The sequence below is a fragment of the Melanotaenia boesemani genome, unplaced genomic scaffold (genome assembly GCF_017639745.1).
Source record: "Melanotaenia boesemani isolate fMelBoe1 unplaced genomic scaffold, fMelBoe1.pri scaffold_109_ctg1, whole genome shotgun sequence".
In the NCBI taxonomy this organism is placed as follows: Eukaryota; Metazoa; Chordata; class Actinopteri; order Atheriniformes; family Melanotaeniidae; genus Melanotaenia; species Melanotaenia boesemani.
The window spans coordinates 117,199-178,020 of NW_024580594.1; the positions used below are offsets into that span (position 1 = coordinate 117,199).

The 60,822-nt window shown below is 41.0% G+C and overlaps 3 protein-coding genes across 3 annotated transcripts; 2 read left to right on the forward strand and 1 right to left on the reverse strand.

Annotated features, from left to right (window-relative positions):
- Positions 1-20,691: 20,691 nt before the first annotated feature.
- Positions 20,692-23,637, forward strand: LOC121636119. The gene is made up of 9 exons (XM_041979423.1): positions 20,692-21,013; positions 21,230-21,370; positions 21,481-21,650; positions 21,783-21,919; positions 22,183-22,276; positions 22,366-22,701; positions 22,788-22,953; positions 23,033-23,160; positions 23,308-23,637. The coding sequence occupies exons 1-9, from the start codon at positions 20,917-20,919 to the stop codon at positions 23,635-23,637; spliced, it is 1,599 nt and encodes a 532-aa protein (XP_041835357.1). The 5' UTR covers positions 20,692-20,916.
- LOC121636120 lies at positions 23,038-26,424 on the forward strand. Its single transcript, XM_041979424.1, has 3 exons — positions 23,038-23,160; positions 23,308-24,868; positions 26,420-26,424. Exons 2-3 carry the CDS (start codon positions 23,656-23,658, stop codon positions 26,422-26,424), a joined length of 1,218 nt encoding a protein of 405 aa, XP_041835358.1. The 5' UTR covers positions 23,038-23,160; positions 23,308-23,655.
- Positions 26,425-31,706: 5,282 nt separating this feature from the next.
- Positions 31,707-33,172, reverse strand: LOC121636124. The gene is made up of 3 exons (XM_041979426.1): positions 33,019-33,172; positions 32,753-32,835; positions 31,707-32,491 (listed from the first exon to the last, which is right to left on the reverse strand). Exons 1-3 carry the CDS (start codon positions 33,021-33,023, stop codon positions 31,941-31,943), a joined length of 639 nt encoding a protein of 212 aa, XP_041835360.1. The 5' UTR covers positions 33,024-33,172; the 3' UTR covers positions 31,707-31,940.
- Between the last annotated feature and the right edge of the window lie 27,650 nt (positions 33,173-60,822).

A 60,822-nucleotide genomic window follows, 5' to 3' on the forward strand; every position in this document is an offset into this window, starting at 1 on the left:
ATAGAATGAGGACAAGTGAAAAAAATGCTACTTTTACAGTTTTCAAGGAAGGTAGATTTTTATTAATCTTTCCAGCACATACCTTCAATTTGGTGAGTACAGAGATCATTGTGCAGGACAGTTAGCTGAATAAGAAAAATGCATTGTACTATAAATTTAAATGCACATTTATACATACATACATACATACATACATACATACATACATACATACATACATACATACAAACATACAAACATACATACATTCAAACACACACACACACACACACACACACACACACACACACACACACACACACACACATATATATATATATTCTTTTTACATTCACTTCAACCTATCACCCGCCCACCTGCGGTGGGTCGCGTGATTGCTATGAAAGAGGCAACGGGCCTGTTGGTAAAAGCACATAATCAAGTTTTCCACGGTACTCTGCGCACCCTCACGTAGAACGTCGTACTGCAACATGGGATGCGGAACGTAACGCTTAAACCTCTTCCCGTATTCGTAACCAACCATGAGCATACAGTTCTCGCCCATCATATATTCGGTAGCGTGCTCCAGCATCTCACGTCCCAAAGAATCCACGTTGCCGTTGCTGAGCTTACACAGCATCTTTATGTCGGTGTCCTGGACGAGAACAAACGTCAGCAGGCCTTCCGGGGAGATCCACTCCTTGGGCGGCCTGTAAAACGTAATGTCCATGTCCACGTACATCAGCGCGTTGCCGGTCAGAACCGAAGCACGCTCGGCGGTACACATTCCTCTCACGACCTCTTTGAATCGGGCAGCCTCGTACATAGCCATTTGCCTCAGGTAGTCCATGAAGTATACCGCGTTGTATTTGGCAGGTATCCACTTGTAAGTCTCGGGAGGATAAAGTTCAGGTAGGTCTTCCAGGCATACGGCGACCAGATTTTCTCCTCGGACCTGCCGGAGCATTTCACGCTCGTTGGTCATGCGCCATCGGGAGTAGAACAACACGTGTACGTAGTCGAGCATCGTTTTGGATTGGTGCGTTATTTTAGAAACATAGTTATGTTTCTCTCCCGCTCTGCCCGCTGGCAGAGGACGTCCAAACACGCTGGCCCACGTGTACATTATTATGTCGGGTGTTAGAGTTACGTAGTCATCGGGAATGGTATACTGAAAGTTTTCCAGCATATACCTTTTTACGCTCTCCTGGCCTCCGACAATGCATGACGAGGAAGAAGAAGAAGAAGAAGAAGAAGAAGAAGAAGAACAAGAAGCCATTATGTGTACTACTGGGACAAAAACTCAACTGTGGGGGCCTTCTATGTAAGCTGTGTCCTTTAAGTATCTACATGTAAGCCCTCCCCCTTCTGTTATGTGGGCAGGTTTTTTGTGGTAAGATGACAGCAGGTTGATGTTCATGGTGCTGAAGGAAACAACGGATCTGAAAGACAGAAAAAAAATAAATAAATAAAAAATAAAACTTGAAATGTTGTTGTTGTTGTTGTTGTTGTGAAAGATTTTTGTTTTTGGGGTATTTCAAATAAAGTTAACGTGCCCACAACCACCACCACCACCACCACCACCAACAACACCACCACCAAGTCTTTGTTGTTTTCGTGCTCGTACTAATTGCACCTGGATTCCCAAACTACTACTACTACTACTACTACTAGTACTACTACTACTACTAGAGCTATGAGCAGAACTAGAGGACCAAAGACGGTCCTGGACCCTAACAAAGAGGATAAGGTTGAGCATCAAAGCAAGGAAGAAGAAGAAGAAGAAGAAGAAGAAGAAGAAGAAGAAGAAGAAGAAGAGGATGAGGAGGATGAGGAGGATGAGGAGGAGGAAGAGGAGGAACAACAACAACAACAACAACAACAACAACAAACGCTCGTCTCGAGAAATGGACAAATAACATGGTACACGTCTCCGTTGCAGGCCGACCTGTACAGTGGCTGCGAGGAGAGTCACGGTGGTCTCCGTGACGATAGTGATGATGATGATGCTGCTGCTGCTGCTGCTGCTGCTGCTGCTGATGCTGATGGTGATGGTGATGACCACCAAAGACAAAGGAAAAAACAGCACCACCAACAACAAGAACAACAGGGACCCACAGAGTACGCAAGAGCTCGCATTCGGGACACGGTTTCGGCCTTTCGCCTCTTTCTAACATATGACATGGAACAGCTTATACTAGACAGCACAAACGCCGCGGGTCTGCGAAAATACGGCATACAAAGACAAAACGGGAGGACCGTGAAGAGACCGAGACTCCTCGCGGGCGCAGCGGCAGTAGACCAGGACAAAGAACAAGACAAACGACACGAACAACATCAAGAAGAAGAAGAAGAAGAAGAAGAAGAAGAAGAAGAAGAAGTTGATGATGAAGAAGAAGTTGATGAAGAAGAAGAAGTTGAACAAGACAAACAAGAACAAGAACAAGATGATGATGATGATGATGATGATGATGATGATGATGATGGAAACCAAGAAGAACATGAAAAAGAAAAGCGAGGTCCGCGTGGTGGTGGCGGAGGTGGCAGTAGCAGCGGCAGAAGCAGCGGCAGCAGCAGCAGCAGCAGCGGTTGCGGTGGTGGTGGTGGTGGTGGTGGTGGTAGCAGCTGGAGAGAGATGGACGAGGTGGATCTGCAAGCGTACGTGGGCCTGCTCATTCTGGCGGGTGTGTATCGCTCTCGAGGAGAGGCCGCGGCCAGCCTGTGGCACGCAAAGAGCGGACGCCCTGTCTTTCGCGCAACCATGCCGCTCAAAGTGTTCTACTCGTACTCGGCGGCGCTGCGTTTTGACGATCAAAGTACCAGAGCGGAGAGACGCGCCACGGACAAGCTCGCGCCCGTCAGGGAACTGTGGGACATGTGGACGGAGCGACTCTCTCTCCTCTACGAGCCCGGCTCCGAAGTAACGGTGGACGAGCAGCTGGTTCCTTTCCGAGGTGAGTGAGTGGAGTGAGTGAGTGAATGAATGAATGAATGAATGAATGAATGAATGAATGAATGAATGAGTGTTATGATGATGATGATGATGATGATGATAATAACTATTTTTTTTTATCGTCTGTGTCCTTTTCTTTTTTCTTTTTTCTTTCTTTTTTTTTGTTGTTGTTCTTGGACATCGTTTTTTCCCCCTTTTTCTCTTCAATGACCACCACCACCGTCACCATCACCACCATCACCACCACCACCACCATCACCACCATCATCACCACCATCATCACCATCACCATCACCACCACCATCATCACCATCACCATCACCATCACCACCAACGCCACCTCTCACAACACCAGGTCGTTGTCCATTCCGCCAGTACATGCCCAACAAACCAGCCAAATATGGAATCAAGTCGTGGGTAGCGTGCGACGCCAGGTCCAGCTACGCGTGGAAGATGCAAATCTACACAGGGAAAAGACAAAAACAAAAACAAACAACGGAGGCAACAACAACAACAACAACAACAACTGTGGCTGCTGCTCCTGTGACTGTTGCCGATGCCGCTGCTGCCGCTGCTGCTGAGAACAACCTGGGCACCAGAGTCGTGCTCGAAGTGACCGAGGGACTCAGGGACCGCAACATCACGTATGATAATTTCTTCACGTCCTACGATCTCGCTATGAAACTCCTCTCTCCGGCGGACCGCAACAACACCTTGGTCGGTACGCTTCGAAAGAACAGACCGGAGATCCCGGCCGCCTTGCTCGCGGTCAAGGGCAGGCAAATCTTTTCTTCCCTGCACGCGTTCACGAGCCGAGCCGCGCTCGTTTCTCACGTAGCTAAAAAGAACAGAGCGGTGGTGCTGCTCAGCACGCGCCCCGAACACTGCCGCAGCAGCAGCAGCAGCAGCAGCAGCCGCTGGAGCGCAGGTGGTGGGCGTGATTCTTCTTCTTCTGAGGAGGAGGAGGAGGATGCAGCAGCAGCAGCAGCAGCAGCAGCAGCAGCAGCAGCAGCAGCAAGAGGCAAAGAGGGAAGTGCAAGAAGAAAAAGAAGAGGAGGAAAGCAAAAACAACAACAACAACAACAACAACAACAACAACAACGCGTCCAAAAGCCCGAGATCATCCTTAGCTACAATCGCAACAAGGGCGGCGTAGACAACCTTGACAAATGCGTAGCCACGTACAGCTGCCGGAGGATGACCTCTCGCTGGCCCGTGGCCGTTTTCCACAACATCATCGACGTGTCTTGCTACAACGCCTTCGTGCTGTGGCGAGAAATCAATCCGGATTGGTTACCTCGCAAGCGCAACAAGAGAAGGCTGTTTCTGGAGCAGCTGGGACTAGCGCTCGTGGACCCTTTGATCCGACGCAGGACCCACATGCCCCGCGGGGCTCCGGCTTCAGCTTCCATCGTCGTCGTTGCCTCTGCCTCCGACAACAACAAAAACAACAACTCTGCCTCCGCCTCAACCAAGAAAACCAGAACGCTTGTCGAGCCTAGGAGGGCATCGGCAGCAGCGTCGGCAGCCACAGGAGCAGCCACAGGAGCAGCAGCATCAGCAGCAGCAGCATCGGCATCATCATCAGCAGCAGGAGCAGCAGCAGCAGCAGCAGCATCACAACAAGAACAAGAACAAGAACGAGAACGAGAACGAGAACAAGAAAGAGGACGAGGACGAGGAGGACGAATACCAGGACTAGGACGAGGAGGAATACGAGGACGAGGACGAGCGTGTGTGGGGGAGACTACGAGAGACCCGGAAGAGTATCCGAACAACAACAACATCGCACCTACTACAACATCCTCATCCTTGTGCTCAGATGCCAACGTTGTTCACCTGGAGGAGGAGGAGGAGCAGGAGGAGCAGGAGGAGCAGGAGCAGGAGGAGGAGGAGGACGCCGCTGTCTCCGCCGATGATGATGCAAACACGTCCCCCGCCACAGCGTTGCCAGCGGCAAAAAAACAAAAAAGCAAAAGGAAACGATGTCAGATATGTCCCTGGAAAAAAGATTGTAAAACGGTAAATGTGTGCTACGTATGTAAGAGATATGTGTGCAGAACCCGAGCGGTCATGTACTGTCCGTCTTGCTGTAACGCAGATGCGGAAACTTCAGCGGGAGCGGTCGTAGCGGGAGACCAGAGAAAAAATAAATAAATGTAAAAAAAATAAAAAGAAAAGAGAAACACAATAAATCATTGCAACAAAATCATGGTCCTTGTGTTCTTTTGGGTTTCCTGACTGACAGCAAAAAAAAAAAATAAACAAAAAACTAAATAAATAAATAAAAGTACAGAAAAACATAATACAGGGATGAACTCCAAAAAAAAAAAAATAAAGAGGTCAGAGAGCTAACACGATCCCAAAGGCAAGAAAAAGAAACAGAAAAAAGAAAGAAAATCAAACCAAATAAAGTATGAGATAAACCAAAAGCCTGTGGTATACATTGAAATGAGCGAAGAGAGCACAAGGGTTATACATACAGGATTGTGTAGAGGCCACTTGTAAGGGGGGTGTTTTTAAATCCACCCCCCCTCTTTGTAGCTCGCACCACGCGGGTAAGCAGCGTGGTGTTTTGCTACGTTTTGTGATACTTTTTTGGTGTAATGGCAGGAACAAGCTCGTGGGTGCAAATCACGGAAGGACAAACTACAGGAACTTGTAGCTGGTGCTTGTGACAGTACGGTGACATTTGGAGGGGCAGGAGGGTCTCCTGACTGGAAGGGGATCAGCACTACCTGAGTTACAACCACTCACAAAATAAACCAATTAACCAAACACATGACACCACACAGAGATTAACATGGAAAGAAAAAAAGGTCCAGAAGCTATCAGGATCCCAAGGTTAAAAAACATAATATAAAATGAAGTATTGAATAAACAAGCAAGCTGCAATATAAATTGAACTCAGGTAGGAGAGCAAGACATATTAAAACAGGACTGCATAGAGGACACTTCTAAGGGGGCTGTTTTAAGATCCACCCGTCTTTCTTTTGCAGCTCACACCATGCGGGGAAGCAAGGCTTACTAATGTAAGGAGCGAACACAGTATTTCTCTGGGGAAAAGGAGCACAGAAATGATATAAGTGAAGACTAAACGGAGTAAACTTGAGAAGTAATAGCCGGTATCTTCTCAGTCAACAGTCAACCGAAATGATGGAAAATTATTGTAGCGCAAACACAGACGTTGAAGTGGTCTCATCGTACTTGGACACATCACTGGAGTTCAATCCAATCCAATCTACTCTTGGGCAGTTTCTGTGCAGAGCCCTAGGAGTGCAGTGGAAGGGACATCAGACGTCCACAAAGGTGGTACCATTGGGTCTACCATGCGCACATGTGCGTATTGTTGGAGACGGTAACTGTTTCTTCAGAGCAATCAGCGAGGCAGTGTGTGGTACGGAAGAGCATCATGCTCTAATTCGAGAAGCCGTGGTCTCGCAGCTTGCGAGAAACCCGAGAGCATATCAAGGCACACTTAGACTGGGCTATGAGTCTGTGGCAGACTACATCAATGAGTCAAAGATGGGAGCTCTGGGCACTTGGGCAACAGAAATAGAGATTCAGGCAGCGGCAGACTACCTTGGTGTCAACATCCATACTTATCACATGGGACGCTGGCTGAAATACAGCTCAAGAGACTTGGTCATGTCCGAGGAGGGAATCTATTTAGAGAATTCAGGAAGCCACTTTGATACAGTGGTCTGCGTACAGAAGGCTGACATGGAGTCCTGCCACGGTTACTGTAAAGCTATAAGAAATGCATTGTCCCTACCCTCAAATGTGTTTCCCAAAAGCCTTCGTGACTATGCCGGTTCTACAAAGTCAGACTGCTGGGGTGAAGATTGTCATCACAACAAGTGTAAACACAGTACTACTCGGATGGACCCAGTAGAGATGACAGATCCCACGCCTTTCGGTGACTCTCAACATTGGACAAAGGATCGAAACAAAGACAACTGCTCAACTTTACCAATGGACCCAGTTGAGAACATGGAGCCTGGATCTTTTCAAGATCTCACCCAAATGTCTGACAAACAGCGAAGATGTACAGCTGCTGCTGCTGCTGCTGATGATGATGATGATGATGATGATCAAGATGATGATGATCAGGATGATGTTGCTGTTGATGATGGGGATGATGACAGTGATGTGGATCAGAAGATGGAGAGGAGCTGGACTCCAAAAACAGCAAGCAAGGGGCAAGACATGAGATGGTCCCCATTGCACAGGTCATGGGATGGCTTCATGGCATGGCTAGGCAACCGGTGGTGGGGCGCAGTGAACCGAAATGTCATCGCCAAGTATCTTAGGAATAACAGCCGTCGTGCTGGGGATATTGTCATTGCAGCACACTGGGGTGAAGAACACGGTGGTGTGTGTTCTGTTGCGGTGAAGAGGTCATTCGGGATGCTATCATTTAGTGTGGTCCTCTACAATGATAAGTACGTATGTACGAATCTGGTGGAGGGGGAATTTTCAAATCCCATCGAGATCTTCAAGCTACTGGCCATGGAAATGGAATATATACACCTGCTGCCTGTGCCAAAGGATTTAGAGTCAGCTCCAAGGACGTGTTTTTCGGTCACTCACGTAATGAAAGAGATGACATCTACGATCACAAGATTTAAGAGAGCATGGTGGGGAGCATTGCTCGGAAGTCAGGAAGGTTCAAGTCAACATCGCAGAGTACTCGAGTGTTTGCGCAAGCATACAAAGATGTCTCCAAACCCAGCCGCAATTCTGTACTATGCAGATGCAATGTGTGATGGATATTTGTTTGAGGTTGTGACAGGACAAGGAAAGAGATTCAAGGTTGCGTTTGATAGATCGGGCTTCACACTTGGAACCGATGAACGTTACATGAGACTTCAGGATGTGTTGTTTTACATCTGTGTGAACGAAAACATTACATTCGTCCCTAGAACGCCTGACACATCATGCGCAGACTCAAGTTTTGGGGAGGCAGACTAGAAGGGACTGCTGAGTTGCTAAGCTATCTGGTCTTTCTTATTTTATGCTATTGGGTGTCTTTACCACTAGTTATTCCTTTATTTGTAGTCTTAGAACTTTGTGTACATGTTTTTGTGTTCTTTTTACATATTATCCAAATGAAAATGTATTACCAAGTGTTTCTGTGAATGTGAAGTAACACAAGCAAATTAATAAAAACTAAAAAAAAAAAAAAAGAAAAAACACATCCACTGACTGAGATGCCTTTTTGTCTTTTTATTCTCAGCAGACTCAAGTTTTGGGGAGGCAGACTAGAAGGGACTGCTGAGTTGCTAAGCTATCTGGTCTTTCTTATTTTATGCTATTGGGTGTCTTTACCACTAGTTATTCCTTTATTTGTAGTCTTAGAACTTTGTGTACATGTTTTTGTGTTCTTTTTACATATTATCCAAATGAAAATGTATTACCAAGTGTTTCTGTGAATGTGAAGTAACACAAGCAAATTAATAAAAACTAAAAAAAAAAAAAACACATCCACTGACTGAGATGCTTTTTTTGTCTTTTTATTCTCAAACATCACAAGTGGTCATTGACACAATGTTTTCTTATTTCTCAAAACAGATTTATAGGCATGCATGTATGTGTGTACATTCACTATGACTTTTCCTGATTTGATCATCACCAACATACAGAGCAGTGACAGGTGCTCATATTCATAAACAACAGCAAAAACAAAAAAAAAAAAAAAGAAAACAAAACTTGCAAGTGACACAGTGATATTTGTTAGCAAGGTTTCATCCATAGTAGTACTCGTACCACTCGTTTAAGGTCATCTCTCTACTCCATAGAAAGTTCAGTGGAGTGCTCCTGATCAGTGCATCGGCACTCAACTGCCGTGTGATGCTGCCATGTAGGGTATGAATCGCTTCTTCCTCACAACCCTGTACAATTTGCAAGCTCTCCATCACTTTTTCGTATATGGTCTGCAGCGTTGAGCCATACAGTACAGTCAGTGACATGCGTCCAGTGATCTCACCAATGTTTTCTGAGGGACTCTCGATCAACACTCTGACATGAGATGTGTTTTCATCTACGATGGCAAAGTTATCCGCATACTCTTTCAAGGTCTGGTACAGGCTGGTGATGTATCTGAGTTCTGCGTAGGGGACAAAGATGTTTCTCCTATATGCACTTCCGTGACGGGAGGGTGCATGCACATAATCCAGGTCTGCATTGTGGTCAGCGTCCAATTGCTCAGTAGCACGAGTGACGATTTCCGGATCATCGAGCGAAGCTGATCTCAGTAGGGCCAGAATGTTGCGGAGGGCCTCAAAGTCCTCATCAGCGTGCTGCTGTTCTCTGGGCATGCATACGCGGCTGTCCGCGCACCTTGGAAAAGTGAAAGAGGGGTGGTTGACCCTTTTTCTAACACAGGCAACTCCCAGCTCCGAGCACAGCTCGCATATGAATTCAAACTCCCCACGGGTAGATGTCGAGAGAATCTTCAAAGCAGCTGTAGCCTTATCCGTGACCCAGAGGCTATTGGACATCATAAAACTGAGAACGTTGGCCAGGGCCTGTCTATTTTCCTCATCGTACACAGGCAAGCTGCGGTAGAAGGGTACTGTGTCTGTGCCTGCTATTTTTACGCAAGGTCCACACCCAACCTCCATGTGCCACTGGGAGGACAGCTTGGACGGATCGTTTGTCAGGACCCTCTTTTTGGTATCATTGAGTACCGTGAACTTGACTGGTATTTTTTCCAAGGATCCATGCTTGTACGCCACGAGGCTCATGTTGTCAATCACAAACAGAGTGCTGTGTCCTCCAATTGGTATGAGGCCACTCAGGTCAACTTTGAAGATTGCAGGCTGATAGGCTTTGCTAACTGTGGTCATAGTGTGTGAGAACAGGTACTCCCTCTGACTGAAAGACATGTCTGGTGCTGTGTAGATGTCCCCGGTATACAAGAGGCTGTGTGTCAACTGCGTGGTGTATATATGCATGCATATATATGTCTATATATATATATATATATATATATGTATTTAGTTTTGTTTTTAATCTTAAATGTTTCAGTTTTCTTTCTTTTTCTTTCTGGATTTGGGACTTTGTTGACAGTTCTCTTAGTCTTGTACTTTCTCTTTCTTACTCTTTCTTATTTTCTTGTGTTGTGGGCATCTCTGCACAATCTTTCACCAAATTAGGGCTAAGCACGGAGCGAGATCTGAGATCCGAGCAAAGTGTCACGAAAGCCAGCGTCTTTCGTTGAAACACTGTCCTAACTTTCTTTTCTTGTCTGGACCATAGACGCACTGGATAAGTCTTTGACCAGGTATGTTGTTTGCGTAAAGGTCCATATAAAAGTTTTTACATCCAACGCAATGGTACTTGACCTCAGTTCCATCGGTGAGCCATTTTCTCTTTCCGAGCTTGACTTCAGTTGCCCTGAGCCACTTCTTCTGCTTGAAGACCGTGATCCAAGCTCGCATGAGCTCCCTGTCTGCGCACGAGTAGGGCATGATGCAAAGGACAGACTCGGGATACATACGCGAGGCCGATGAGCTGAACACTTCGGGTGCATTTATCTGCAACATGAGTATGGTCTGATACACGAGACCGGCCAGATCAACTAGGTCCCTCTCACAGAGCTCACTCTTGGTCACACAGAGGCCGCCGGTAGGAGAGCTGATCCCAGCATCAGATAACATCACAGGTGGTACGGAAAGCACAATGAAAGCGTTATCCCGCGAGCGGTCACCCTGGGAGGTTTCTGTGGAGGTACTCCACAGAGACACTGTTCCCTCGGACATGGCCTCTGTGAGCTTCATCCCAAGCAAAGCGCTTAGGTGAGCGTAAACTGCGTGGGGCTCTAGTGACATGTCCTGAGTGATAACCTTGAGACAAACATTGAGTTTCTCACCGGAGATTCGTGACACAGTCTCCCTGTTCTTTCTTAGGTCTTTCAACTCCTGGGTCCCACAGGCTGGAATCATGTGTTCCGGACAATTGTTCATGATTGAGTTGAATGCTAAGCTCGCCCTCTTCAGCCTCACTCTCACGGCAGCGATGCGCTCGAGCAGATGTGCTCTACAATCATTCAGGCTACCTGGGCCCATGGTAGAGCTGTACATGCGTCCAGGGAGACGGTAGTCTATGATGCAGTGTGCGAGCAGTTTCCCGGAGCGGTTCACCAGCTCGCTATCTGCGAGGTGTGCAATCAGCACCCTAGAGTTTGAAAAACACTTGTTTAGTGGTTGGTACGGGTGTGGGGTGAGCTCTGCTTGCACGATTTCATTTTGCGGCGCATCTCCATGCCCGCTCTCGGGAATGGTCTCACGTGTGACAGTTTTGCCATATGCATTGCGGGACCGCGAACCCGCGAGCTCGCACAAGAGCGAGCCTCCAAACATGGCAGTGATACACCCCGTATTGGCCTGCAGATTTAGTGGGTATCTGTAGAACGTGGCCTCGCAAGGGTTGCACTTGTGAAACTCATTGCACTCGACCGGCTTGACAGACAGTCCCGTGATGTCCTTCAGCCAGGTCTTGACAATTTCAACGAAAGTGGTCCTCACGCTGGAGCTCGCCACTTTCAAGCGCTCAAGCGTGTGCTGGCTGAAATGTTTGTTCTTAGCAGATTTGATGAGGCTGTTCCAAGGAAAGAACCCGCATCCCATCTTGGATGTGATGACTTCCGAAGCTTTGCACATAAGCAGGTCTCGCACAATGGCCTGCTCGCGTGAGAACATGTGGTTCATGCAGTACTGTGAGTCTTTGTATAGCGTTCTCACAATGAGTTTACCGTGACCCGATGCGCCGTCTTGCATGGGAACAAGCGATACGGAAACCGCGGAGAAGCCCGAGTCCAGCTGCAACGTTTCCACTTCTGTCACCCTGTGTGAGATGAGTATGCTGTTGGCTCGATGCAGCTCTAACCACCGGCTGACGTGATCCACTTGTAGCTTTTGCTCCGGATACAGGATGACATCTCCCCGCTTGAGCTGGTGCCAGGGACAGGTGGAAAAGCATGAGATCCGATCCCTCTCCAGCTTGACGCAGTCCCCTTTCATGACACAAGATATGAAAGTCTCGGTCACAGCAGAATCGCAAGGCGAACGCACGCTTTTGAAAGCTGAGAGGCCCCTGACTTTGACGGAGATCGAGGACAGTTCCCTCTTCTCGGTGTCAAGGCTGTGCGTGAGGGCAACGTATGTCTTTTTTGCCACGTGGCAGTAGATGGAGCAACTATTTTCATACTCCAGCCTGACTCGCCTGCCTTTCACAAAAGGTGTGGTAATATCCATGACTTTTCTGGAGTCAGGTACGCTGGCCACGTACACTGGATAGCCTTCATTGGTGAGCGTTCTTCTAGGGTCTCTCACAACTTTTACAGGTGTGTTCCCTCTGCCAATTACGTACATCCTCTCAAGAGTATCCTCCACCAGGGCTGTGTGCACGTAGTCTAAGAAGGCTGGCACCTCGGCACCCGCACGCTTGAACTTCTCGCCTACGACCTCCCGCGCCCGGCAAGCAAACTCTCTGAGGTGCTCAGTTACAGACCCGCTCCTCTGACGCTCCTCTTTCACACGCGAGTCAGTGTCTGGCAGCTCCTCGACCTCTACAAGCTCCTCGTCCTCTGAGAGCTCCCCGGGTCCGTATCCGACTGCGACCATCACGCTGTCCGTGTCTCCGTAGATCACGGGGCAGCGGTGACTGTAAAATGTGGACACGCACCTGTTTACCACGGCAATCTGTTGCCTTCCGTGTCCAGAAATCAGAGGACCGCACGGGTGCGGGGCTGTTCCATAAAATGAGTTCGCCAGGACTTTGCACTCTCCCTCCTGCGTTTTGTAGTAGGTCCGCTCAGACTCACAAATGTCTGGCCTCTTGAGCCGCCATTTTAACTCGGATCTTTGTTCGAGGTAGTACTCAACGGACGAAGCGAATACAGCTGGGGCACGGACAAAGTTGCCTCGATTCCTATCATACTTGAGAATGAGCGAGGCGTACGCAAAGCCCTCGGACTCCCAACAATAACACAGCCAACCGCTAAGATCGTGAGGAAAGTTTGTGGGAGGCCACGGGATAGTGGTCTCCGGGGAGATGTTGAGAGCGCACATGATGGCTGGGTACATACTTGCAAAGTCGAAGGAGAGCTCTAGACCCATGCCGGGTCCCGAGTAGTGTAGGCCTGTGAGAGGATCACACACAGAACCCCCTTTCCACGCTTCCCGCTGCTCATTGTACAGGCCGTCGTCCGGGACCCAGCGCATTCGGCTGGACAGTTCCTTACCCGCTGGTCCTGCTCTCACTCTGAGAGAATCTAGAGAAAACTTGAGCTGAGGCATCTGGACCGAGTGAATGCTCTGCACAAAGCCGCCGAAGGTGTCCCCTCGTCCATGTACAATCACATCTATATTGAGTGTGGTCCTACATCGATGAAACAAGGCCGATACGGGGTTGAGGACTTTGGCCAGCCTGGCACACAACTGGGAATCCACCAGGTTGTACACAAGCACGGCAAAGAGACTCTTTCCGCCCCTTTTGATCATCTCATCCATGGTTGCATATGAAACGTCTGCCACTTTGCAGAGCTTTCTGGCCTCCTTGGGCGGTTTTCCGTGCAGCTCCCTGGCATTGGCAATGACGAAGGGCGCTATGTCGTTCAGCTTCATGCTCGTGCAGGCGAACTTAATCTCCCTGGTCCCTGTGACCCTGTACAAATCTATGACATTCATCCCGCAGGCGTTCATTTTGAAATGGCCCAGCTTAGCCTTTTTCTTGTTAAACTTTTCTATGTGCTCATAGATTGCACGGAGTTTGTAACTGGTCAGAGTCCTGCCCAGCAACAAGGAACCCACATCTTTGATCATATCCTTGTACATTTCCAAGTATCGCACGTTTTCGAACTGGAAGAAAGGTGGGACATCTTTGGCCAAGGCCCTTGTCACAAAGAGCCCGTTCCAGGCTTTCAGTAGCAAAGCGCATCGATGCTCTGTGGCTGCAGGCGTGCACTTGGCATAATTAGACACTGCATAGAAATGGACACGTTGCTCGATGACCCTGAGGTCGAACTCTGCATTGAATACATACAGAAGCTCGATTCCGTGCCGGTACAATATTTGGATCGTGTTTTCCAAAAGAGCGAGCTCGCTTGAGCATGGATAAAATTTGATCCTCACAACCTCATCTATACCAGCACTCTTGGCCAGTTCGTGGTCAGCCTCTGGGTGCGGGTTACAGCCAGCAGCAACCTTGCGCGTGTTGTAGAGAACCACCAGTTCTTTTCTATGATGTTCTTTGGAGACCTTGGGCACGTGGGAGTTTACGATGACCAGCGAGATGCAGGTGATTTCGTGTAGCTGGCCTGGCAGGTCTGGTGCAAGAACAGGAATGGACACGTGCTTGCACTCTTTGTGTAACTGGGATCTGCCCGTGTTCAGAGCAAGAACCAGTTTCTTCCTGTAGTCTGTCATGTCAGCAACCATACGTTCGGTGCAGTAGGGAAACTTGTAAGCAAAGGACTCACATCTAAGGGATGTGTCTAGATACGATTTATCAAACACCGTTTCAATGTCCAGACAAGCGGACCGGTAGAAGTGGTGTGCGTGTTTGCTGTCAAAGAGCTTGGCCTCCGCTTCAGACCTTTCATGATCGTAGATGAGATCTGAGACACGGAGGTCTCGGTTCAGCTTGTTTGCGGGCATAAAATACACCCTACCGAACATGACATTAGAGCACAGAGCGGGCGTGTTACCGTCTCGAGCCACATAGTAGCCTTTGTCCGGGCAAAAGTCCCCAAACGTCAGTGCACCTCTCACCGTTTCCACATACTTTTTGGCCAGGCCTATGCGTTTGAGAGGGAACACTTGAGCGTTTACTCTTCGCTTGATGTCTTCGTGGAGAACGCGAGTATGAACGGGTTCACACGCAAAGTGCTTTGACCATGTTTTCTTCACGGATTCCCAGGTCTCTGTTTCACCGTCTTGGTCAGAGATGAGGTCCAGATCATAGCCCACAATGGGAGCAATGTCAGTAACTTTGAAGTGCACTGTGGTGTGGATACTGATGCGTTGTGCCTCAACCACCACCAAGCCTCTGCACAGAAGTACTTCTTCACATTTGTGGAATAGGACAGATTTCACCATGACTCCGACCAGATCACGCTCGTATTTGGTATTGACAGCTCTGTGCAGGGGAAAGACACTGGGAAACAGGTCCACAAAAGGCACAGCGGTGTCCATGTTTGAACAGACAGACTTTTGACAGGCATTACAAGACTCATACAAAACGATCTGTAATTAGAAAGAGCTCACTTTGTTTTACAACGTGAGCTCTTTTTATGATGACGGGGTGCGGGTGGGGGCAGAATGGGTGTGCCTGTGTGTGTGTGTGTGTGTGTGTGTGTGCACTAACGCACCTATCTAAGAGTGGACTAATCCGTCATTACACACTCACTAACAGGGGACCATGAAGCTAACAGGGGACATTTTTTAGGTCCCCTCTTGGACATGCTTTAAATCATGTTAAAAACATGTAAAAAACCATCTGGAGAATTTTTACAACTTTAGCCAAGAGGGGACCTGGATGTGTGTGTGTGTTAAAGTTAATATTCAGCAGTCCCCCTGCTGGCTGAGGGGTAATTTTAACGACCCATTCACACACGTCGCTTTTTACACTCCCCACTTAGCATATGACCGGGGGCCTTTCAGACTACAGAGTGACTGATGAACAGGCAATTTAGGTAGCAAACCTCCTGACACTAAGCAGGCTAAGTTTAAGGAAGTTTGAATTCAATTTTTCATACACATATGTATGTATATATATATATATATATATATATATATATATATATATATATATATATATATATATATGTAATGACAAATACTTTATTAATCCCACAGGGAAATTCAACAATGTAGTAATAATAAGTAATAATTATGAGGAGGTCAATTTCTGTAGGCTGATGGCTGCTGTTGCTGTTGCTGATGGCAGGGATGATTTTCAGTACCTTTCATTCTTACAGTGGACTTGAAGAAACTTCTCACTGAACAGACTCTGTTGTTTGATCAATGTGCCAGGAGAGGGTGTAAATAATCCTCAAAAATCTTCTCTAAATGTGTAATATATGTTTTTTGGCCCATCGGGCCATGTCAGAAGGTCCCCACTTGGTTGATATGGAATGACAGGGGTCCACTGTTGGATGGTACAGAATGACACAAGTCCCCACTAAGATGGCATAGAGTGACATATACACTCCAGATTGAGTGAATGAAGAAGAAACTGACTTACAGTTAAAATTTTTTAATTGGATCTAATTTAAAAAATATGTGTAGAGAGTATTTATTTATTAAATTAAACAAAGTGAAAAATACTTTATTGATCCACAGGAAGATAAAAAAATGTTTTGTTTTTTTCCTCTCTCACCCCTTTTTTGAAACAACAATAAAATAATAATAATAATAATAATAATGACTAGGAGGTCTTGTTCTGGAGGCCGATGGGTGCTGGCAGGAATGATCTTCTGTACCTTTCAGTCTTACAGCAGACCTGAACAAGCCTCTCACTGAACACACTCTGTTGTTTGATTACCGTGTTGTGTAGAGGGTGTAAATAATCCTACATAAGCTTCTATATATGTTCTGTGGCTCATCGGGCCATGTCAGAAGGTCCCCACTTGGTTGATATAGAATGACAGGGGTCCACTGTTGGATGGTACAGAATGACACAAGTCTAAGATGGCATAGAGTGACATACACACTCCAGATTGAGTGAATGAAGAAGAAATTGACCTAAGTAAAATTTATTAATTGGATCTAATTAAAAATATGTGTATAGTGTATAGTGTGTATAGTGTATATATATATATATATATATATATATATATAATTTCATCTTGTTGAATACAATCTATTTGTGTACAATTATCGGTCCAGAGAGGGAGAGATGGAAAAAGAAGGAGAGGAGAGAGAGCGAGGTCGGGAAGAACCAGGTAAGAATATAATTTAGGGGAGCCCAAGTCCAGTCCTGCAGAGCTTCTATCCTGCAGCTTCTAGATGCATCCCTTCCCCATCACACCTGAATCTAATGGCTAAATGTGCTCATGCACATGTCATTCAGCTCTGCAGAGGCCTGCTAACCAGCTATGCGTCTGATTCAGTTCCTGATGGAAATTATCCAGAGTTGATGCTTTAGTCACAGATTTTCCCAAAAAGTTTGTGCTTTTTTCCCACAAATGTGGGAATGAAACTTAAATGTACTAAACAGTCAGATTGACTGAGTACTGACACTTGTTTTTCTACTTAAGCAATGATTTAAAAAGGTTGTAAATCTTGTTCTAGTAAACTTAAGTGCACCATAGTTAGTTTGATAATTATTGAAGGTAATTTTTCAACAGCGAAGTTGTGGCTAGTGAAATCCACTAGCCACAGTGACTGGTGAGCAAAAAAGTTGATGTCAAGCCCTGTATATACATATACACACACACACACATATATGTATATATATATATATATATATATATATATATATATGAAGTGAAAAATACTTTATTGATCCCACAGGGAGATTCAACAATGTAGTCATTTTTTCTCTCTCACTCCTTTTTTTTTAACGACAATAAAACAACAACAATGATAATTATAATGATAAAGAAGTCTTGTTCCGTAGGGTGATGGCTGCTGGCAGGAATGATCTTCTGTACTTTTCAGTCTTACAGCGGATCCGAAGAAGCCTCTCTCTGAGCACACTCTGTTGTTTGATCACTGTTGTGGAGTAGTAAATAATCCTCCATGATCTTCTACATAAATATGTTCTGTGGCCCATCGGGCCATGTCAGAAGGTCCCCACTTGGTTGATATGGAATGACAGGGGTCCACTGTTGGATGGTACAGAATGACACAAGTCCCCACTAAGATGGCATAGAACGACATACACACTCCAGATTGAGTTAATATACTGTAGAGGAAATTAACCTAAGACACCAGTTTATTGGAGGGTATGGCACAACCACTGTATACATATTCTAATAAGTACATACTCCTACCCACTCCTTTTAAGGGTCTATCACTAATAGTATTACTGCCATATTCATTTGCACTTAATGCACAATAAACAATGAATGATTATGTACACAGTAATCTTTATAATGGCGGTTAAATATGTCATATAAGAATTGAATGGAAAATTATAATCTGGAAATCAGAGCTGTCAAAAGTTCTCACATTCTCTACTTAAGTAGAAGGGCAGACACTTGTATGAACAAAAATGCTGGTAAAAGTAAAAGTACAGGTTGAAAGTACTGTTGAACTGGAAAATAATCAAAGGTATTTACAGGTAAATTTATATAATATAAGACCATGCAAAGATTTTATAGGACACCAGTTAGATTGAAAAGATTTGGTCTCAAGTTTGTTCTTCTATGTTGGAAGTGTTAAGATAAGATACTTTGATGCATTGTCTTGATTTGGAAGAAGTGTGCCGCTTTGTCAGAGATTGTGTTTAGTTTGGGATAACGAATCAATCCCATTTTCCCATCCTAGTTCTTTTTGCTTATTGATTTTCACACTTGAGATTTACTGTAAGTCAAAATTCCTTTTTCTAACATGTGCTTTAATACTATCTGTCTTTATTAGTCTTTACAGTGTAAACACCATTTTTGCATTTGTTGTTTTTAACATTGTAAAGTGATGTTTAGGGAGATTATTACATGATTTTGTAATGCGCTGAGAAAAAAACACATCAAATAACATGATTATATTACGTTAAAATAAAAATCTGTTTTTTGTGTGTATTTGAAAGAATAGATATTGAGCTTGATCATCTTTTTAACATTACACTGCTAATTTTTTTTGGAGGAAAAATAGACTGCATATGTCACTTGCAGGCTTACTAATAACTAATTTACCATTCATTCTTTTGTCAAAGTGAGCAAAACTCAAGGAAGAAGTGGCCATGTGTAGAACAGTCTGAATTATAGGTCAATATTTATTTGAAGTACTTTGAATTACATGCAATAACACACTACTAAACTGAGAGTTTCTCACTTGCTTTTGCCGCACTCCTGACGACGGAAATGGCTTTTCACGTAATAAACCATCAAGACAGCTTATTACATGAAAAATATCATAAGCTCACTATAAGAGCCCCCCCCGTGGTAGTACAGACTTTCCACTCTCAGTGATAGTGCTTTTAACTGATAAATAAATTAAAAACAGCTTTTTCTTATGTCTTTTCAATAGTGCAATGTATACATAAATTACAAAGAACAAAAAATCTGTCCGTTGACATTGACTACCAACATTGTTACCCTTACACTGGTGCTCTGTTTACATGAACTACCCACAGCGTTACCCTTACACTGGTGCTCTGTTTACATGAACTACCCACAGCGTTACCCTTACACTGGTGCTCCGTTTACATGAACTACCCACATTGTTACCCTTACACTGGTGCTCCGTTTATATGAACTGAGTATATGAGTGACTCATTAAAGTTGCATGATGCAATTGATAGTTCTATCAAAACAATGATTATGAATGGGTATGGAAGTACTTCAACAGCGTATGAGCAGGACTGGTCTGCTGTACTTGTGCTGTTTCAGCATTGCAATTTCCCTGCTGTGAGACAAATAAAGGTTTTCTTATTCTTATTATTCTGAAACTTAATTTATTAAATTTTAAACAGCATTTAAAACTGGATTAAAGTGAATCATATAAAACATGAAAGATTTTATATTTCTAGTACTTTTTGTCCATTAATGAACAGGAACAAAGGTCTGTGTCTCCACACAGCAAAATCAAAAGTGTTAAATTTCCAGTGTTGGTGTTGTGTGTTAAAAATTCAGAGTCAATCCAACACTCATTTACTTAAATTAACCTATGGGAGAGTCATTGCTTAAAATAGTTAGTGTTAATCTGGTGAGTTGAATCCAAGTAACTGTTTTCAGTGTTGATTTTGAAAACCAACACAAAACAGAGTTGAATTTCTACCGGAAGCTTCTAGATTTCTAACGGATCTGTGTCCAGCAAAGAGGAGCGCGCCGCGAAGACAGCAGACCAAGACGTCTGGCTCTTTTCGACAAACTTCGTGTAAGTAAAGACATGTTTATCAAATTTTATGATCTGTGCGAATAATTCACTTAATCTAGGCGGAGTAGAGGCTAATTTAGAAGTGGCGGAGTCTTGTCTGCAGTAGACATTGTGACGAGAAAATCCCTGTTTAAGGTTAGCTTGATAGCTTTATGCATTTTTTATTTTAAACTTAGTTTGCATAATGGTGTGGATGAATACGCACAATTACGGTAACGTAAGTATACAACGCGTCTGATTTTATATAGGATGAGACAGTAAAGATATGCAAATGGCCATGTTTTGGTCAGAGGTTTTTAGCTAGTTAATGTCCGGATTAAACTGGAGGCATTAGCCCCGCCACGTTTGGGAGTTTGACCCGGACATGTTCTCTTTTTGAGAGCGTCCGAAAATGCATCTGTCTGGATATTCAAAATTGACTGGAATTTTGCTCTGGCACAACTTTGTCCTCGAGATTTGCGAAAAGTGTTGCATGGTCGGTCGGACATGAGAGGTGGACGTAGTGAAGTCCGCATTTCTACTAATGCAGGATGAATGAACAGCTTTAACAGCTGACCAAGGTGCACCAGGACTGTGCACTGCCGCGTTCACAGTCCTGCACTATCACGGACCGCGTTTCATATAAAATAAATAACCGGGTCAACTGGCTCATTGCACTTAGAGACACAGACCAGCAACAGCACTAACGTATTTATGCTAAACAGTGGAGAAAGTGTGCAGGACTCTCCCTGCTCATATGGGATTCATAGTTTCAGCATCACTCTATCCACAGTTTAACACATTAACTAGACGAGCTAAAGACAAGGTTCATATTTCAGATTGATGAAATTACTTGGGAATTTTACATCTAGAGTCCAGCATATAGAAAAGCAACAAAAATGCAGAAACGTTAATGTAAATTTATGGAGACTTTAATTTGTTTCTTCACAGTGCATCATGCTGGTGAAGGTGAGATTTGGAGAAATCCAGAAGTATGTCAAAGTGGCTCAGACCAATGAAGGCTATGAGGACTTCAACACATTTCTTCAGAAAGGTTGGAAACATTTTTCACACAGACAAGAATGTAAACAGAGTGCTTAGTGTATTTCCTGTTGAACTTATGTGATATTTTATGTTTATCTTATGGATTTGTATATATGCTTCCAAATAGTAATATACTGTGACAAATTCAAAAATACTTTTTGGAATTTCTATTTTGAGGTAATGCTCACAATATAATCTGTTATTACTTTAAATATGTTTTTATTAGTCATTCAAAAGCTAGATCTTCCACTAGAGACTGAGTTGCACCTGACAGATGAATCAGGGACAGATGTGGATGCAGATGTGTTTGAGGAGCTTTTGCGAGCAGGCAACCTTACTGTTAGAGTGACATCTGAAAGGTCAACAGGTGAGACTCAGCCTTGTTAGGGGACGAGTAGATTATCAGTCATGAATATTATGGAGAACTTCTTCTTTCTAAAAATAATTGTGTGTATATGTTTTCAAACTACTTTACAGTTTTACTTCAGCCTGATCCATCGAAGACTTCAGTTGAGTCATCCACTTCAGTCAGTTCATTTCCATCTGCGTTTGGAGACTCCTTTTCCTCTGATTCATCAGATGCAACAGTCATATTTGAGAAAAATGGAGGGAGAAGAACCCATTCTGAATGGGAATCAGCCAAGGAGGTATACAGCCACATCTATTTTTGTTACAAATTGTATTCGCTATAATACACAAAGATATTGTGGAGTTAGATTGTGGTTTTATTGTTGGATGTGATGATACATGTCAGCTAATTTTATAACTCTTTCTTTTAGACGGTGAGAAATGCTCTTCAAGCCAAACCGGGGGGGCAAGTCATTTTTGATGAATATGAAAAAACAAAAAAGTTGAAGGATAGCACACGGAGGAAGTTGGTAAATCTTCTTGTGGCTGACATGGTTGAAATTCATGGGTAAGACTAAAAAGTATTTGCACTTTGCATTACTTTAAGAAAGTGCTCACTCATTGTAGATCATTCTGTATTCATTATAAAGAGCAATATATTAACAGTACAAACAATTTGTGTTTTCTTTTTTTTGCTGTAATAAAAAATACAGGACTAAAACAAAAGCAAATCATTTGTCATATTATGTAACTCACTGAAGCTAATAAAGTAAGATGTAAATGTAACAGTAAAAGCAAATATAATGTTCATCAGCCATGTTTATCTTTCAGGAGAATCCCACCAGTCTCTGTCCGAAGGAAATATGCTTTGGGTATCATCTCTCTATTTCCAAGCCTCAGAGATCCATACTCAGACAATGGATATGTGAGTTTGTAAATGATAACCTTGTATGGTAACTTAAGTACTGATATGTTTTGATCTTGTTACACAATGTATTGTTTTTAATTTTGCAGGAACACTTCTATGACCCACAGAGTGGATCTGGATACCTGGCCTGGAGGTTAAAGACTGTTCAGCGCAACTCTGCAGCTCAGTCCCGGAGATCCTCCACCAACACTGTCCATCAAGATAGTCCGAAGAGAAGGAGGGAGTTTCTCACCCATGATAAGCAGCTGCTCGGTGATGAATGTCATGAAGCAGTATCGTTTTTGAAACATTCAACTGATGTATCAACAATCAAAGAGAAGATGAGGGCCACATTTCAGTACCGCCAGTCGCTGGTGCAAGATCAGAGGTCCTCTTTAACGGTCTTGGATGTCTTCCCAAGATTTCTTGACATCCCAGGCTTGGTAAGAAATTTTTTTTTCAGTGAACTGTCTTATTTAGGGTATAATCTTTAAATTACACAAGTATGAAAATGTATGTTCTTCCGTAGATCGAACAAGATTTCATACAAATGTTTGGAGAGGAAGTGTCTGGAAGATTTTTGGCAAGATGGCCCACATTTTTCAAAGCTAGGATCCTGGCTGACTGCAAGAACATGACTTCCAATGAGCACATTGAGAACCTCTTGTCCATGCAGCAAGACTCCAGTGGTTTGGGTAAGTTTTACTCGTACGTTTCTTTAAATTATCTGAATGATTTATGTGAATATCTGATATTTATCCTGTTTTTCCCTAGGCTGGGATAGTGACCTTTCAAGTGTTCTGCTCTTGGTTCACTTGCTTCCCCCCACCTCTAAAGGCCACAAGAAGAGTGTGAAAATGAGCTCATGTCAAGCTGTTGACCATGTTGTGAAATATCTTCAGGTATGCTTTTCTTTTGTTCTTTTGCGGTTACTCTGATGAGCTTACTTATTTAGAAAAACTTTTTTACTGGCACAATTAGTCTTTTGATTGTAGCAGTTTTATGTTTTAATTATTTTCAAATGATTCTTATTGATAATTTTGTTGTAGATGGGAGCCAGTGTTGAAACTTTCCTTGCTGGTGTGGAGCCAGGACAGCCATTCCTCCTCTGTGTCGGTGAAAATAAGAGCAGCATCCAAAGATACTATGTCATCATGGATCACAAGGCAATCCCTTGCAAGGCACAGACATCTCTGGCAGCTTTCGACGAGCTCTTTAAAGCACACTTCACCTTCAGCATCAACTACCATGATTCCCTCCACAACTTCTATACATTCATCCAAACCACAGTGTTCAACATTGACGTGGGAAGTGCCAAGGAAAGTCCCAGAGTCAAGGAGATCAGAGCAAGACTTTTGCAAGACACTTGTGACACTTGAAGATCCGTGGCCAGAAATATGTTTATCTGTTCCATTTGTAAGGCATACCACAAAAGTTCTGCATTGCTTTGCCAGCATTTAAGACACCAACATGGTTTATATCCCGGAAAAACACTACGTTTGAAATGTGGACAACCGGGATGTTACTCATCATTTTGTACTTTTTCAGGTTTTAAGAAGCACCTTCTTAATTTCCACAAAGATATTGCTCTGACTAATAGTGGTGACACTGTGGACACTCAGGATGAAGTTGGTGAGCCGTCAACTTCACAGGCTGTCGGAACAGAGTCTGCAACAACTACCCAGCTCTCTGTTGACAATAATCACATGTTGAACCTGTGTGCTTCTGTTGTGGCACAGTTGCAAGCATCTGGTGTTGCTGAGAGCACAGTACAAGCAATGGTTGGATCCATGGAGGAACTTGTAAATGATATTCAGAAGCAAGCTAAAGAGGCAGTTCTCAGCTGTACTTCAGAAATTCAAGGCATGGATTTGGAAAAAAAGGTGGAGGAGTGTTTTGATCACCTAGAAAATCCCTTTTCAACTTTGAACACAAGGATAAAAAGACAGAGGTTCTTTGAGGCAAAGTGGGAAATTGTTGAACCCATCGAGTATGTTCTTGGGGTACGGTTTGACATGCGTAGAGATAAAACAACAGGGCTATACAGTCAGGTCCCTGTAACAGATAAGTTTGTTTATGTACCCATCCTAGGAACACTCAAGTCTATGTTCAAGAACACAGATTTATGTGAAAGTTTCTTACAAGTCAAACAACATGAAGAGGGCATTTATAAAGACATATGTGATGGCTCATATTTCCAAAGTAATATTTTGTTTTCCCAGAAAAAACATGCATTGCAGATTCAGCTTTATTATGATGACTTTGAGACTGCAAATCCTTTGGGTTCCAAAAAAGGGATTCACAAGCTTGGTTGTATTTACTTTATACTGAGAAACCTGCCGCCAAAATACAATTCTGTACTGATGAATATACATGTTATAGCCCTATTTCACGCACAAGATCTGAAGACTTATGGATTTGATGACATTCTGAAGCCTCTAGTGGATGATCTTAAGACACTCGAAACACAAGGAATTGAGGTTCCTTTCTCAGATTTGCCATTGCTTGGTTCTGTTATACAAATAACAGGTGACAATCTAGGTTTGCACGGATTGTTTGGTTTTGTTGAGTCTTTCAGTGCCACGTATTTCTGTAGATTCTGTTTGACATGTAAGGAAGAGTCACAGTCTGTCTTTACTGAAGATAACCCTGGCATGATTTTTCGTACAAAAGAAATCCATGCAGAACATTGTGCAGCTCTGCAGGAAAATCCTATGTTGGTTTCAGCATTTGGTGTCAAAAAGACATGCCTGCTCAATACACTACAGTTTTTCCACACCTCTGATAACTTTGCAGTCGACATAATGCACGATTTGCTTGAAGGTGTAGTGCAGTACGAACTAAAATTAGTTTTTCAATACCTTGTCAGCCAGAAGTATGTGTCTTTGGAAACATTGTCACAGAGGATCCAAAGTTTCAACTATGGTTATACTGAGAGAAAAAACAGACCAAGTGGTTTGAAAATGGATGAAGCTAGCAAGGATCTTGGACTAAATGCTATACAGTCATGGTGTCTTGTGAGAAATGTTCCTCTTATTTTTGGTGATGTTGTGGAAAGAAACAACTGCCACTGGAATCTGCTCCTCCTCTTGATTCAGATTGTAAATATTGTTTTTTCACCCATTGTAACTCGTGGTATGACATTCTATTTAAAGCACTTGATTTACGACCACCACAAGCTGTTTACAGTTTTGTTTCCACTTAAAAGATTGATTCCAAAGCATCATTTTATGTTGCATTATCCACGTTGTATTCGAAAAATAGGTCCACTCCTCCATGTATGGTGTATGAGGTTTGAGGCCAAACATAACTTTTTCAAAAGATCAGTGAAAAATTTTAAAAATATTACAAAAGCATTGGTCAAACAACACCAGAGACACCTTGCTTATCACTGGGAGAATTTTGATTTTCAGAGATTTGAGTTTGGTCCAGTGAAGAAAGAAATCATTAATAGCTTGGTAGGCGGTGAGGCTTTATGTTCTGTGTTAAATGTAAACGCATATTGTGAAGTGTCAACCACTAATTGGGTGAAGAATTATGGAACGGAGTATCAGACTGGAATGTTTGTTTGTACTGGAACAGAAATGGAAATTCCTGTTTTCAAAAAGGTCACCAACATTATTTTACATGATGAGCAACCTCTCATTTTGACCTGTGGTGTGGAAACTCTTTATTTTGATGATCACTTTAATGCATACTGTATTGAGGAGAAAGCAGATTCATTCTGTGTTATTCGAGTTAAGGAACTGATTTATTACAGACCCTATGACAAACAGTTTTCAAATGAAGTGTGTGACAAAATGTATATTGTACCATATTGTCATATTGTCTGACCTGTTTTGCAAAGCCAGTGCTGTTTTTAATGTGGTATGCTTGTTTGAAATACAGGTTGATTTCAACTGAAACTTCTGAGTGGTTTTGTTTTTATTTTAATTCCAAGGGCATGCATTGTTCTTAAATTATTCAACTCACTTAAAATGCATGATTATAAAAAGATTTAAATAACACTCTCTATGGTGTTAAACAATTTTAACTTTATATAGTGTTACAAAAATACACTCACAGTGTTAACCTATTACACTACACACTAGTGCTACATAAATGTAACACTGAGAGTGTTACATTTTAACTACTGACAGTGTTATTTCAACTCTGTCACAGTGTGAACTCTTTAACACTTTCAAAAGTGTCATTTTAACTATTTGTAGAGTGGACCATATATGACACTTTAAAATTGTTAAATTTAACTCCATGAGAGTTGAATTAGCACTCCTGAATTTGCTGTGCATGCAACGTGTCAGCTGCAGGCTGTTTCAGTTGCCTCTCTGACCCAACGATCCAGTATTACTGGACATATGAAGCCTTAAATCTAGTTTGATGTTTTCCAAAATAACTACATATCTACTTACTTGAGTCTTGACAGATCCAGTTAAACAATATAAACTGATTATCCCAGTGATAAGTTTAATGAATGAATGAATGAAAAATACTTTATTAATCCCAAAGGGAAATTCAATATTGTAGTAGTAGTAACTTTTTTTTTTTTTTTTTTTTTTTTTAGTAAAGTAAAACAATCACATTAATTAATTAAGGGCTTTGTTCTTCAGCCTGATAGCTGCTGGAAGGAAGGATCTTCTGTATCTCTCTGTCTTGCATCGGACTTGAACAAGCCTCCCACTGAACACACTCTGTTGTTTCGTCACGGCGTTGTGTAGAGGGTGTGAAGGATCTTCCATTATCTTCGTCAGCTTGTACAGAATTCTTTTTTTGATGATCAACTCCAGCGGCTCCAGAGTTACTCCAAGCACAGAACCAGCTTTCTTGATCAGTTTGTTAATTCTTTTCAAGTCTCTGGTTCTGATGCCGCTGCCCCAGCAGATTGCTGCAAAGCTGATTGCACTTTCAACAACAGACCTGTAGAACATTTGCAACATTTTGGTGCAGACGTTAAAAGATCTCAGCTTCCTTAAGAAGTAGAGTCTGCTCTGACCTTTCTTGTAAATGTACTCAGTGTTGCTTTTCCACTCAAGTCTGTTGTCCAGCTGAACTCCAAGGTACTTGTATTCCTCCACCACCTCCACCTCCTCTCCCATGATGGAAACACTTCTATGTGTGTTCTTGTTCCTCCTGAAGTCAACAATCATCTCCTTTGTTTTCTTGGTATTCAAGATGAGATGATTGTCACCGCACCATTTCACAAACTGATTGACCAGTTCTCTGTACTCTGCTTCTTGTCCATCACTGATACACCCAACAACTGCTGAGTCATCAGAGTATTTCTGCAGATGACAGAACTCAGAGTTGTACTGGAAGTCTGAGGTGTACAGCGTGAATAGAAATGGTGAAAGTACAGTCCCTTGTGGTGTTCCAGTGCAGCTGACCACCATTTCAGACACACAACCTTTCAGTCTCACAAACTGTGGTCTGTTTGTGAGGTAGTCGTAAATCCAGGTGGTTGTGGAGGGATCCACCTGGAATTTCTGCAGCTTCTCACACAGCAGAGCAGGCTGAATCGTATTAAAAGCACTTGAGAAATCAAAGAACATGACCCTCAAAGTGCTGCCTGACTGGTCCAGATGAGAGTGGGCTCTCTGAAGCAGGTATATGATTGCATCTTCAACCCCAAGCCCATTACAGTATGCAAACTGTAATGGGTCCTGAAAGGTGTTCACCTGCTTGCTGAGGTGAGCCAGTAAGAGTCTCTCCAGGACTTTCATGACGTGAGATGTCAGGGCGACTGGTCTGTAGTCTTTTGGTTCAGCTGGTTGTGGTTTTTTAGGCACTGGAACAAGGCAGGATGTTTTCCACAGCACCGGGATTCTTTTCTGGCTCAGGCTGGTGTTGAACAGGTGCTGGAGAATCGGACATAGCTGTTTTGAGCAGGTCTTGAGAACTCTGGGACTGACACCATCTGGACCTGCAGCCTTGTTCTGGTTCAGTTTCACCAGTTGTTGCATGACTTGGTTACAGGAGACAGACAGAGTGGAGGTGGAGGCAGAGGAGGTTTCAGGAAGTCCTGATGTGGAGGGAGATGAGGTTGTGTCCAGGTCCTTGACTGAGCTGCAGGGTGACAGAGTGGAGGTGTGACAGGAAAGCTGTGGGCTCATGGAGGGTGTGTGGCTAGTTGGGGTTGAAGCAGGAGGTGAGCTAAACCTATTGAAGAACATGTTCAGTTCATTCGCTCTGTCCAGACCTCCATCAGTCTGATCCTCCTTTATCCCGAAGCCAGTGATCTTCTTCATTCCTGACCACACATCCCTCACATTGTTTTTCTGAAGCTTACTTTCCAACTTCTTCCTGTAGTCCTCCTTGCACTTCTTCATTTGTGTTTTAAGTTGTTTTTGTGTGGACTTCAATAACTCCCTGTCTCCATCCCTAAAAGCTTTCTTTTTGATGTTCAGCAGCTTTTTCAGGTCACTGGTGATCCAGGGTTTGTTATTGGGGAAGCACCTCACGGTTCTTGTTGGAACGGTGCTGTCCACACAGAAGTTAATATAATCTGTCACACACTCAGTCAAGGCATTGATGTCATCTCCATGAGGTTCACATAGGACGTTCCAGTCTGTAGCCTCGAAGCATCCTCTCAGAGCATCTTCAGCTTCATTAGACCAGGTTCTAATAGCCTTTCTAATGACTGGTTGTTGCTGAACGATGGGCTTGTAGGAGGAGGAGAGAAGAACTAGGTTATGGTCTGATCTTCCTAAAGGTGGCAGGGCAAAGGAGCTGTATGCATTTTTAATATTTGCATAAAATAAGTCCAACGTTTTGTTTTCTCTGGTGGAGCAGCTGACAAACTGTTGGAAAGTTGGTAGAGTTGCAGAGAGGGAGATGTTGTTAAAATCTCCAGAGATCGCCACAAATGCGTTTGGATGTTGTGTTTGAAGCCTGGCCACTACAGAGTTAATGACATCACAGGCTGCGTCTGGAGCGGTACCAGGTAATATATATACCGCTACCAGAATAACGCATGTGAACTCTCTGGGTAAATAATACGGGCGGAGACTCACAGCTAGCAGTTCAATGTCTCTATTGCAGATTTTCTCTTTAACAGTGACATGTTCAGGATGACACCAGCGCTGGTTTACCAGCACCGCAATTCCACCTCCCTTCAGCTTCCCGCTGAGTTGTTTATTGCGGTCTGCACGGACCGTCCTGAAGCCGTGTACAGACGCATTACAGTCTGGGATGTGTTCATGCAGCCATGTCTCAGTGAAGCACATAATACTGCACTCTCTGTATTCTTTAAGAGACCTGGTTAGCACCTGAAGTTCATCAATTTTGTTAACTAGCGATCTCACGTTTCCCATAACAACCGTTGGAAGAAACGGTTTGAATCGCCACCGTTTTTCTCTCTGCCTCGCTCCTGCCCTGCATCCTCTTCTCTTTCTTTTCAACTCCGTTGGGATTTGAAGTGTTGTTTCACTGATAATCTTGAGTTTGGAGAGTTTTATCAGTTGATCCCGATGGTAAACAAGTCTCGTTGCCATGGAGACTCACAATAACAAGTCTTGCAAAAAGAAAAAATATTCAGAAAAATCTCCCGTATAGCACAGCCTCTGACCAGCGCGAAAAAATCTACCCGAACAGACACAGATTGACAGCTGATATCTTAAAAAAGACGGCTATATTGCAAAAAAATCATAAGTTAAAAACAGAGCTACTACAATTGCTGCTGCCACCTAGCGGCGCATTCTAGAACAGGTAGGGTATAGTCATTGGCAAATTACTGAGCCAAAAAAAACATTTTATGACTTTTAGCAATGTAAAGACAAATGAAAGGACCCATGAAATATTTAAATCTGGTCTTGAGTTTAAAAAAAAATCAGCATTTTTTTGGATTAAAGAAATGTTGTAATATCACAACCTGGGGTCTAACAGAGATGAATGGTTTTAGAAGCGCTATTTCTATTAAAATTAAAATGTGCCTTTACCTCTGTCTATATTTAAAGAAATACATTTATTTTGTTGGTTTGCATTACATAAAAACAGTTACTCTGTGGCCACCTATTATGCCACATGCATGATTCCCTGTGGGGGACACAGAGCAAACAGATGTCTACATTGAACACCTATTTTTACAGTCAATTTAAATATACTTGTCATAATCCACATCGTGATGCATTTTTTTCTTGACATGCATAACAGAAAAGGTAAAAAGAAGTGTGCCGCTTTGTCAGAGATTGTGTTTAGTTTGAGATAACAAATCAATCCCAATGTATCTGGAAGGAACTTCTCAGTTATCACAGTCCACAGGTAAAATAATGGATCAATGTGATGGTCAACATGTCCTCCTGTGAAAGTATGCTTTATAAACCTAACAGAAGGCATAGGACTACTGCACCAGTTTCATAACCTTTTGGTCCTCTGTTACTTCAACAGTCAGTCAGCAAGATGTTACCTGACTTTTCCCATCCTAGTTCTTTTCGCTTATGGATTTTCACACTTGAGATTTACTGTAAGTCATAATTCCTTTTTCCAACATGTGCTTTAATAACTTTCTATCTTTATTAGTCTTTCTGTCAGTAAACACACTTTTTGTGTGTTTTAATCTTGTTTTTTAACATTGTTAAGTGATGCTTGCCATGATAATTTGATTTGTGGAAAGAGAAAAGTGCAAAACAAGAAAACATTAAGTATGGCCTGACTCTCTCTCCATTGTTTACTGTCTTTTAGCAAAACATTAACATTAACTTAAAAAGGCTAAACAAGACACAAAAATGGCAACAATTAATAAGACAGTCTCCATTGTTGACTCTCCTTGATTTCTGATGCACGGATTACATCATCAATGCGAACCCAGTGTGATTGCATCACCAGACACGCAGCTGTAGGGACAGAGGCCACATAGCTTGCCAGCAGGGGATCAGACATGGCCTTTTTGGCAATGGTAATGCCAAATGCCAATTGTTAGCGGGTCGACCCGGCTTTTAAAAAAAACAGTTAGACCCGCTAATTTCAGAGAAAAAGCAGCATAAGAGAGGAGTTAAGGTAGAAACTTGAGTATTATCTCTAATAAATCAATGAAGCAAATGAATCCCTGATCCACTTTCACACAAAGCCTTGTTGCTGGTCAGGAATGCTGAATACAAAAACAACCATGCCCATCCCCCTGGAGCACTTACAGGCTCTAATCTATCACCTTGACCTAAACAATGCAACCCCCCACTCATTTACATCAGGCCCACCGTCAGGTACATAGCTTTGAATAGAAAATCCCCAACAGCCACCTTCACACCTTTTCTTAAGACAAGGCAGGCGATTTAGTCTCCTGCTGCAAGCAGTAACTTGGGGAAAACACTCAGAAACAGTCAAATATTATTCAAAAACATATATTTGTTTTGTTCTGTTTTGTATAAAAATAGAAAAAACTGATAAAAGTTAGTATACCTGGCTACAGCTGCTGCTAAATGTAATGTAATTTGTGGTGTTATGTTTTTCACAATATGGCAATGATGTCACTACTTCCTGAAATAGAAAAAACCAAGAAAAAGAATTATCATAAGGCTGATTGAAACTCTGCGCTAAAAAAATTAAGAAACAACAGCACATGTTTGATTTGTTTAATCAAGTCTTGCTTCATGTAATCCCAAATTCCACAAGATATATTTGCCAACAACATGAAACAATAGATAACGTTCGCATTACCAATCAAAAGTAGTACAACATTAAGTCCAACATTCATTTAAAAGGAAATGTCATTCAGACCCTTGGCAATATCCCTTAAAAATATGTCATGCCCCTTGTCAGTTAAATGAACTTTGTCTCTCAGAAATAGCCCTGGCTTGTCAAACAGTATGTCTGAATGATGTACAGTTATCCCATTACAAGCCAAAACAAAAGTATCCATAACACTATTGACAAACTTTCGTGCTTTTTCCATCTTCCCATGGGGGCCATACCTCCAATGACATCTCTGGTTGATAATAGAAAACATAATCTTCATCTGGGGAAAGTTTTTGTGAAGGTAATGCAGGTCCTTCTTCATTGCTTTGACAAGCAGCACACTTTTCACATGACCCAAGTCATTGCCACCACAGTGAATTAGCAGCACATCTGGAGCAGTTCTTCCTTCAAGACACTGGTGGAAAACGTGAAGTAGGGAGTTCCAACACATGCCACCCCTGCCAAACCACTTGATATGGGCGCATACACCAAGGTTGGTCCCGATGGTCTCTCTTGCACGGTCTTTGCTGCGTTGAATGTAACTGTCACCCACAATCCAGACTGTGTTTTCTGTTAATGGATAAAAAGTTACAGAAGTTTTACTGGAATATACTTGAAAGGTAGTGTGTGATGCTCATGATAGTTATAGTGTTTCATTTCTCATTCAGGAGTAGCATCATAATTTACAAAAACATAATTTACACCTAAAAGATTAATGACAAATTTCAACAAATGGTCATGATATAAACTAGCGACAGCTCTTCAGCTACTGAAACTTTGTTTTTTACTTTCAGGATGAAACACATTCAAAATTAATGTCCACAACTGTACCTTTCTTCTGCTGTGTGAATGTTCTGCTTGACTGTGCATCTCTTTGTTTAGGAGGAACAACTTGAACAACTGATTTGACTTTCCTGGAAAGAAATGAAAAGAAAAAAGGATTATGAAGTAGGGAAGTTTGTTACCACAATAGACATTTTCATTGCAGCACTTTAAGTAAATGGGGTGACTAGCTATCAACATTTTTATACTCTAAATGGTCAACACTTGTAAATCACTTTTTGTGAGGATAAAAACATTTACAATGAACATCTTACCTCATCTTGTATAGAAGATTTTCTGTCTCTTAAATGACTTCCAAATTCCACCAAGGACAAGTGAACTCTGAGTGGGGAAACTCTGCAAGTCTGGACAGTCCAAAATAACACTGGCGGGACTACAGAGGGTTCATTTTATCCTCCTGGCCTGGAATGTGGTCTGACCAGTATAAAGCTTGAGGAGTTGTCGTCACAGCGCATTGCCCCACCCCCCTGGCCGGCTTTCCGCCATGTTTGCGATACACTCTCTCCCAGGCTGAGTCGAGTTATAGCGGTTGTGAGTCGAGATGGGCTGAGTTGAGTGATCTTTAGTCAATATGACAGGATTAAATTGTTGTGTAAAGGAGTGTTCCAGGTATTCACTCTCCCATGAGGGTGAATACAAGAACAAATTACGGTTTTTCAAGATCCCTAATGTGAGAAAAAATGAAGGAGCGAAAGGTGCTGAAGTTACAAAGAGGCGCAGAATGGCCTCCCTACCAGCACAAAACAAATAACTTTAGAAGAAAATAAACCTATGAATATTTCTTGTTAGCACTAGTAGCTAGCTAAGGCAGGTTTCATTCATTCATCTCATCTTCGCGTGGATGATAATGTCACAGAAGCACAGCTGGCAGATGTGGATATCATATACCAACCCCTAGAAAAATTGCTTGTAGCTTTTCAGTGATTTGTAGTTTTGGAATTCTGTCAACGTTTAATAAGTTATTCTGAATACTAAATAATTTACAATATCTCCATGGAGGACAGGACATAGACAGTCTAGATTGTTGTCCCATTCTGATTTTTCGAGCTCATAAGAGTCCAGTCCCGCTATGTCCCTTAATTTTTCCAGATATCTTTTTTAGCACTAGGTAGTAAATTTTCTCTGTATGGCACCTTTTCTTTAACTCTTTTTTTCTTCATAAATTAAACTCCCACTTAGGGTTGCCACCTTTCAGAAAATCAGAAATAAAAAACGGGCGCCTACCGCAACTCCTACGGTCCATGATTATGACTGGGTGATATCCCCTATAATCAATATTACATTTAATTTAATATGTTCCCTTTATTACAGTCAATAAGCAATTATTTTTTATGTTTTTTTTATTTATTGCATATATCTCTACAATAGAAGAGCAGGTCAGTATTCCCAAAAAACAAGAAAAAGAATAAGTCTATGTAGAAATCCCTAACTGTAATGTCATTGCTTCTGAGTTCTGATCTTCCTCTTGAAAGCTTGAATGTTCGTGTTTTCCTGTAAATATTTTGAATTGCTTATAACCACATCTTTATCTTTTTTGTTGAGTTAAATTTAGTAAATGACATGAAAATAAGAGAATGAAAAATATACTAAATAGAAACTGTGCTTATTTTGGATGGTTTATTGATGTTTTTTAAACAACATTGTAGAAAACAAACAATATTTACACGTATTTGCAGTGTTTGTGTGTGCGTGTTTGACATCACAAAGCTTTTTCTTTCAGGTCTGAGTAGACCTGGCACACCCGTCGCACTTCTTTGCACTTGTAAACTTATAGCAGTGAACACAGCGAACAGTAGCAGGGTTCTTTCTGCACTGGTGCTGGACTTGGCACTTCTTCCTTTTTTTAAGTTTTTTGAGTTCATCTAGTGTGAATTTGGTTGTTCAGGGCTGCCATGTCAACCATGTTATAGAATAAAGCAACTGGCCATCTTCACAGTCTGGCCAAAGGCAAATAAATAGAGAGCTTTACTGACATAAACATAACTATATTTTAAAGACATGAAAGCATTGTTTCTGGTATTTATAGCAATATACTAAATTTTAGTAGTTATTTTTCTCCATTTTCATCCACAACAAAAACAAATATATATTTTTAAATGGTCCTTGATTATGTTTCCAAATGTGGCCTATAGCCACTATTGTTGCCCTCAAGTGACAAAGATTGGATATATTCCTGCCAGTGTAAACACCTCAAACCTGATTATTTATACCGGACATCCAGCCGGCGAGTGGTGCAGTGTTACTGAAGCCCAGAAGCTCCGTCACATCACGCTTCTCTATAGTTAAACAGGCTGCTACAGCGGATTATCTGGGCAGGACGTCGGTGGATGAAAAGCAAAGTGGATCCGACCAATTTTGCTGCAGCAGCTGTAGCCAGGTATACTAACTTTTATCAGTTTTTTCTATTTTTATACAAAACAGAACAAAACAAATATATGTTTTTGAATAATATTTGACTGTTTCTGAGTGTTTTCCCCAAGTGAATGTTGGACTTAATGTTGTACTACTTTTGATTGGTAATGTGAACGTTATCTATTGTTTCATGTTGTTGGCAAATATATCTTGTGGAATTTGGGATTACATGAAGCAAGACTTGATTAAACAAATCAAACATGTGCTGTTGTTTCTTAATTTTTTTAGCGCAGAGTTTCAATCAGCCTTATGATAATTCTTTTTCTAGGTTTTTTCTATTTCAGGAAGTAGTGACATCATTGCCATATTGTGAAAAACATAACACCACAAATTACATTACATTTAGCAGCAGCTGTAGCCAGGTATACTAACTTTTATCAGTTTTTTCTATTTTTATACAAAACAGAACAAAACAAATATATGTTTTTGAATAATATTTGACTGTTTCTGAGTGTTTTCCCCAAGTTACTGCTTGCAGCAGGAGACTAAATCGCCTGCCTTGTCTTAAGAAAAGGTGTGAAGGTGGCTGTTGGGGATTTTCTATTCAAAGCTATGTACCTGACGGTGGGCCTGATGTAAATGAGTGGGGGGTTGCATTGTTTAGGTCAAGGTGATAGATTAGAGCCTGTAAGTGCTCCAGGGGGATGGGCATGGTTGTTTTTGTATTCAGCATTCCTGACCAGCAACAAGGCTTTGTGTGAAAGTGGATCAGGGATTCATTTGCTTCATTGATTTATTAGAGATAATACTCAAGTTTCTACCTTAACTCCTCTCTTATGCTGCTTTTTCTCTGAAATTAGCGGGTCTAACTGTTTTTTTTAAAAGCCGGGTCGACCCGCTAACAATTGGCATTTGGCATTACCATTGCCAAAAAGGCCATGTCTGATCCCCTGCTGGCAAGCTATGTGGCCTCTGTCCCTACAGCTGCGTGTCTGGTGATGCAATCACACTGGGTTCGCATTGATGATGTAATCCGTGCATCAGAAATCAAGGAGAGTCAACAATGGAGACTGTCTTATTAATTGTTGCCATTTTTGTGTCTTGTTTAGCCTTTTTAAGTTAATGTTAATGTTTTGCTAAAAGACAGTAAACAATGGAGAGAGAGTCAGGCCATACTTAATGTTTTCTTGTTTTGCACTTTTCTCTTTCCACAAATCAAATTATCATGGCAAGCATCACTTAACAATGTTAAAAAACAAGATTAAAACACACAAAAAGTGTGTTTACTGACAGAAAGACTAATAAAGATAGAAAGTTATTAAAGCACATGTTGGAAAAAGGAATTATGACTTACAGTAAATCTCAAGTGTGAAAATCCATAAGCGAAAAGAACTAGGATGGGAAAAGTCAGGTAACATCTTGCTGACTGACTGTTGAAGTAACAGAGGACCAAAAGGTTATGAAACTGGTGCAGTAGTCCTATGCCTTCTGTTAGGTTTATAAAGCATACTTTCACAGGAGGACATGTTGACCATCACATTGATCCATTATTTTATCTGTGGACTGTGATAACTGAGAAGTTCCTTCCAGATACATTGGGATTGATTTGTTATCTCAAACTAAACACAATCTCTGACAAAGCAGCACACTTCTTTTTACCTTTTCTGTTATGCATGTCAAGAAAAAAATGCATCACGATGTGGATTATGACAAGTATATTTAAATTGACTGTAAAAATAGGTGTTCAATGTAGACATCTGTTTGCTCTGTGTCCCCCACAGGGAATCATGCATGTGGCATAATAGGTGGCCACAGAGTAACTGTTTTTATGTAATGCAAACCAACAAAATAAATGTATTTCTTTAAATATAGACAGAGGTAAAGGCACATTTTAATTTTAATAGAAATAGCGCTTCTAAAACCATTCATCTCTGTTAGACCCCAGGTTGTGATATTACAACATTTCTTTAATCCAAAAAAATGCTGATTTTTTTTTAAACTCAAGACCAGATTTAAATATTTCATGGGTCCTTTCATTTGTCTTTACATTGCTAAAAGTCATAAAATGTTTTTTTTGGCTCAGTAATTTGCCAATGACTATACCCTACCTGTAAACTTATCACTGGGATAATCAGTTTATATTGTTTAACTGGATCTGTCAAGACTCAAGTAAGTAGATATGTAGTTATTTTGGAAAACATCAAACTAGATTTAAGGCTTCATATGTCCAGTAATACTGGATCGTTGGGTCAGAGAGGCAACTGAAACAGCCTGCAGCTGACACGTTGCATGGAGACACAGACCTTTGTTCCTGTTCATTAATGGACAAAAAGTACTAGAAATATAAAATCTTTCATGTTTTATATGATTCACTTTAATCCAGTTTTAAATGCTGTTTAAAATTTAATAAATTAAGTTTCAGAATAATAAGAATAAGAAAACCTTTATTTGTCTCACAGCAGGGAAATTGCAATGCTGAAACAGCACAAGTATAGCAGACCAGTCCTGCTCATACGCTGTTGAAGTACTTCCATACCCATTCATAATCATTGTTTTGATAGAACTATCAATTGCATCATGCAACTTTAATGAGTCACTCATATACTCAGTTCATATAAACGGAGCACCAGTGTAAGGGTAACAATGTGGGTAGTTCATGTAAACGGAGCACCAGTGTAAGGGTAACGCTGTGGGTAGTTCATGTAAACGGAGCACCAGTGTAAGGGTAACGCTGTGGGTAGTTCATGTAAACGGAGCACCAGTGTAAGGGTAACGCTGTGGGTAGTTCATGTAAATGGAGCACCAGTGTAAGGGTAACAATGTTGGTAGTCAATGTCAACGGACAGATTTTTTGTTCTTTGTAATTTATGTATACATTGCACTATTGAAAAGACATAAGAAAAAGCTGTTTTTAATTTATTTATCAGTTAAAAGCACTATCACTGAGAGTGGAAAGTCTGTACTACCACGGGGGGGGGGGGGGGGGGGGGGGCTCTTATAGTGAGCTTATGATATTTTTCATGTAATAAGCTGTCTTGATGGTTTATTACGTGAAAAGCCATTTCCGTCGTCAGGAGTGCGGCAAAAGCAAGTGAGAAACTCTCAGTTTAGTAGTGTGTTATTGCATGTAATTCAAAGTACTTCAAATAAATATTGACCTATAATTCAGACTGTTCTACACATGGCCACTTCTTCCTTTAGTTTTGCTCACTTTGACAAAAGAATGAATGGTAAATTAGTTATTAGTAAGCCTGCAAGTGACATATGCAGTCTATTTTTCCTCCAAAGAAAATTAGCAGTGTAATGTTAAAAAGATGATCAAGCTCAATATCTATTCTTTCAAATACACACAAAAAACAGATTTTTATTTTAACGTAATATAATCATGTTATTTGATGTGTTTTTTTCTCAGCGCATTACAAAATCATGTAATAATCTCCCTAAACATCACTTTACAATGTTAAAAACAACAAATGCAAAAATGGTGTTTACACTGTAAAGACTAATAAAGACAGATAGTATTAAAGCACATGTTAGAAAAAGGAATTTTGACTTACAGTAAATCTCAAGTGTGAAAATCAATAAGCAAAAAGAACTAGGATGGGAAAATGGGATTGATTCGTTATCCCAAACTAAACACAATCTCTGACAAAGCGGCACACTTCTTCCAAATCAAGACAATGCATCAAAGTATCTTATCTTAACACTTCCAACATAGAAGAACAAACTTGAAACCAAATCTTTTCAATCTAACTGGTGTCCTATAAAATCTTTGCATGGTCTTATATTATATAAATTTACCTGTAAATACCTTTGATTATTTTCCAGTTCAACAGTACTTTCAACCTGTACTTTTACTTTTACCAGCATTTTTGTTCATACAAGTGTCTGCCCTTCTACTTAAGTAGAGAATGTGAGAACTTTTGACAGCTCTGATTTCCAGATTATAATTTTCCATTCAATTCTTATATGACATATTTAACCGCCATTATAAAGATTACTGTGTACATAATCATTCATTGTTTATTGTGCATTAAGTGCAAATGAATATGGCAGTAATACTATTAGTGATAGACCCTTAAAAGGAGTGGGTAGGAGTATGTACTTATTAGAATATGTATACAGTGGTTGTGCCATACCCTCCAATAAACTGGTGTCTTAGGTTAATTTCCTCTACAGTATATTAACTCAATCTGGAGTGTGTATGTCGTTCTATGCCATCTTAGTGGGGACTTGTGTCATTCTGTACCATCCAACAGTGGACCCCTGTCATTCCATATCAACCAAGTGGGGACCTTCTGACATGGCCCGATGGGCCACAGAACATATTTATGTAGAAGATCATGGAGGATTATTTACTACTCCACAACAGTGATCAAACAACAGAGTGTGCTCAGAGAGAGGCTTCTTCGGATCCGCTGTAAGACTGAAAAGTACAGAAGATCATTCCTGCCAGCAGCCATCACCCTACGGAACAAGACTTCTTTATCATTATAATTATCATTGTTGTTGTTTTATTGTCGTTAAAAAAAAAAGGAGTGAGAGAGAAAAAATGACTACATTGTTGAATCTCCCTGTGGGATCAATAAAGTATTTTTCACTTCATATATATATATATATATATATATATACATATATGTGTGTGTGTGTGTATATGTATATACAGGGCTTGACATCAACTGTTTTGCTCACCAGTCACTGTGGCTAGTGGATTTCACTAGCCACAACTTCGCTGTTGAAAAATTACCTTCAATAATTATCAAACTAACTATGGTGCACTTAAGTTTACTAGAACAAGATTTACAACCTTTTTAAATCATTGCTTAAGTAGAAAAACAAGTGTCAGTACTCAGTCAATCTGACTGTTTAGTACATTTAAGTTTCATTCCCACATTTGTGGGAAAAAAGCACAAACTTTTTGGGAAAATCTGTGACTAAAGCATCAACTCTGGATAATTTCCATCAGGAACTGAATCAGACGCATAGCTGGTTAGCAGGCCTCTGCAGAGCTGAATGACATGTGCATGAGCACATTTAGCCATTAGATTCAGGTGTGATGGGGAAGGGATGCATCTAGAAGCTGCAGGATAGAAGCTCTGCAGGACTGGACTTGGGCTCCCCTAAATTATATTCTTACCTGGTTCTTCCCGACCTCGCTCTCTCTCCTCTCCTTCTTTTTCCATCTCTCCCTCTCTGGACCGATAATTGTACACAAATAGATTGTATTCAACAAGATGAAATTATATATATATATATATATATATATATATACACTATACACACTATACACTATACACATATTTTTAATTAGATCCAATTAATAAATTTTACTTAGGTCAATTTCTTCTTCATTCACTCAATCTGGAGTGTGTATGTCACTCTATGCCATCTTAGACTTGTGTCATTCTGTACCATCCAACAGTGGACCCCTGTCATTCTATATCAACCAAGTGGGGACCTTCTGACATGGCCCGATGAGCCACAGAACATATATAGAAGCTTATGTAGGATTATTTACACCCTCTACACAACACGGTAATCAAACAACAGAGTGTGTTCAGTGAGAGGCTTGTTCAGGTCTGCTGTAAGACTGAAAGGTACAGAAGATCATTCCTGCCAGCACCCATCGGCCTCCAGAACAAGACCTCCTAGTCATTATTATTATTATTATTATTATTTTATTGTTGTTTCAAAAAAGGGGTGAGAGAGGAAAAAAAAAACATTTTTTTATCTTCCTGTGGATCAATAAAGTATTTTTCACTTTGTTTAATTTAATAAATAAATACTCTCTACACATATTTTTTAAATTAGATCCAATTAATAAATTTTAACTGTAAGTCAGTTTCTTCTTCATTCACTCAATCTGGAGTGTGTATGTCACTCTATGCCATCTTAGTGGGGACTTGTGTCATTCTGTACCATCCAACAGTGGACCCCTGTCATTCCATATCAACCAAGTGGGGACTTTGTCTGACAGAACAATATTACCTAGTGATTTTTCAGTTTCATAATTTTGTACTTTTTTTCTTCTTTTTAGTTTTCATTCTTTTTATTTATTCATATATAGTACTTTGTATCTTCTTTATTTGATCACTTTTGTATTTATTTTACTTCCATTGATTTGAACTCTATAGATCTTTCAAATCTTAATTTATTCCTATATTTATTTATGTATTTTCTACCTTGATTCTACACATGACTAAAGTACAGAGCAGTACTTAAGTCCTGTGTAGTTGTTTGAAAAGATGTCTAAATAAAGTTGTATTGGATTGGAGGTCCCCTCTTTGATATGTAGACAACGCCCAGAGATTCAGGTCCCCTCTTGGCAATTTCTTTAAAAATAATTAAAAGTCACATTTTCAGTTATATTATGGTAATACAGCTTAAAAGTGAATTTTGTATTGGGTTAATTTTCTTTCAAAACGACCAGAAACATAAGTCCACTGTTACCAGGTTCCCCCGACAGTCCCCTCTTCCCTTGGTAAGTGTGTATGTGTGTGTGTGTGTGTGTGTGTGTGTGTGCCCAAAACTATCAACTGAAAAAGTATTCCTTTGAAAATAGGCAGGAAATTTTGTAGACAATGATACAATGGCTGAATTTGACTCCAAAAATGTATTTTTCAGCATAGTCTCCACTCTGATCTGCATGCTTCTTCTATCGGTGTTGCTGTGGTTGGATCCTTTGAGTATTAAACCACATTTAACCTGTCCCTTGTGCTCAGCCTTGAAAATAAAAAATAAAACAAACACAGAAAGAAATATTTGGTTTTAACTGAACTTGTGGCTTGTGGTTAAGAAATGGATGAGGACACTTTCAGTATCAATCGTGCTTCTTTCAATATCCTTTGCATTCCAAGGAAACACCTAGATGTTGAGAATAAATTCCCTGTGAGACATTTTGCTGTCTCCTCTGTAATACAACAGTAACACAACATAGTTATAGATGTAGATATGAATAAATGTTAGAATAGAAAATCTATAAAGTATAAAACATTAAACAACAACATAACACAAGGTTAATTGTCAAAACTGTCATTCACATAGCGGATAACAGGAATAAATCACCTCTGTAGTCATTTCATCCACATTTTTTAAAATGTTGTCACACAGTAAAACAGAAACTGATTAGTTTTAAAACTGCATCGGCACATGCCATGGCCACCTTATCTTTCGAGGCTTAGAAGTTTCATATGTTCATTGTTCATTCATTCACATTAGTTTTGCTTTCCTTTCATGTTTAAGTCATGACTTGGTTTGAGTCAGATGATTGCATCTCACCTGCTGATTATTTGTATTTGTCAACACACTATACAGTCAGTGCCTTGCAAAAGAATTCGACCTCTATATTTTTTTATTATTATTTTTTTAGGGTTTGAAGTGAAGTGTGAAATATATAATTCCTTTTTTTTTTTATTATTATTTTTTTTATAAAAAACTGAAAATTGGCATGTGCATATGTATCCACCCCCTTTGTTATGAAACCCCTAAGAAGCTCCAGTGCAACCAGTTACTTTCTGAAGTCACATCATTAGTGAAATGAAGTTCACCTGTACACAGTGTAAATGTCACATGAGCCCAGACCCAGATGGACCCTAACCCAGACCCCAGGAGGAGGCCATCAGTGCAGACACAATTTGAATGAATAATCAAGCATTACTGGAGAGCTACACCCTCAGGAAGGCAGGGCAGGAAGAAGGGGGGTGGGCGTCTTAAGACTTGGCCCTAAAATTTTCAGTCCTGCATCATACAACTATGTTTATCTGCCTACAGTCCTCCTTTCTTTGCCGTGTACTGTGCCATCTGATAAATGCTGTGAGGCCTTTCGAGGCAATGCGTAATGTATCAGCATGTCATGGCATGACAAACATGTGATTATGCTAACACATTTACATGCACAAAAAGGGGGAGGTGACTCAAAGGTATAAAAGCACATTAACGTGTGTTGTCTCTTCACTTTTTTCCACTTATCACCTTAAGTTGCAGGTAAGTTAAGAGCAGCAGATTCTTTAATGTTGTATTACAGGCGAACCTGACAATAATTTGATTTTCTCTCTCTGGTCTTCCTACAGAACAGTGATGGCAGCAGTGTGGATTGGAAGCAGAGGAATGGCTGATGCCAGAAACACCAAAAGCATCCTGCTCATTTTCACTTTGCTGAGTCTGGTCTGCTTTGCAAGCTCCCTTTTTGATAAGAGCGACCTGGTAAATTAATCATTCCTAACATTTCTGTTATTAAAAACAATTTCACAGATCTTTTTTTCTGTTTATGAATATTTTAACAGGATGTATTTTAAATGTCACAATATGTATATTCTAATTGTTTATTTGCAGGCAGAGCTCAAGGAAACTTATCAGAGTTCAAAGCAAGACATGGAGAAAATAAAGGTCAGTAAAACGGTGCTCATGTAGCATTGTCTCGTGTTACTTTTAAGTAATGGGAAAGTGAATAATGACACAAAGCTCTAGACCAAAGAAAAGGTTTGTATAAATTGCTTCTTTTGACAAAGTGTAAGTAAAAATTTCACATATTCACATTTGTGTAAGTGTATGATGATAAATATGCTGTTACCTACTGTGGTTAAAAAGAAAGTGCTACTGTTATACTTCACTCAGTCTGTTGGTCCTTTTGCAACATGTGCATTGATTATAAATCACATGAAAAAATTTGTTAGGGTGTTACTTGTCATTGATCAAAACAAAATTATCTATCAAGAAGATTGTAGAATTTATTCCTGTATTGCTGCTTGGAGAAAGCATCTTTCAATATCATGATGCACTTTTATCTTCTCCCATTAGGCTGAGTACATGGCAGCTAAGGCCTCGTCAGACCTCTTGACCGAATATCTAAACTACATGGACCCACTGAAAGCCCAAATGAAGAAACTTCAGGAGAATTTACCTGGTGACTTTCCTGCAATGGATTCACTTTTGGACAAGACCAGGACCATGCTGGAGAAAACCAAGACTTATGTCGACATGATGAATGAGGAGTCAGCTGTGGACATAGATTATGTCGAAGAGGAATTGTGGAAACTTGAGAAATTGATCAATTTTGTTGAAGAGCTGGAAGCTGAGCTTTAATTTGCCAACGCCTTCCATAAGACACATATCTACTGAGATCTTTTAATCAAATAAAATACATTTTTGTGTGTGACTATAAGTGATTTTTTAAAAGAGATCATCTATAAAATTACATAAACTTACATCTAATGATTGTTTTTGAGTTAAAATGAGTGATAATTAATTTCTCTTTGTTATCTTTCCAAATGTTTATTTGGTGAAAAATGATTGTGAACTGGACTCTAAAGTAGGCAACCTTATAAATAAATGCTAAAAATCATGTGAAACAGCTGTCTGATAGCTTTTTTCTTTGTCATCATAATTTTGAAGCATATTTTTCTCCACTCTGCATTCCCCTTGATTCCCATTGCTCACACTTAAAAAAAACAACTGGTTTATCAGTTGTACAATCTGTTAGAGTCTGATAGTTTCCAGTTACTATTTATATCAAGATCACTGCATAACATCATCAACTTTAAAACAATAAAAGTGATGGGTGTGTGTCCTCTTTGGCTCTTAGTTTAAATGTCATACTTTTTATTTGGCATCAAAAGTGGCAACATTAGAAGCTTTTTTTTTCTCATAAGAAGGATGGCTGGTTTCAGAACCTGCCTGTCTTCATTAATTTGTGTGTGAGTGTGTGCGTGCGCGTGTGTGTCGTGTGCACACATTTATGTAAGTGCTTAGCAGTATCGGCTGAAAAGTATGAATATGAGCAATTTGTTGAAATATTTAAAGCAACACCCCTGAACTTTAACAGATTTTTGTTCTTTTGCTCCTTAACAAAGGCTAAAAATCATCTTGTTTGTTTATTCTCTCAGCTCTCTCCAGCCAGTCAGTCCAGTGCTGACTCTGGTCTTACCTCTTGCTTTGTCACTTTTTCACATGGTGCACATCTAAAACAGTAAAACAGTTGATATCCAGTTGCTGGAGTTTAAAAGAAACCAAACCAAAAAAAAAAAAAACAACCGGAGAGCCATCTTATCAGAAATTACATGTTTTCAGTCATCCTCTTGTGTGTGAGATGCTGAGCAGTACAGCATGAAACCTTTTAGGATGTGTAGAGCATACTAGGAAATTGTAGCATGATCATGCAGGCTGAGATGCCGTAAAACTTCTTGACCAATAGTTACTCGAATAGGAAAACCTAGACGTCTGAGATTGCATCATCCCGCTGTGCCTGTTCTGCTGGTTTATGTTGTTTGAACGTATGATCAACAGAAGTGTGTTATTGTATCAATGACAAATGTCTAAATGACTGACAATCAATAAATGTATAATCAGTGGTAATTTCTATAATTTAAGTAGAAGTGTGTACATGTATTAATGTGCTGTAATGGCACAGGGGTTGTAACCTTTTAAAGATGCCGAATGTGAGTTTTACAATAAGTCTTGACCTGGGTCTTCACTCACTCAGTTTGTTGCCTGTATTTTTATGCTGGACTAATAAGACGCACCCTTCTTTCACTCACTGTCTTCAAAGTGTTTTACTCTAGGCTTTGAATTTACAGTAATAGTTTTAGAAGAACTACCTTCTGAACATTTTTTATATATATTTATTTTTAACCTGATGCAGCTTCACAAATCCAGATCCGGGAGTTTTATGTTGAAAACCTTAACACTGGTGTGTGATATGGTGCCATAAAGCAAAGCGCAGATCTGCTTGGGACTTGAACACAACTTTCTCAACTTCAGTTTCTCGGCCTTGTCATGCTGTAGGGAAATGAGGAGCAACAGGAATGTGCACAATGAATGTCAGTGTGTCATCAAAACGAATCTGAGGCACAGAGTTGTATTACAGGAACTTATGTAGTATTGCTTTAACAATTGCTGTCCAGTTTGTACAGTATATCTTCTGATTAAACCTTGAAGTCATTCAGGAGTTTGCTTTCTGTTTCATAACATGTACCAACTTTTCTAGGTTATGTTATCAGGTTCCTCTAAAATGGAACTTCGAAGAATTGTGTCTCTGAAAATGAAACAAATGAGATTACCGGAACAGCTGCGAGCTGGGACAAAAGATAGGCCCTGGCATTTTGGCCCAGACCGGCCCATGATGCGATCATACATACCACAAATCTTTGTGCTCCCTTGAACATAAATATAAGCCATGCGACTAATAAAACAATGCAATGAGTTAGCAGGAATTAGTGAGAGTAAATGCATTGAATTCTTCCAAAAAGTGTAATCTGTTTAAATAAAAATCTATGCTAGTTTGACAGAGAAATAAAACAAAACAGACATGAGAAATGATGAATCAGATAAAATCTGCTCCCGTCCAAAGTGCAGAAACAGCATCTGCTGCCTGCTCCTCTCTTCAGGAGATGCTACTTCAACCAGGTTCAACGAAAGATTGAACAGAGGTTTTCTTTTTGTTGTTGTTGTTGTTTTTCTTTTGTTACATATTGATGTCATCAGGACCAGAATGTTCAGACGTGATCTCCTGTCAGGTGTGTGTATTTATGATAAAAAGGAGCAATTTAAATGTGACGTCACTGTCCCTTTCAAGACCTAATAATGTTTATTTTGTCCTTATACACCACACATTTGTCAAATTAAATGTCTATATAAACCACTATACAGTCAGGGTGCTGTGGATCAAGCTGAAACCTAAATTGAGCTAAAAATGTTTCATATTTTTTGCATTGTTCTAAGCTTACTCTCATTCCTCTAGGACGTCGGGAAACGGTAGTCCATCTAAACCACCACCGGGCTGGTTTGGCGAAAATGTACCTCTATACCATATAAACCCATATTACTGTGTGTGTGTGTGTGTGTGTGTGTGTGTGTGTGTGTGGTGTGTGTGTGTGTGTGTGCCCAAAACTATCAACTGAAAAAGTATACCTTTGAAAATAGGCAGGAAATTTTGTAGACTATGATACAATGGCTGAATTTGACTCCAAAAATGTATTTTTCAGCATAGTCTCCACTCTGATCTGCATGCTTCTTCTGTCAGTGTTGCTGTGGTTGGATCCTTTGAGTAAAACCAATTTAATCTGTCCCTTGTGCTCAGCCTTGAAAATAAAAAATAAAACAAACACAGAAAGAAATATTTGGTTTTTAACTGAACTACTTGGCTTGTGGTTAAGAAATGGACGAGAACATTTTCAGTATCAATCGTGCTTCTTTCAATATCCTTTGCATTCCAAGGAAACACCTAGATGTTGAGAATAAATTCCCTGTGAGACATTTTGCTCTGTCTCCTCTGTAATACAACAGTAACACAACATAGTTATAGATGTAGATATGAATAAATGTAAATGTAATACAATGTAAATGTAAACGAAAAGAAAAATGGCATCCATGAAATACAAATCAAAAATAGAAAATCTATAAAGTATAAAACATTAAACAACAACATAACACACAAGTTAATTGTCAAAACTGTCATTCACATAGCGGATAACAGGAATAATCACCTCTGTAGTCATTTCATCCACATTTTTTTAAATGTTGTCACACAGTAAAACAGAAACTGATTAGTTTTAAAACTGCATCGGCACATGCCATGGCCACTTTATCTTCGAGGCTTAGAAGTTTCATATGTTCATTGTTCATTCATTCACATTAGTTTTGCTTTCCTTTCATGTTTAAGTCATGACTTGGTTTGAGTCAGATGATTGTCTCTCACCTGCTGATCATTTGTATTTGTCAACACACTATACAGTCAGTGCCTTGCAAAAGAATTCGACCTCTATTATTATTTTTTTTTACTTTTTTAGGTTTGAAGTGAAGTGTGAAATATATAATTCCTTTTTTTTTTTTAATAAAAAACTGAAAATTGGTGTGTGCATATGTATCCATCCCCTTTGTTATGAAACCCCTAAGAAGCTCCAGTGCAACCAGTTACATTCGGAAGTGACATCATTAGTGAAATGAAGTTCACCTGTACACAGTGTAAATGTCACATGAGCCCAGACCCAGATGGACCCTAACTCCATGTGTGTACACTTGTTGTCAGATAATTAAGGATCAGTATGAGGGGAGGCTGAAAAGAATGGGCTGACCATGATACAGACTCATAAAAGCAATTAGGTGATAGTGGTTCTGAAAGTTAAATATAAAAGTTATAATTTACTTCATTCCACAATGTTGTGCAGTTTGTATGTTTTATTTTGTTTTTAATAACATGTACCCAAGTTCACTAAGTTATGTTGGCATGTTCTTGTAAAATGACACTGCAAAATTAAAAACGTTTATGTAAAAATGTAACAAAAAAGACAACAATGATTCATAAAACTGGAACTATGGCATGACAAACATGTGATTATGCTAACACATTTACATGCACAAAAAGGGGGAGGTGACTCCAAGGCATAAAAGCACATTAACGTGTGTTGTCTCTTCACTTTTTTCCACTTATCACCTTAAGTTGCAGGTAAGTTAAGAGCAGCAGATTCTTTAATGTTGTATTACAGGCGAACCTGACAATTATTTGATTTTCTCTCTCTGGTCTTCCTACAGAACAGTGATGGCAGCAGTGTGGATTGGAAGCAGAGGAATGGCTGATGCCAGAAACACCAAAAGCATCCTGCTCATTTTCACTTTGCTGAGTCTGGTCTGCTTTGCAAGCTCCCTTTTTGATAAGAGCGACCTGGTAAATTAATTGTTCCTAACATTTCTGTTATTAAAAACAATTTCACAGATCTTTTTTTCTGTTTATGAATATTTTAACAGGATGTATTTTAAATGTCACAATATGTTTATTCTAATTGTTTATTTGCAGGCAGAGCTGAAGGAAACTTATCAGAGTTCAAAGCAAGACATGGAGAAAATAAAGGTCAGTAAAACGGTGCTCATGTAGCATTGTCTCGTGTTACTTTTAAGTAATGGGAAAGTGAATTAATGACACAATCAAAGCTCTAGACCAAAGAAAAGGTTTGTATAAATTGCTTCTTTTGACAAAGTGTAAGTAAAAATTTCACATATTCACATTTGTGTAAGTGTATGATGATAAATATGCTGTTACCTACTGTGGTTTAAAAGAAAGTGCTACTGTTATACTTCACTCAGTCTGTTGGTCCTTTTGCAACATGTGCATTGATTATAAATCACATGAAAAAATCTGTTAGGGTGTTATTTGTTATTGATCAAAAGAAAATTGTCTATCAAGAAGATTGTAGACTTTATTCCTGTATTGCGGCTTGGAGAAAGCATCTTTCAATATCATGATGCACTTTTATCTTCTTCCATTAGGCTGAGTACATGGTAACAAAGGCCTCGTCAGACCTCTTGACCGAATATCTAAACTACATGGACCCACTGAAAGCCCAAATGAAGAAACTTCAGGAGAATTTACCTGATGACTTTCCTGCAATGGATTCACTTGTGGACAAGACCAGACCATGCTGGAGAAAACCAAGACTTATGTCGACATGATGAACCAGGAGTCAGCTGTGGACTATTATGTTCTCGATGAGGAGTTGTGGAAACTTAAGATATTGATCAGTTTAGTCGAAGAGCGGGTAGATAAATTTTAACTTGCCAATGCTTTCCATAGAATACATTTCTACTGAGTTCTTTTAATCAAATAAAATACATTTTGTGGATGATTATAAGTGCGTTTTTGAAAAGAGATCATGTACAAAATTACATAAACTTACATCTAATGATTGTTTTTTAGTTAAAATGAGTGATAATTAATTTTTCTTTGTTATCTTTCCAAATGTTTATTTGGTGAAAAATGATTGTGAACTGGACTCTAAAGCAGGCAACCTTATAAATAAATGCTAAAAATCATGTGAAACAACTGTCTGATAATTTTGAAGTATATTTTTTTCCACTCTGCATTCCCTTTGATTCCCATTGCTCACACAACTGGTTTATCAGTTGTACAATCTGTTAGAGTCTGATAGTTTCCAGTTGCTATTTATATCAGGATCACTGCATAACATCATCACCTTTAAAACAATAAAAGTGATGGGTGTGTGTCCTCTTTGGCTCTTAGTTTAAATGTCATACTTTTTATTTGGCATCAGAACCTGTCTTTCTTCATTAATTTGTGTGTGCGTGTGTGTCTGTGTGTGTGTGTGCGGGCTTGTGTATGTGCCGTGAGCACATATTTGTGTATGTGCTTTGTAGTATCAGCTGAAAAGTATGAATATGGGAAACTTGTTGAAATATATAAAGCAACACTGCTGAACTTCAACAGATGTTTGTTTTTTAGTGCTCCTTAACAAAGGCTAAAATCATTTGTTTTTGTCTATTCGCTCAGCTCTCTCCAGCCAGTAAAAATCAGTCCAGTGCTGACTCTGGTCTTATCTCTTGCTTTGTCACTTTTTCACTTTTTTCCCACCACTTCCTTTGATAAGATCCGCTTTTTGTCTGATTCAGCCATGGTGCACATCTAAAACAGTAAGTTGATATCCAGTTGTTGGAGTAGTGTTTTTTAAAAAAAAAAAACAGCCGAGGAGCCCTCTTATCGGAAATTACATGTTTTCGGTCATCCTCTTGTGTGTGAGATGCTGAGCAGTACTGCATGATACCTTTTAGGATGTGTAGAGCGTACTAGGAAATTGTAGCATGATCATGCAGGCTGAGATGCCGTAAAACGTCTTGACCAATGTTTCGCCCCATGGCCTTTGGATATGTTGAACTGACTGTTTGATCCCAATTAGACAATTGGACAGCCATCTGGATCTACCCCTGCTGTGTTGGTCCTTGCCTGCGGTTGGCTGGCTGTGGCATCCCCGAGCCAGGATTGGCTGCTTGGTCTTCCTCTCCATCTGGTCCTGGCTAATCAGCCCTACTTAAAGAGCAGGCTGATAGTGTTTCAGAGCAGCTGTGTGGTTTCCCCACAGTTTTCCAGACTTTGGGGTTTGACTATCTACTCCAGGGATCTCCAGCTCCAGTCTTCATGAGCTACTGTCCAGCAGGTTGCAGATGTTTTCCCAAGTACAACAGACCTCATTCAAAGGAAAAGTTTTGCACAAGCCTGTTAATAATCCATTGATCTGAGTCAGGTGTGTTTCAGCAGGAAACCTATAAAACCTGCAGGAAATATAGCTCACCAGAACTGGAGTTGGAAATCCCTGATATACTCTGTAGACTTGTTATTCTTGTGCTTCGTAGAAACTTTGTAAAACTTTGTGGATCTAGTAGATTGGTGGATCTTCTGTGACCATTTGCACCTTTGGTCTGATTTAGAGAAAGCTGTGTTGTGTTTTGTAATTTGTGGGTAAAGTTAAATGTAAGCCCTGGTGGCCTTCTTTTGCTTAGTCCTCTTTTGTGTTTGGCATTTGGCTTGAAGAGCCTCTGGGTCTTGTTGAGGCCTCGTTTTTTGTTAAAAGCACTGTTTAACCCACCTTGTTGTCACTTAAAAATCACCCATTAAATAAATCCTTTAATTAAGAATTTGTTTTGGGTTTACAACATCTTTTACCTAGAGAGCTGGGGGTTTGTAACAACCGATAGTTACTCGAATTGGAAAACCTTGGCACCTGAGATTACATCATCCTGCTATGCCTGTTCTAACCATAGACCGTAAAGATGGACGGACCCTGCGTGATGTCACCCGTAGGTTTCTGAAGAGCTGAATCGGTCTGTGTCAGACACATGACCTAACTTGCTAACCTGCTGTTAGTGAAGTTATGACTGGTGGTTAGGGTTACTTTGCTTGTGTTGTCCGATTTTCTTTACTCATTTAAACTCTGAGCATAAATTATTAATATGCATTATAATGTTGCAAAAGAAACAACTTCATATTTATGTTACATAACTCAGAAAAAGTTTAAAATGATCTAATAACCCTACCACATTTTCATACAACATAATTACTCAAGCTAAGATGTCCGTCTGGCATCAGCCTGTAAACCATAAACTGTAATAATATAGACATCCTTATAAATGAAGCTAAATATAGCAAATGGTTGAACACTGTTGTAAACGGTTGTTGTTTGTCTGCCAGTGTGTTGTCTACAGCTCCTGCACTCCCAGCACCTGACTGACTCTCCACTGAAGCCCTGTGTCATTATTGAAGTCAACAGCATGCAGCAGCTAAAGATTTCTGGATCTGCTCTCATTGTTCCTCTTGTTGACAAATTTTCACATATTTTGCAGTTTTTAGCACAATTGCAAGTTATATTGTTTTAGTGCTGAAATTGGCATGCAAAGATGTAAAATTCTCTTTCTACATTACTTGAAGATATTATGCCACAACGTCATTGTTTTATTATATCATGTGTGCATATTCTCTATTTTCTTTTATTGAAATTTTATTTATTTACTATTGTGCTGCTACTGTTTATTCTGACTGAGAATTTCAATGAAAACTTTTGTGAAAAAGTAAAACTGTCAAGCTTCTCATCTGGTTAACAATCATGTTTTCTATTCAGTGTTTATCTCCACAAGATTTTGTAATGTAATTAAAATTTAATGTGACGTAATTTTCATTATCAAAACTGACACTGGTTATTTATGTGCTTAGGAGGTAACGAAAAGTCAAAATATTTAAAAAAAAATGCCATTGACACACTATTATTTATGTTTAAGCCATGTACAAAAAAAAAAAATGCACATTTTTGCTGCACAAATAATATTAAAAAAAAAATTTTCCAACTGTCTGACTGTACACATACATCATCATCATGTGTCTTATCCTCTGATCAGCTGATCACCATCTTGTCTAGCATCAGGTGTCCGCTTCATGGTCTGTTTCTCTCCAGTGTCTGCATCCTGGTGGACTTCATCGCTGCTGCTTCCTCAGCTGATCCCGTCTTGTTCGTCTTGCAGAGCGTGCAGCGTTTGTGGGTGTAACTGATGTGTGTCCTGGAAGCAGGGATGGTGCCCAATCTGGGTCAGCCTCCGCCATTTCATAAGCTGGTTGACCTGTGTTACGTCCCCCATTTGTCCAGGGGTCAATAGGACAGTAACACAAACGAAGCCAGACCAAGGATAAATAAAATACAATGTTCTGACTCCTGTCGGTAGTCAGCAAATGTAAGAGACCTCTGGTGGTGACTTGTGTCATTACGCCATGCAGAACAGTATTGAACCACAGCACATGCAGGCTGAGTGCTCCACCACAGTCATTTGTCTGATCCTTGGAGTAGATCTGTCAGTGAGTATGACTGCTCCGTGTTTATTTAAGTTAGTTCCAACTTGTGAGCATCATAATAGTCTCTGAAGCTTTGTATTTTCAGTTCTAAAACCGAGCTAATTATGCTAATGCTAATCGGGAGCTGAATGTTAGCATAGGTAGCTGCAGGCTGTGTTGCTTAATGTTGGGCCTCATTTCTGTTATGTGTCCTTGCACATTTGCTTTACTGCGTCTTATGCCTTATTTCTTACCTGTGGGTGGATTCTATTGTTACAATGTTTGTGTTCATCTTATCAAATATTGTTGCCTAAAGATTGGTTACTTTGAATTGTCATTAATCTATAAGGAGTAAGAGAAAGGTTGAGCTGGAACTTTGCACATATTTTAGTTGATGTTAATATACTGTATATTTTGATTTTGTGTTGCAGTTTTACAAACTTGGAAGAACTCAGTAAAATCAGCTCAATCTGGAGTCAAGCCTACTGAGTCTTTTGTGTTAGCTATCTGTCTAGCAATACTGGTGACGTATCTGCTAGGACAGAATAGTAAAATGACATCCACACAGCGGGAAAAGGCAACATAAATAATTGTGAACAGCACACAGAAGCCTAACACTCTGACGAGATGAGTAATAACAGCGATGAAGAACGTCAGTCTCAGCTCCAGACCAGTCTCGGGTCTCAGCTTCTGACAAGTCCAGCAGAACCTCAACCCGGACATCTGTCAGTGCTGCTGCGACAAAGGCTAGAGCCAAGGCCGAAGCAGCCAAAATAAAAGTATCCTTTGCAGAAAGGGAGGCAGCCATGATGAAAGAAAAGGCTTTATTGGAAGCAAGTCTTCATGTATTAAAACAAGAGAAAGAAGCTACTGCAGCATTAAAAGAAGCAGCAATATTCGAAGAAGCAGCAGCAGCTGAAAATAAAGAAAGAGGATCTCTTGGTGAGTTACAGAGTTTAACTCTTGAAGACCCAATGAAACGCACCAAAGACTATATAGAAACGCAGCCATTTGGAAAACATGTGCCACAGAAGCCTCAAGAGGTTACCCCACTGCTGCCAAACCTGCATGAGAAAAGCAGGGAAACTCAAGTGCCTATCAACAAGCCACAGAGTCGGAGTATAAGTCATTCCAGGAGGAAGATGATCACAAACATGTGGGGAGTGAACACTACTTACCTCCTCCTGCTCCGAAGGTATTTCTCCCAAAGCAGGAAAATTTACCTGCGACTCCTGGCACTCCGAAGAAATATGCAGCTGCTAATTGCCAGGCCCCTCCTCAGGTCCAATTTAAGAAATACTCACCTTCAACTCCCCAGAACATGGACTTTGCCCACTATCTGATGAGAAAAGAAATGGTGAGCTCTGGTCTTGTGCCCTTTGATGATCACCCAGAAAACTACTGGGCTTGGAAATCTTCTTTCCTAGCAGCCACAAGTGACCTGAATTTAACTGATCAGGAAGAGCTCAACCTTCTTGTTAAATGGCTTGGGCCAGAATCATCAGCTCAAGCCAAAAGGATAAGATCAGTACATGTAAATAATCCAAGAGCAGGTGTGTGTATGATATGGGAACGCTTGGAGGAAACATACGGAAGCCCAGAGGTGATTGAAAGTGCTTTGCTGAGCAGATTAGATACCTTCCCAGCCATATCTAATAAAGACACACACAGCCTCAGGGAATTAGGTGATTTATTAAAAGAGCTTGAAGCTGCGAGGGCTGAGGGATTCTTGCCTGGACTCACATATCTAGACACAGCAAGGGGTGTGAATCCGATAGTCGAAAAACTTCCCTTCTCTTTACGGGAACGCTGGATCACACAGGGATCCCAATATAAAGAGAACTATCATGTCCCCTTCCCACCATTCAGCTTTTTCGTAGACTTTGTGTGTTCCCAGGCCAGGGCCCGCAACGACCCCAGTTTTGCATTTAACCTCTCCCCTGCACCTAGCCACTTCAAGGTTGAAAGGGCAGCCAAATACCTCCAAAAATCAACTGTGTCAGTAAGAAAGACTGAAATCACTGCTGCAACTACTGCCCCACAAGCTAACACAGCTGCCAAAAAGGATGAGCCAGACAAGCAATGTCCTATACATAATAAACCTCATCCGCTGTCAAAATGCCGTGGGTTCAGAGGGAAACATCTTGATGAGAGGAAAATATACCTGAAAGAAAATTCAATCTGCTTTCGATGTTGTGCCAGTACCAAGCATATTGCTAAGGAATGCAAGGCCAAAATCCAATGTAAAGAGTGTGAAAGCAACAAGCATATCTCAGCGTTGCATCCTGGTCCAGCCCCTTGGTTGCTTGGAGAGCAGACTGAGCACGCACTTGAGGCAACGACTGAACACACATCTAACGCAAAGCAAAGCGGGGAGCATGAAAACCTTGCAAACCCTACAGTCACTTCTAAGTGCACACAGATATGTGGTGGCGTCCCCAAGCCCAGATCCTGTTCAAAAATCTGCTTGGTAAATGTTTACCACGCCAATCATCCCAACAAGTGTCATAGGGTGTATGCAGTACTAGATGACCAAAGCAACCGGTCTCTAGTAAAACCACAATTCTTTGATCTACTAGACATTAACAGTAGTGTGTCACCTTACACTCTTAAGACATGCTCTGGAACAGTAGAGACTGCAGGGAGGAAAGCAAGTAACATTATAGTGGAGTCACTTGATGGGAAAACCAAGGTGAAACTTCCCACCTTGCTGGAATGTGACCACATACCTGATGACAGGTCAGAGATTCCAACTCCTGAGTGCACCCAAGATTTTCCTCACCTCAAATCTGTGACAGACAAGATCCCACCTCTTGACACCAGTGCTCCTATTCTTCTTCTGTTAGGCAGAGACATTTTGAGTTTGCATAAGGTACGCGAACAGCGCAACGGACCTCACAACTCACCATATGCACAGCGTCTTGACCTTGGCTGGGTCATAGTTGGTGAGTTGTGCTTGGGTGGTACTCACAAGACAGAGGAAGTCAACGCCTACAAGACACATATTCTTCTAAATGGACGCTCCTCTTTCCTTAAGCCATGCACCAACAATATCACATAAAGGAGAAACTAAAAAGTCCGACCCAACATCTTCCAACATTGTCTCAAGGCAAGGAGAACTTTCACGAGACATGTTTAGATGGTCTGGGAGAAAGTGTGTTTCAGAGAACACCTGACGATGACAAACCAGCCATGTCAGTGGATGACAACACGTTTCTCAGAATAATGGAAAATGAAATGTACATAGATGATCAAAACCACTGGGTAGCACCTCTACCTTTTCGCTCACCTCGCAAGCCCCTTCCTAATAACAAAGAGCAGGCTGCACAGAGACTCTCTTCTCTCCAGCGCTCATTTAGAAGAAGACCTGACATGAAAAAGCACTTCTTTGACTTTATGCAGAAAGTTATTGATAACCACCAGGCAGAGCCAGCTCCTCAACCGCAGCCAGGGCAAGAATGTTGGTATTTACCTATCTTCGGTGTATACCATCCCCAGAAACCTGGAAAGATTAGGGTAGTTTTTGATTCCAGCGCAGTGTACAGAGGAACATCACTGAACGACATGCTTCTTAGTGGACCTAACCTCAACAACGTACTAGTGGGTGTCCTACTAAGATTCAGGAGGGAAAAAATAGCCATCACAGCTGACGTGGAACAAATGTTCTATGGATTCAAGGTCAGAGAGGACCACCGCACTTTCCTTCGGTTTCTGTGGCATAAAGATAATGATCCGGATAAGGAGATCATCGACTACTGGATGACCGTGCATGTGTTTGGAAATAGTCCATCTCCTGCTGTTGCTACATATGGGCTGAGGAAAGCGGCAGAGCATGGAGAAACGGAACATGGTACAGATACAAAGCACTTCGTCTTCAGGAATTTTTATGTCGACGATGGACTCGCCTCGGTGGCAAAGGAGGATGATGCGATTGACCTCTTATGGAGAACTAAGGCGCTACTGGCTGAGTCTAACTTAAGGCTACACAAGATAGCCTCAAATAGTGCAAGGGTCATGGAGGCCTTTCCTATTGAAGAACGAGCAAGTGACTTTAAGGATCTAGATTTAAGAGCAGACCCCTTGCCCCTCCAGCGAAGTTTGGGTTTAAGCTGGGAACTCCAGACAGACAGTTTCACTTTCAGAGTGTCTAGAGATATTAAACCATTCACACGGAGAGGTATACTGTCCACTGTAAACAGCCTTTATGATCCCCTTGGCTTTGCTTCCCCCATTACAGTGCAAGGCAAGGCATTAGTAAGAAACCTCTCCTCAGAGCAGTATGAATGGGACACACCTCTCCCACCAGACAAAGAGACACAGTGGACAGAATGGACTAATTCCTTATCTGAACTGGAACTGGTTAGCATTCAGAGAGCATACATTCCTGTCTCCATGTCATGTCACAGGTGGACAGAACTGTGTGTTTTTGCAGATGCTTCCAATATGGCTATAGCCGCTGTGGCCTACCTGCATGTCTTGGACTCTGATGAAACGTGGCACGTAGGATTTATAATGGGAAAATCAAAGCTGGCTCCTTACCCCATGCAGACCATACCACGCTTGGAGTTGTGCGCAGCAGTATTGGCGGTTGAACTGGCAGAACTGATCCAGTCTGAGATGGATATAGAGTTGCAAGCAGTAAGGTTCTACACAGACAGTCGCATTGTGCTAGGATACATCCACAACAGTTCACGAAGGTTTTATACCTATGTAGCTAACCGCATAGCTCGCATCCGAGCTCCACTGAACCAAAGCAGTGGCAACACGTGTCAACTGACAAGAACCCCGCAGATCATGGGACCAGGCCAGTTCCAACATCTTCTCTGGCCTCATCCAGTTGGTTGCTTGGCCCTACCTTTCTCAGAGAGCCAAACACAGATCAGGATAATGAAACAGGATCATTCGAGCTTGTGCAACCAGACACAGATAAGGATGTTCGGCCCCAAGTCACCTGTCTTGCAACAAAGGTCACAGTGCAGTCTCTTGGATCAGCAAGATTCCATCGCTTCTCTACTTGGAAGAGCCTTGTTAGAGGAATGGCATGTCTCATTCATGTGTCCAAGTCATTCTCCAGTGAGCAAGGGACTGGTAGTTGTGAAGGATGGCATCGATGCAGTCAGCAACTCACCACAGAGCGCACTCAAGCGAAGCTAGATATCATAAAGGCAGTCCAGGTGGATGTGTACAGGGAGGAACTAAAATGCCTAACTCAGGGCATCAAAGTTCATCGCCAGAGCACCCTTGTTAAGCTGGATCCCTTTGTTGACAAGAGTGGATTAATTAGAGTGGGGGGTAGGATACACAAAGCAGATGTGGAAGACCAAGAGAAACACCCACTAATCCTACCAGCTGGTCATCATGTAGCCACCCTCCTAGTTCGTCACTATCATGATAAAGTAGCTCACCAAGGTCGCCACTTTACTGAGGGCGCACTGCGCACTGCTGGTGTCTGGATTGTAGGAGGGAAGAGACTTATCTCCAGCATCATATTCAAATGTGTCATTTGTAAAAGGTTGAGGGGAAAGTTTGAGGTTCAAAAGATGTCTGATCTTCCCAAAGACAGACTAAGTACGGACCCCCCTTTTACTCATGTAGGACTTGATGTTTTCGGTCCATGGAGTGTTGTAACTCGACGCATGCGAGGTGGTGTTGCTGACAGTAAAAGGTGGGCTGTCATTTTCACTTGCCTTAGTACAAGAGCCATTCACCTTGAGGTTATTGAATCAATGTCAACCTCGAGCTTCATAAATGCGTTGAGGCGCTTCCTATCAATACGTGGACCTGTCAAGCACTTAAGGTCGGATAGAGGCACTAATTTTATTGGTGCATGTAGAGAGCTTCAGATCAACACCAATGACCCTGAAGTAAAAAACTACCTGCAAGAGCAGGGCTGTACATGGACCTTCTCTGCACCTCATTCCTCGCATATGGGAGGGGCCTGGGAGAGATTGATAGGAGTGGCTAGGCGTATCCTGGATTCACTGCTGGTGAAGGATGGAGCTACCAGACTGACGCATGAAGTCCTAACAACCTTGCTTGCTGAGGTTATGGCCATCATGAATGCCAGACCACTAGTCCCAATCTCATATGATGCAGAGATTCCTGAAATGCTTTCACCTGCCACTCTTCTAACCCAAAAGGCAAGTGTTATTCCTACTCCTCCAGGTGACTTCAAACTGGACCATCTATGTAGAGTGCAGTGGCGCCAGGTTCAGAGCTTGGCAGACTCCTTCTGGAAAAGGTGGAGACAGGAGTATCTGGCAACTCTTCAGCCCCGGAGGAAGTGGACGAAAAGACATGCCCGACCTTCAGGGGGTGACGTTGTTGTGATAAAGGACATTCAAGTCAAACGTAATGAGTGGCCTCTTGGTCTGATAGTTAAGACCATCCCCAGCTCAACACCAAAATCCGTAAGGTTATGGTGAAGACTCTTAGCCATGGGGTAATTAAGGAATTTCTTAGGCCCATCAGTGATATTGTTTTACTTGTACCCAAAGTAATAGAGTAAAGTGATATAACACGATTATATCAAGCGGGGAGTGTTCTGACTCCTGTCGGTAGTCAGCAAATGTAAGAGACCTCTGGTGGTGACTTGTGTCATTACGCCATGCAGAACAGTATTGAACCACAGCACATGCAGGCTGAGTGCTCCACCACAGTCATTTGTCTGATCCTTGGAGTAGATCTGTCAGTGAGTATGACTGCTCCGTGTTTATTTAAGTTAGTTCCAACTTGTGAGCATCATAATAGTCTCTGAAGCTTTGTATTTTCAGTTCTAAAACAAGCTAATTATGCTAATGCTAATTGGGAGCTGAATGTTAGCATAGGTAGCTGCAGGCTGTGTTGCTTAATGTTGGGCCTCATTTCTGTTATGTGTCCTTGCACATTTGCTTTACTGCGTCTTATGCCTTATTTCTTACCTGTGGGTGGATTCTATTGTTACAATGTTTGTGTTCATCTTATCAAATATTGTTGCCTAAAGATTGGTTACTTTGAATTGTCATTAATCTATAAGGAGTAAGAGAAAGGTTGAGCTGGAACTTTGCACATATTTTAGTTGATGTTAATATACTGTATATTTTGATTTTGTGTTGCAGTTTTACAAACTTGGAAGAACTCAGTAAAATCAGCTCAATCTGGATTCAAGCCTACTGAGTCTTTTGTGTTAGCTATCTGTCTAGCAATACTGGTGACGTATCAGCTAGGACAGAATATACAATGTTCTTTATTAGTAAAAATGGGTTCCTAAACACAAACAATCCTTCTCCGGCTATGGTCTAACTACAAAACAAAATAAACAAACCAAAAGTGTCCCTTTTGGGTTTTTAACAATTATCTTTAACACTAATAAACAAACCAAACAAACCAAAAATGTCTCTAAAACGGGCTACACGCTCACAGGTGGAATACAACAAACAAAACAAATACATGCGCTAAGGCGGACTTCTAATAATCAAAACAAAACCAAGCTCTCAATAAACAAAAACAAAACCTCCTTATTTCAGGCAGGGACAGTACTCAAACTCAGAACACAAAAAGAATTAGTCTTACATCAAATCACCAAAATCCACACAGGAAAAGTCTCTAAACCACACAAGCAGAAATCTCTCTT

Excerpts from the sequence above, each read along its gene's own strand:
- LOC121636120 (XM_041979424.1), top strand. The coding sequence starts at position 23,656 with ATGTTTATCTGTTCCATTTGTAAGGCATACCACAAAAGTTCTGCATTG.
- LOC121636119 (XM_041979423.1), top strand. The coding sequence starts at position 20,917 with ATGCTGGTGAAGGTGAGATTTGGAGAAATCCAGAAGTATGTCAAAGTG. Across the intron at positions 21,371-21,480 it reads GACATCTGAAAGGTCAACAG|TTTTACTTCAGCCTGATCCA; the intron begins GTGAGACTCAGC and ends ACTACTTTACAG. Across the intron at positions 23,161-23,307 it reads ATGTTGTGAAATATCTTCAG|ATGGGAGCCAGTGTTGAAAC; the intron begins GTATGCTTTTCT and ends ATTTTGTTGTAG.
- LOC121636124 (XM_041979426.1), bottom strand. Across the intron at positions 32,492-32,752 it reads ATTCACACAGCAGAAGAAAG|AAAACACAGTCTGGATTGTG; the intron begins GTACAGTTGTGG and ends ATCCATTAACAG.